General features: G+C 40.4%; 4 protein-coding genes across 6 annotated transcripts in view; 2 read left to right on the top strand and 2 right to left on the bottom strand.

The window, feature by feature from the left end:
• The window catches only part of dnajb12a (DnaJ heat shock protein family (Hsp40) member B12a), an 8,425-nt gene extending 918 nt beyond the window's left edge, over positions 1–7,507 (top strand). For both annotated transcript variants that reach the window (XM_003451947.5, XM_005456583.4), the window contains exons 3-9: positions 1,954–2,099; positions 2,186–2,356; positions 3,681–3,760; positions 3,883–3,992; positions 4,086–4,258; positions 5,005–5,147; positions 6,903–7,507. In XM_003451947.5, the coding sequence (XP_003451995.1) occupies positions 1,954–2,099; positions 2,186–2,356; positions 3,681–3,760; positions 3,883–3,992; positions 4,086–4,258; positions 5,005–5,126 (802 nt within the window). In that variant the 3' untranslated portion in view covers positions 5,127–5,147; positions 6,903–7,507. The remainder of the gene's footprint in view (positions 1–1,953; positions 2,100–2,185; positions 2,357–3,680; positions 3,761–3,882; positions 3,993–4,085; positions 4,259–5,004; positions 5,148–6,902) is intronic.
• Positions 7,508–10,060: 2,553 nt separating this feature from the next.
• LOC100699412 (DNA damage-inducible transcript 4 protein) lies at positions 10,061–12,272 on the bottom strand. Its single transcript, XM_003451948.5, has 2 exons — positions 11,155–12,272; positions 10,061–10,908 (listed from the first exon to the last, which is right to left on the bottom strand). Exons 1-2 carry the CDS (start codon positions 11,312–11,314, stop codon positions 10,400–10,402), a joined length of 669 nt encoding a protein of 222 aa, XP_003451996.1. The 5' UTR covers positions 11,315–12,272; the 3' UTR covers positions 10,061–10,399.
• A 9,718-nt stretch (positions 12,273–21,990) lies between these two features.
• Positions 21,991–64,279, top strand: spock2 (SPARC (osteonectin), cwcv and kazal like domains proteoglycan 2). 2 transcript variants are annotated; one of them, XM_003451949.5, is made up of 11 exons: positions 21,992–22,293; positions 39,044–39,052; positions 39,578–39,623; positions 58,452–58,566; positions 58,945–59,050; positions 60,025–60,133; positions 60,259–60,393; positions 61,137–61,355; positions 61,801–61,863; positions 62,567–62,698; positions 63,272–64,279. In XM_003451949.5, the coding sequence occupies exons 1-11, from the start codon at positions 22,105–22,107 to the stop codon at positions 63,409–63,411; spliced, it is 1,263 nt and encodes a 420-aa protein (XP_003451997.1). In that variant the 5' UTR covers positions 21,992–22,104; the 3' UTR covers positions 63,412–64,279. The 2 variants fall into 2 exon arrangements, with proteins under 2 accessions (XP_019222605.1, XP_003451997.1); XM_019367060.2 differs by lacking the exon at positions 39,044–39,052 and having other exon boundaries at positions 21,991–22,293.
• Positions 64,280–68,375: 4,096 nt separating this feature from the next.
• On the bottom strand, positions 68,376–71,275 carry tysnd1 (trypsin like peroxisomal matrix peptidase 1). The gene is made up of 5 exons (XM_005456586.4): positions 71,136–71,275; positions 69,956–71,029; positions 69,293–69,423; positions 68,985–69,170; positions 68,376–68,804 (listed from the first exon to the last, which is right to left on the bottom strand). The coding sequence occupies exons 2-5, from the start codon at positions 71,026–71,028 to the stop codon at positions 68,602–68,604; spliced, it is 1,593 nt and encodes a 530-aa protein (XP_005456643.1). The 5' UTR covers position 71,029; positions 71,136–71,275; the 3' UTR covers positions 68,376–68,601.
• Between the last annotated feature and the right edge of the window lie 205 nt (positions 71,276–71,480).

The following is a 71,480-nucleotide window of genomic DNA, read 5'->3' as shown; positions in this document are numbered from 1 at the left end:
CCCTTTGTTGCAGTGAAAATGTTGGGAGTGTAAAGGAGATGGTAGAGCTGGCTGATGTCGATGTCACTAGACGTTTATCAAAAAGTCAGCGTGATTATAGTGAATATACGCTACCCGACCAGCTGTTGAAATCCAGCAAAATGCAAGGATTTCAACAGCCACTGACATGGCAGCAACCCAATGCATTTAGTTATGTAGACATGTCCAAGACGACCCCTTTAAGTGCAACCTGAGCAGGAGAATAGGGAAGACGTGTGGTTTAAGGGACTTTTGAATGTGGAGTGGTTTTAGGTGCCAGGCAGGCTGGTCTCAGTATTTCAGAAACTGCTGATCTACTGAGCTTGAGTGTGATTGAGATTGGCTAGACTTCTTCCAGCAGTAACTCAAATAACCTCTCATTAAAATCAAGGTATGCTGAAGAGCATTTCTATAGGCTGAACGCATCGAACCGACACCATCGAGGTGTCACTCCTGTCAGCTAAGAACAGGAAACTGAGGCCAAGATTCACACAGTCTCCCCAAAATTGGCCAGAATAAAATTGGTAAAAATGCTGTTTGGTGTGATGAATCTCAGCATTTGGATGCTAGGGTCAAAATTTGGCATAAACTGCACGGATTTAACCTGCCTTGTATCAACAGTTCAGGCTCTTCATTGTGGTGAAATTTTGTGGGGCATATTTTCATGGCATGCTCTGGCCTCCTTAGAACCAATTGAGCATCCTTTAAATGCCACACCCTGCCTGAGTGTTGTTGCTAACCATGCCCATGCTTTTATGACCACAGACCACAAAGCTCACATCATCTCAAAGTAGTCTCACAGTGAGTTCACTGTACTCAAATGATCGCCAGCTCTCTATCCGATAGAGCACTTTTGGGATGTGGAGAAACGGGAGAGTCACATCATGGATGTACAGCCAGCAGATCTGCAGCAACTTTGATGCTGTCATGTAAATATGGAACAAAATCTATGAGGAATGTTTTCCAGAATTTTGTTGAACCCATGCTGTAAAAGAATTAAGGCACCTCTGAAGGCAAAAAGACATCCCATTCAGCAAGGTGGCCCTCATAAAGTGTGCAGTGACTGTATTTCAAACATCACTCAGTCCAGCAGATTTAGTTGACCAATAGGTCAACAGGTTTAGGTTTAGGTTTAGGATGACAAGATATCATTACTACTGGGATGTGATGACCACATTATCTAATCCATCTGAATCACATGGCTCCAGACTTAGTAGTTCCTTTTTATCAATGCTGACATGTTTTTTTTACAGTTGCAAAACAGTGACGTCAAACAGATGTCCTCTACACACCCAAGTGACGTGCAAATCTGTTTCCCCCCTCTACAGAAAATTGATCTAGAATCAATAAGAGAAGTGATAAAAGTATTGGACCCATAAGCAGTGTCAGTAATTGCACCGGTGTCAATATCGGTCCCTAAAGATGACAAAGCAGGTAGAAATGATGGTTCATGTAAAGTTAAAGTAGTTAGATCTGAAGAGAGAGAGAGCTCAAACTGGGGATGTGAATGTTGTAAATATTTTTTATTATTATTATTCAAGGAAATAAGCATCATAAAATCCACATAGTGTAAACATTCTTTCAGTAATGTGCAGACGATTTTAAAATGGTCAGTACTGTGCACAGTATTAAGCCTTGAAGTTGTACTAGTAGTTATACTAGATTACTTACCATATTTTTGGGCACTGTGTTCCTGTTATAGAGGGCAAAACACTCTCAGAAATCTAATAAAATTGCACTATTTGAATTCAGAATACAGAGACTAATCATGGTTGCCTCATACATTAAATGGGGCGTGTCATTACTTGCATTTTTTTTTTTTTTTTTTAAGACTCGGGGTCACATCTCTGTAGCTCTAACTACATATTGTGTTTGTAGTGTTTTATTTATCATGTGCAGTCTGCTAACAATCTCTGCTCTCTTTTTTTCCTGAAGGATTAAGAGCTGTAAAGATTACTATCAAATCCTAGGAGTGGAAAAGACTGCATCTGAGGAGGACCTTAAAAAGGCTTACAGAAAGCTCGCTCTGAAATTTCACCCAGATAAAAATCACGCACCAGGAGCCACGGAAGCATTTAAAGGTAAATTAAAAGTTATTTATGGGGAAGACGTGGACACAAAGATTTAGAAAGTGCATAACGGTGGCAATCTTCTGTGTGTCTTGCAGCTATTGGTAATGCATATGCTGTTCTGAGTAACGCTGAGAAACGAAGGCAGTACGACCAGTATGGTGAGGAGAGAACGCACCCGAGCAGACACAGACACCATCATGAGTTTGAAGCAGATATCTCACCCGAGGACCTCTTTAACATGTTCTTTGGTGGAGGCTTTCCAACAAGTAAGTAGAGCTCAAAGGAATAATAACATCCCAGTAAAGATGTTTGGCGTGTTTTGATACACTCTTATCAAAGCAAGCAAGGGATCTTAGAAATTCTGCACAACACGAGAGTCAGCTAGTGGTTATTACATAACCATAATATGTAATCTTACCTCACATCTGGCAGTTTTACAAAGCAGCTTCCCAGATTACCTTTCTGAATGCAGAAAGATAATCACTCCAGACTGAAAGCCAGCATATTCAGCTGGTTTTAGATGCTTACATGTGTTAGAAATGCGCTGAGTTGAAAGGTTTGAAAAACTCTTGGTAATCATTGAGGATCATGTCGCCTTCACCATTGTCTGTCCTTACCACCAAAGTGTCTGTATGGAGGCAGTGAAGGGAAGAACCTGCAAACCAGCTTATTGTGTGAATCTACGCATTTGTTGACCATGCATCATTTTCATCCTCCACAACAAGAAAATGCAGGCTGACGCCAGCACAAACAGACTTGGGTACATCTTTATAGCACTGCTGCTTTATCATTTAGCATATGAAGAGTTTGGAGTTTGGGGAGGTTTTTGCCTTCAGAGACCCTCCTGGGAGGGTTTTTTAAAACCAGCACAAACGTGTTCCTGTTTAGTTCTCCAAAATCCCAACTGCACTGTGCTTGATGTCGATGACACTGTGTTGAGTGGGCTGTAACAAGGAAGGGGGAGACAGCAGCATTCATGAGGAATGGGAATTGCAAAAAACCCATCAAAGGCCACAAAGCACAGCACGAAAAGCACAAACAGCAGCTGCAGTGGACACTCGGATTCACATCAGCTCTTTGTGTGTTATTACTTCAGCTTGCTTACAGACCAAGAAGAGCACAAGCAAGAGTAGCCCCCAGACCGGTTGTACCACATATTTTTGACACTGCCCCCATCCTTCAACAGACGCTTTCTGCAGGTAGCGGGCTTCCGTAACTGCCCGCAGACTGCCAACAAGCTACTGTTACTGATTCATCACTTCACCATAAATGTGGTCGGCTCCTCTGTAATGTTTAGTTATGTGGTAGTTGATTGCTCAAGAGTTGCTTTCTCTGACTTTCTCTGTAATTGTTGCTCAAGTTGTGTTGCAGTATAATTAGGAGAGATGGTGTCATGAACACCAGACTGGTTTCACCAAATAACATGGTTCCTTGGACCAATTTTTGTTAAAAATAACAGAACATCCTTCTCTGTGGTTGAGCATGAGAATGCCATAAATGATTAGGCAGAAAGTTTAACTGTGCTTTGGTCTGAATTTTACATATCTAAGAGGCGCAGTTTTATAATCATGATGTGTTCGAATTTTCCAGGTAACGTACATGTTTACAGAAATGGAAGAATGCACTTTGCACACCATAATAGGCAAGAAAGACGAGAACAACAGAGAGATGTGAGTACAAGCTTAAACCTTCTAAGACCTTCAATATACTTGATATTTATACCACCTGATTTAGTGTCTGATCTGTGGTTAAAAACTAATCAGTCTATTTTTGTTTTTTTCTCTCTTCACAGGGAGGTCTGGCTCTGTTTGTCCAGCTGATGCCCATCTTAATCCTCATCATTGTTTCAGCTCTCAGTCAGATGATGGTCACCCAGCCGCCATACAGCCTTAGCTACCGCCCGTAAGTGGTGCATTGGTTAATGAGCTTTAATGAGGTTGTGCAAAAGTGTCTGAACATCTGTCACACTCTCAGTTATACATTTTTCTATACCAGGTCAGCAGGACATATCCACAAAAGGCATACATCAAGCCTGAAGGTGCCTTTTTATGTGGGAGAACGTTTCAATGAGGAATATTCTGGAAATATGCTGAAGACTGTGGAGAGAAGTGTAGAAGAAGACTACATCTCCAATCTACGAAACAACTGTTGGAAGGAGAAGCAGCAGAGTGAGTTTACAGCATCAGCTATGATTATTATTCAGTTTTACATTGCCAGAGTTTAAATATTTGAAGTAATTATTTGTTTCAAAATCTGATGCAAAACAAGAAGAAAACTGGAACATTTTCATATTTTTAGGGTGGAATTATTCTTTTTTTCTTCAAATTTGGCTTTAAAGATTAACTATTATTGTTTACATTTCATTTTGTTTTCTTCATTGAATATTGTCACCTTGTAGTGCTTGAGCTTGTTTGGTTAACATCCCAAGTTCTTTAAAACGGCGTCCAACTGAGCAATTTAACACCAGTATAAAAAATAGATGTAGCCACCATGACGTCACCTGGAGGTCGGAGGATTCCTGTTTTGCAGCCTTGAGTTGAGCTGTTATTGCTGCCTTGGTGTTTTGAAACCGGGCGCATCCTGTGTGAAAGCAAGGACACTATACGACCCTGTATTATCCTCTTTAACTCCGAATGGGATCGTAGTTTACAAAATGAACTTCAGGCTTTATTCAGTAAGATTTTAGCCTAGCAATTGAGGTAATCAAGTCATCAGAAAAGTATTTACTGGGATGACAGAGCAGGAGAACCAGACCTGGAGGAAAGCTCCCCCTGCTGGCTGTTGGGAGTTGGCCTCGCACTTCAAACCAGGAGCCTAAATCCATATTTTATTCTATGTTTAACACTTAAGTTCTGCCTGATTTTGAACCAGTTGATGTGAATTGTACTGACAAATTCTCTTCTTGTACTTTCAGAGGAAGGCTTACTGTATCGTGCTCGTTACTTCGGGGATTCTGAGTTGTACCAGAGAGCACAGAGGATGGGGACTCCCAGCTGTTCCAGACTATCTGAGATTCAAGTCATATTGGATGGCTAGAAAACACTTCTGCACATATGGGTACGTTGCTGGCTGTGGCATACAGTATGAGTGCTACAGGATGCCGTATATGGACTGGAAAGAATTCAGTTTTTGCATGTTTTATCTGACACATCCTCCGTTACTCCAGCTACCCAGAATGCTGTTTTAAATTTATTTTTATTATCTTACAAGAATCAGTCAGTACACCTGTTTTTGCGTGCCTTGATAATCGATAGGGATGGGTACCGGTGTTCTGACATAAACGGTAGTAACCAGACCGAAAAGCAGCGCACATTTCAGTGCTTTATTTTGGTGCTTTTTTTTTTCCTGAGCCAATTCTAGCCAATCATTTTACGTTTCCGAGGATAGTAGGCGGGGCCAGGTACGTACGTTCTTTTAGAGCAGAGCTACAGATTAAAAATGCCCAAGGCGAAGCGGTCAAAAGTCTGGCTGTACTTCACAGCAAAAGATGCAAACTCAGCAGCCTGCAACAAGTGCTTTAAGCTGATACTGTGATACTGTCAAAGGAGGTAACACCTCGAATCTGATGAAACACCTGGCGACGCATAGCGTTTTTTTTTAAAGCCGAGAAATGCGCCGTGTTTGATAGCTTGCTGCAAGACCTCACACCGTGCACATCTACTGCGGGTGTGGTGCCTGTTATCGAACCCGGAGTTAGCAACATCCCCCAAAAACCCGAAGAGTAGAGTCCTGGCCCCTAGCCCTGTCAGCGTAGCAGAAATGATGACGGATGATGATGGCAGCAGCAGCCGTTCTCCTCTGCGTGAGTAGCTTAATGTTGTTCGTGTGTAATTAACGTTGAGTACGCTAACCACATTATTACATTAATGCATGTAAGGTGAACTAGCAAACACCGTCGTAGTTACATGCGGCTGTCTTCTTGTTTGATGGCAGATACTCCCTTCACCCTGGCCAAAAAGGCTAAAATGACCAAAGAAAAAGTGGAAAACAGTTAAACATGAGAGGTTTTTGGACAAAGTTTGTGTTTTTTCCATTGTTTAAGCACTGCTTCCAGCCAAGAGTGAGACCATATATGCCCTATAGCTGCAGAAAAGGCTAACATTGTTATCTTTTTACAAGAAAGACAGCTGAACATGAGAGGTTTTTGGACCAATTTTGTGTTCTCCATTCTTTAAGCACCGGTTTGAGCACCGTTTAAGCACCGGCACCATTTCAAAAGTACCGGTTTGGCACCGGTATCGGATAAAACCTAAACGATACCCATCCCTAATAATCGAGCTGTGTCAGGGACTGATACCAGATATTCAAGAGCAGGGATGTCAAATTCATTTTACATCACAGGCCACATACAGCCCAGGATGAGTGACACTCTTCTTCCTGTCAGTGTAAAGAAGTTTAACTACCCCTTTATTCCCTAAGATGTCTTAATATAAGGAAAACAAGTGCAATTTAAACAATGTGTCTCGGTTTTTCTACATGGTAAAAAAAAAAAAAAGCTCCTGCAGTAAATGAAAGAAATCTGTCTTTGACTGTGATTGTTTAGCCATATTGAGCTAAGGAAATAACTTTCCACCTTTAAAGTAGGAACTACAATTCAAAGAGAGTGACCAGGTGTAAAGTAACAGTAGCTGGTTTGGTGAAAACATGCAAAATTATCTGTATAATTTAACCTTTCCACTCATGGTGAATGTTACTGAGTAATAGTGATAATGAATGATATTTTTAAGAAACTTAAATATATATAACATTTAAGTGATTATCCTGTGATATGAATGGCTGTATAACTGTGATTTATTCTCTTGGTTTTCTCAGGTTCGTCAGTACTTGAATCTAATTAGAAGAAATCGGTCGGAGCCCACTCAAATTTGACCACATTTCTGCAGCAAACCAAGAGAATCAAAAAATGCCTTACGTGTAGTGGGCAGCAGACCTCATCAGGGAACCTCTCTGCGCCTCGGTGTAGATTGACTTCCTGTAGAACTGTGAGAAGCTTTGAGTTCACTGCTGACATTGTCTTACTAGAATCTTTACAGTGGTGAGAGTCGGCCGGGTAGTCGTGCTGAAAAGTAAGAGCATTGTTGTCGGTACGCAAAGCTACTAAGATTAGCTTCCTCTGTCCCAATCGTTTTCTTTTCCTTAAATATTTTGAAAAACCCGATGGCCTTCTCGTAGACGGATGTCTGAGCCACTCACAAGGAAAGCGTGTAATTTTTGTAGTTTTACCAATGTAAATATTCATTTTACTTTTAACAGTGCAGGGGTTATTGAAGTCATTTACAATGTTAAGTGGATTTGCTTGTAGCCTGTTGGATCATAATTACTGTAAACTGTTGCACAAATGAAAGTAAACCATATTTATTAAATTAACATGCTAAAATTGTATAAAAGTTTCTTTGAATTAAAATTGTCCAATGATTGACTGGTGTACGTCTTATGTTTTACATCATACGTACACATACACACACTCCAAATTCCAAATTCAAACTTTACACTATGTGTAAGTCAGGGTATAAAAGAGCGTTTCTGAGTGTGCCTAATAAATGCAGCGTTCACAGGAAACTGGAATCACAGTTCAAAAGCTTTAAAATTTTAATTTTTAATTTTCAGTTATTTCTCCAAGTTTACAGTTTTGACATCCTCGTTGGATTTTCTATAGTAGCTGCTTAAACTGTGTGCTGCAGTGTATGAGGTAGATATGGGAGTGAGAATGATGACCTATAGCATCACAATATCCCCGTTTTGGTATTTGCTGTTTCTCTGATGGCATAATGTTATTCCAGGATCATCACAGCAACTGATCAGTCATGCTGTTTGTGACTTTGGTGGGAAAGCTGGGACAAATGCCACAGAAACGCTTAAAAGCTGGACGTAAAAGGCCTTCGGGAATCAGTAACCGGCTTTCAGCTGGTTGTGGTGGGTGAACGGACGAGTTTTGCTCTGGGAAAGTAGAGATTTGTGTCCTGTGTGTTTTGGGGTTTTGTTTTGTTTTTTTAAAAAGGCAAAAAGTCAGTGCTGAATTTTTATTTTAGACGTCTTGCTTCACTATACTTTAAGGTTTCAGTTGCACTTCGGTTAGCATTTGGAAACAACTGTGGTTTGTTTTTTTCCATGTTTACTGTTCCTAGGAAAGCTTTTTTTGGGAGTTGGACGGCCTGAAGGCAAACTTCTCACATGTGTAGGAAAAGGTGACACATCTGCTTCGTGACGCATTCACTTCATGTGAATCATCACACTTTGTCCCGCCGGTTTACACCTTGTCTAATGTTGGCTTTAGGTTGAGACACAAGATAAGTTGGTTCCAATGAGAGTTTAATTATGATGTACAGTGCTGCGTAAAAGTATTGAGCCTCTCCTTGTTTCTTCATATTTTTCCAGAGAAATTGATGCAAACACACATGGAAATATGGTATATAAAAGCAAAAACAGAGTTTGTACATTTCTAACAAGCTTCAAAGTCAATTTTTGGTGTGGCCACTTTTAAACTTAAACACAGCCTGAGCTTTTACCAAACTTTCTTGTCATTTCTTTAAGTAGTTCAAAGCTCTTCTTTGGTTGTTGACTGCTTTTTTGTTATGTTCTCTGTCAAAATGATCCCAAACTGCTTCGGCAAAGTTGAAGTCCAGTATCTGGGGAGGCCAATCCATGAATGATTGATGGAGTGCTCCATTGTGTGGAATAATATGCTTTTTCTGTATTCGGAGTGTGTTTGGGATCATTGTCATGCTGAAAAATGAAGTCGCTGACTGATTAATAACTATTTGAAGGGCCAGATACATCTCTCAGGTCTTTCAGAATCTGTTCATCTGCTGGAGCTTTTTCAGGCCTGTTACTTTTCCAGATTTTTAATTTTCTAAGGCCACATTTCACACCACGCTGTGATACGCCAGGAATTTGGCTTTTTGGGAATCAGCTTGTTGTTACAAAAATACAGTTTTATGCTCGTCGAACTATGGTAACTTTGTTTGGGTTTTTTGGTAGGTTCAACTAAAGGTTTGTCCCTCGGTTAAGTGCCTTTCTTATGCTTGAACGATGTCAAAGAAAAACTTTCAAAGATTTTTAGTAAACCTGGCAAACTAATGTATAAAGTTGTTGGAAGCAAAATATTTTTAAAAATGACGCATTCCTCAAGACTTTTGAATATTACTGTTGAACATTCACACATTTCCTATGATAATCTCACTTTAATTTTACTGGTGTCTGCCAGTTTCCCCTGTTATCTTTAAGGTTTCTTCTTCAAGATAAGTTGGTTAACTTAATTAACTACACCTGTTGACTAATCCACTCCATGTAGAGCAGGGATGTCAAACAAATTTGACATTGTGGGCCACACACAGCCCACTTTGATCTTAAGTGGGCCGAACCAGTGAAACACCTTTCTGTCGGTGTAAAGTTTAACTACACATGTAAGCCATAAGATATTTTAATATAAGGAAACAAGTGAAGTTTCAACATTATAGCTCAGTTTTACTACATGATAAAAAAATTCAATTGCAAGAAATAAATGCGTAAAATTATAGAGAAAGTTCTGCTCATTGCGCAGACTGTCCTGTGATTACAAATTAAAAAACTGACAATGTTTCTTCTTTGTTTTTTGTCTTTTTTTTTTAACTGACCCCACACTTTCTGTGATTTATGTACTTACGGTAATTACTTTGGTGTAGAATGGCCAAGGGGGAGGTAGAGTCTAAAATTGATATCTTCCTTCACATTTCCCATGCCATCCAGAGGCCAGAGTGGAGTCTTTGGTGGGCAATTCTGGACTCCGGGCCTCATGTTTAACACCCCTGATGTCAAGTCATTAAGTACTGACTACTCTAAGAAAACTGCTGTTACAGCAGTAACATAATTGAATGGTTGGTGCAAGAGAAATAAAATACTGCTGCTTTACTGTTTTGTCTCAGCCTGCAGTACAAAGCATGCATGAATTTGTGTGGCTATGGGACACAGCCAGATAAAACTCACACAAAAAGTTAATAAAAAAATAATTTATTCTCTCATGTTAAAAAAAATACAAAACGAGTGTCCGTTGGTATATTTCAATGTCACATACATAAGGCATTCCGTTATAGATGTGGCTTCACATTCACAGGAATGAAACTGACCCATGTGCAAACACTAATCTTCACTGCACCCACATGAGTAGCTGCTATGAGACAAAGGTAGTTCAGTATTAACCCCGTCATACATCATCACAGACAGGTCATCGTTGTTATGTCTCGACAGTGCTTTTGTTAAGACTTTGCATTAATTAGCAGCTTCGTTACAGTTTCTTTAGAGTTCAGCTTATCAGAGACAGGAGTGCTCAGCGATCAGCACTCCTCAACCAGCAGTGCGGCTGAACTGTACAGTTTCCTCTTGATAGCCCTGAAACTCGTGCTCAGCTTCAGGGTGTCGTGGTGCTTCGGAGACGTTGAGGATGTCTGTGCTGGTTTGCTACTTTTGAAGAGCTTCTGAACTTTTGGCCACAGTCCACTGGACTCCACCCTCAGCACCAGTGTCACATGGAAAGTTGGGACCAGGGATGGATCTACTGCTATTTGATCCACAGTACATGGGGAGCCCTGTTCCCCCATGTCAACGCACAGGTCGATGAGTGCTCCCCTGAGACCACAAGGCTCTATCGCGGCCAAGTGGAGCAGCTCTTGGCTGATATTGTGTAGCAGGCAGTCAGGGAGGATGAGTTTGGAGCAATCCAAGCTGGTGTGCGATGCATCACTGAGACTATGTGAAATGGCAGTCACAACGTCTGCAGCCAAGGTCTCCTCCAGAGGATAGAAGAAGGAGCTGATGTCTAACTCTGACAGATCTGTCATAGATCCTGAAACAAAGCAGTAGCTACAAGTTAGTAAGGAATATATAGCAGTGTGGGATTCACCTTTCTTTTCTTTTTTTAGTTTTCTAATCATTAAACAAAGTGGAAGAAAGATTGAAAAGCATATTTTCTTTGTACTTTAAGACTTCATTCTCTCTTGTTCTCTGTTTCACTTTCCAAAATGCATTTAAACAATCAGAAAATATATATATATATTCTTGAACAGTGTTAGTTCAATCAAATGACACTTACCAGATTCACTCCTGCAGTATTGATCTTCTGTCACCCTCTGATTGTGTCCCTTCAGCTCTGTCAGCTTGTGAAGCAAACTGCTCCAGGACAGCCGCTGTGAGCCCCTGTCCTCTGATGGAGATGGAGGAAAACTACCGTCCAGAGACTGATTGCAAGACATCCTTAAAAACTAAAAAAATTAAAGTGTTTTTTAAAAAGTGCTATTGTATCCTCGGATGGTGGCCCCGTCCCTTGAACCAGACCAGCTGGAAGACCTCTGCAACAATGGAACAAAGCCTTAAATACCCACGAAAAGAACACCCCGCCCATCGCATTTTTCCACCAATGAGGATTCAGCTCACGTCCTCAGCATTCTGCCTTGCCTGGTAACACTGCTGATCCCTTTGATGATGAGGCAAAGCCCCCTCTGCCGGTATTGCAGCAACAGCCCGACCCTCATCCTGCATACGCGCAGAAATTCCTGCTCTTTCTACCTTTTTTACTCCTCTATTTGTTAGTCATGTTAAAGGTAAAGTAAATATTGCCACACAAATCCCACTAAACGAAAAAGAAAAACCCGCCCAACAGAAATTTCACACGAAAGCCCAGAGGAAAAGACGATGACTGTACAATTGTTGAAAGATCGATTCCTGTGAATGACATGGGGGACACGTCTCGCACGTAGACCTCGTTTGTTTCCGTCAAATGGCCAGAAAGAGTGCTGACCATTAACTTTACAGCTTTTGTTTTAAACAGAGCCCCTGGGAATAATTTATAAACGTTTAAAAGTCTCTTCAGCAGGGGCCAAACCTAAACTCAAACTAAACTTTTACAGGCAGTTTCTCAGGCATGAAGTAAGCCCAGTCGACATTACTGGCACAAAAAAAACAGCCTATGAATACCAGATTTTTTAAAGGGGGCGTTGTAGTGATCATAGCCTACATCTTATTATTTTTAATGAGTTTTATTTTCCCCTCTGCACAGCCTCATAGTTTCCTTTTCTTTTATGATAATTTTGTTTTAAAGTTTCTAGTCTTATAATATAAACCCGATTACCAAAAAAAGTTGGAGCACTGTGTAAAACAGAATGCATGGAGTCAAAACTCCTAAAACCATACTATTCGCAATAAAACATAGAAAACATTTATTAATTTATTATTTTATTAAAATGTTATCTCATCCTGAGTTTGATGGCAGCAAAAATTGTAAAAAAAAAAAAAAAAAAAAAGTTATGCAAAAAAGAAACAGGTGGTGGAACATTTTAACTAATTAAGTTAATTGGCAATAAGTCAACAATAGATTGGATATTTAAAAGAGTTTGTATAAAGTAAAGATGGGTAGAGGTTCACCAATCTGTACAAAAATAATCTGCATTTACAAATTGTGGAACAATTTCAGAACAATATTGGTGAAGGTAAAATTGTAAAGATTTTAAATATCATCTAAAAAACACAATATCATCAAAAGATTCTGAAAATCTGGAGGAATCTCTGTGCGCAGTCAGTATTGGATGCTAGTCTTTGGGCACTCAGGCAGTATTGCATTAAAAACAGACATGATTCTGTCATGGAAGTCATTGCATCAGCTCAGAGACACTTCCAGAAATCATTATCTGTGTACACATGTCACGCTATTCCCAAATCTAGGTTAAAGCTCTGTCATGCAAAGAGGAAGCCATGTGCCAACATGATCTGGAAATGCCACCGCCCTCTCTGAGCCAAAGCTAAGTTAAACTGGACTGAGGAAAAATGGGAAAGTGGAAAACTGTTCTGTGGTTTACACAAGTTTAAAGTTATACACAGGTTTTAGCAACATTTGCTCCATCCAGCTGATGTCTTTTCCAGGACCCACACATCCTAGATCTATTACAACAACATGGCTTTGAAGTAGAAGAGTCCGGGTGCTGAACTGCCTTCAGTTCAATACAACAAAAATACAAGAAGATCCACGACTGTTCAGCACATGGAATTTATATCAGGCAAGTGTGTGTGTGAGTGGAGGAACAGTCCTTTCCCAGAAGTCCAGCAGCTCCTCTCCCCAGTTCCTAGACATTTATGGAGTGTTGTTAAAAGGGGAGGGGATGCTACACAGCCTAAAACATGGCCCTGTCCCACCTTTTTTCACATTTGTTGCTGCCATTTTCTCAGCTTAACCAGTTGATACGTCCCTGTGCTCTTCTGTGAATAAAATATGGGTGTATGAGATCTGAAAATCATTCTGTTTTTATTTACATTTTACACAGCTTAGACATGCTAGTTTTCCCTTTTTAAATGTTAGTTTTTTTCAGTCAGTCAATAAGCTTTAGTGACAGATTGGTGTCACAGCTTTATGACCATGTTGTTCACTTAAATGCTTTAATAAATGACTAGAAAGTGTGCTATTCTCAGAGACCCAAAGTTTAAGAAAAATCTTGCACAACTCTGACTCATGATTTCTAACAGGGAGGCTTTACCATCCCCCACTGCTGCAAATGCCTCCAGACCTGTTTACAATAGTAGGTATTTGCTCTCCAACCTAAGGTCTTAAGCTTCTGTGTCCATTCATGCCACTTATTTTATGGGGATTGTAGGTTACTTACATCCCATTCTGGGTACTGACCGTCTCTTTGACTTGGTTTGTTGTAATAAAATCCCAAAGAAGCACAGAAAAGTACTAGTATAATTTTGAAAACTACCACTTTCTTTACACTGAAGTGAAGCCTAGTTGATAAAACTATGTAAAAACAAAAGTATATCACATGTAAAATATATATTCAAATTGACTATATAAATGAACATTTGAGGAAATTATAACAATACAATATTAAAAAAAAAGTTAATATCTGATTCAGTTTACCTGACAGGTTCTTGTTTAAAGGACTTAAAAAAATAAAATAGCTTTACAGCACTCGTATGATAAATTGCTATGATTTTATAATTGCAATATCAGAAAGCCCAGATAGCCTGAGTGTTGCAACAAGCAAGAAATAATCCTGTTTGACATTTGTTGATGATCTCATCATTACTACAGCTGCTAATGTGTGAGCCCTAAGAAACGGTTGCTAAGTGTGCAGCTGAGTTAGTTTGTATATTTTTATATATATATTTAAATTTGTTTCTTAACTTTTGTTGTTCATTGTTTAAACGTGTTCCATTGACTTATTTTTCACCCTTCAGTTTTTGGTTTGAGTCTTTTTATTATTATTATTATTATTATTATAGCCTAATAAGATTGATATTTGTGCTGAGCAAGATTTCAAAAGTCCAATATTGCAAGTCATATCAAAAACTGACTCACAGTCAGTCACTTCCCAGTCTCATAAAATGCACGCACCAGAACCGCCTGATACTAGTTGTGATGACACATTTGACCTCACTGACTAAGACTAAAACTCTCTTTTTGTTCTCTGCAGCTTTACTTTACTTAAGTATAGTTTTGTGAGTGCTAAACTTTTTTAAAAAAAAAAAAGTTAACATTTTTTAGCATATAAACACAGCGTTGTGATAAGACTAAGAACGCCGGAAAGATGGTGCAAAAAGCCTCATTTGGTTAGAAAGAAAACACACATTTGTACTAACTGAAATGGCACATGCAAGGATGGTTAGACCCTCGTGCAGTAAAGAGGATGTATGATCAGGGCTGGACTGGGACAAAAAATCGGCCCGGGCATTTTGACTAGAGACTGGCCCACCAGGTATTATAGGAAAAACCATAAAGCCTTTGAATGAAAACAAACGCTGTTGTCACAGTGATATACACTGTCCTGTTGGTATATATGTATCAATCTAATAAACTACACCATCCTCCCTATTCTGGTATTCTAAACAGTACTTAGCCAAAACCCAAAGACTGCTTGGTCGAGTTAACCTCCTGGACTATCTACAACACATGGTGGAAACCTGAAATTAAGACAGAGAAGACTAGAGGTGAGACATTATCATTACTGAATATTAAAAAATAATAAATGACAGATTTAGATATATTTTCATAAACTATTCATTTACCACATCAATAAACAGCATGGCAGGGCAAAATATTTTTTCCAACATGGCAACCTTTAAAAAGTGAAAGGAGACAGAAAGACAGGTGAGAAAGAATAAAACTTAATTGACTTTTAGATGGCATTCTACACAGTACTGGTACAGTATCTAGAAAATGTGGGAAAATACTTGCATCATATACAGTACTTACTTCTGAAGAAATTAAGATGGGACCCTGAAAAAAATTACTATGTACAATAATGATTTCTATACATTTTACATCAGATGAAAACGTTTGTTGTAAGATTCAGATAATTATTTGTTAAAAGCGAGACATTTTAAATGAGAATAAGAAAGAAAAGTAATTCTTTGTGCCCCCCTTTCCCTGTTAATGCCCTACCTGGCCCCCCTGGCAAAACTTTGCTAGACCCGCCCCTGCACAGTTACCAGCTGTCAGCTACTTAGAAAAGGATCCTGGTGTTATTTGTCTCTCAGAAACAGTTCATAACTTCCCTTCAACTCACAACAAGATCGCCGATCACGTTCTTTAACTAATCCATCTACACAAGGCAGCTGTAGCAGTTGTTTGACTTTAAACGACAACTTTATTCTCCACATTTCAACTTTATTCTGAAAATGAACAATAACGTATATATTTTTGGTGTTACCCTAATAGTCGTATTAAAGTAGTAAACAAGGAAAGGATAAAACAGAAAAATTTCAGTAGCTGACTACACAAAAATTTTTTTAAAAAAAAGCTGAACTACCTACCAATAAACTAATGCCAAACCTATTAAAGCTACGTTCATTTCATTGTGCAGTTTGTGTGTTTAATCGCACTTAACCTAGTGGTAAAATTCCACTGAGTCAGCCCCCGATTGATGTAATGCACCGCATAACCAGATGGTGGCGTCACTGTACAAGCTTTAAGTTTCACACGACGAGCTGCAGCCAGTGTGGTGAAAGTGCTTATGTTTGCAAGGGAAATGTTTATGCCCGGTTGCATCTATTGTTTATGCCCGTGAACACACAGCAGGCTGTCTGACGTGTCTTCTTCACGGGCACTTCAAGTGTAACAAGTGCGTTTTATTCTGCTACATTAATGTTTCTCCGCACACAGCGCCGATGCCGTTTTCCTGAGCTTAAGCCTGCAGACTACACTGTTTGGGGGAAAACATTATTTGTACATTGTCATGGAAGAAAAGTAAAAAGGGAAACAAAGCGTGACAGGCAGTGTGTTTTACAATTCAAACAGGCCTGAGAGGGCTGTTAAGCTGGCCAGCCTCGGGCTAATTCATGTATAATAAATCTATTACCAAGTGGCTTGTTGAGAGTGCTTTTTTTGTTGTTGTTTTCTGGAAGTACTTCCTTTAATCAGAGGATCATTAGAGCGAACCACAAAGAAAATCCTACCTGTATTTTTTTCATTCCAGCAAACTACTTGTTTCAGTAACTGGTGCGAAAATAACCCGAGCAATTACGATGCACTTAACCAGAATGTGCTCAGATACCACCTTCTTCTTCACGCTCTTTTGCATACGCTTATGTTAATGAATTCAGTAAGAGGTGAAAGGGTCCCTGGATTGTGTTTGGGAGGCTGTGACTATAGCAACGGCATGCCGTTGTGAGCAGAAGTACTTTATTGCTGTTTATCACTCCTCGTGGCATGAAAAATGAGGTGGTGGCTGTCACTCTGAGGAGACACTTCCAACTGAAGAAGAATAACCTTTCCATCTCAGCCCTCCTCGTGTTTATCTGAAAAGGCTTTTGCAGTGAATGCAGGATCCGCTGTTTGCCTCGGTGAGGCTGCATCACCTGACGCTGGACCTGGGACAGGTTTTGATTTATTGCTGGAAGAAGCAGAAACAGACCCACACTCTCAGGGGAGGGGAAAATGTGATGTTTAGCTTTTTTTTCCCTTTGTTTGTGAAGATACACTCTTCTTTATTAAAGCATTAACAGTTTACACAACACTCCAGAGGGTGGATCTGCTGGGCCTTTCTGTTCAAAGAAGATAGATTTGGAAAAAAAGAGGCTTAGATAAAATCTAGTAAGGAACATTTTACCACTATCTGCTTTAAATACATTTCCAGAGGTGTAATAAGCCCTGTGTCATTCATTTATTATTGTTGTTGGTCACAGAACATGAGCAACGAAACAAAAAAGGTGTTATCGTTTCCTTTCACTGACTGCCATCTTGACATAAAGCACCCGAAGGAGGTGGATTATTTGCATTTTCCAGCTCTGGTTGCTGAGTTTGTGAACGAGTTTCATTATTGATATTGATCGAGTGTAATTTGGCACAGAGGCTGCATTGCTAAGTGATAGGTAGCAGAGCAAAAAAGTCACTGCATGCATGATGACTTAAGACAGAGAAAAGGATCCCGATCATTATTTATAAGTACTCTTAGTGTGACTTGTCCCAGAGTGAAGCTTTCTCTCTCTCTGTCTCTCATTTTAGAAGCATGTGCATTATTTAGCAATCCTGCCAAACACAGCTTTCCTCGGCTGTTGTGACTGCTCTTTGAATCTTAAAGTATCCTGGATATCGTCCGTGTTTACTGGACTAATACCACCTATTAGTCTTGAATGGACGTTACAGTTTAAAGGAAAAGTTCTGCAGTTTGCTTTTTTCCAGCCCAAAGTTAAATAACATCATTAATATAATGATATCTGTAGGGAGACCTGAACCAATTGACTGACCCCTTAACCAGACTGCTAGAAAGTCATTAGTAATGGCACACATTCATTAAAAAAGTATTAATTAATAAGATGACAATTAACTTAAGCTCCAAAACTGGCTCGTGGATACAGACATCTGTTCTGGATGACAGAATCCAAACTGTTTCGTTAATGAACTTCACTTGATCTGTGCGGTCGTCACAATTACATCTCTTCCTCTGAGTCACAAAGCATCAGACCCGGGGAAAACACACTCACATGACAGAGGAGTGTATTCACAGTGCTTTTATAAGATTACATTACAGCCTATAGAACTGTGACTCAAGGATTTCTCAGCCATTTTTTTCCTTTTCTGTCTCCAAAGAACGAGATGAAAATTGTCGGTTCCCGTGTTCGCTTTCTGCTTCACTGCTCCGTGACTGTCATATCACATCTGTCTGGGTTCACGGCCAGGCCTTTGCTCGATTCCCGCTGCAGTAGCTTCAGGTTTTCCTCCTAATATGTGACTTACAAGAGAGAAGTTAATCACACTGTAATTTTGCTTCATGCTGTTCATTGCTTTCAGTTTGATTAATGTTGCTGAGATTAAAGCAGGGAGATTGCATGTTTTCGTGTCTGGCTACAGTTAGCTTTAGTTGAACGCAGGAAGTACAAACTAAGCAGAGTCCAACCAGCTAGAAAATTTGTTGTTTGCACACATGAATATTTTATTCAGCTTGAGTGTGTAGCCTTAAAAATAAGCATTTGCATGCTTGCTGTATGCTTCACTATATGTGGATTAAGCTCAGCTGCTTTCACGCACTTGATTGTATCACATCACATAATTTCCATGCACGAGTCCATGTTCAGTTTGAACAACTTCCTGTCTTTATCTAACTGATTAGACGCCTGCCTTTATTAAGGTCTCAAATACGCTTCTTTCAGGATGAAATATAGATGCCATCAGTTAATCCAGCATTTCATTTACAAGCTGTCATTCACTGCTCCTCTCTAGGGCTGAGACTGCAGCAGGCAATGCAGATATAGTCAAACGCTATAGCCTGGCAAAGTGCAAATGCTGTACTTCCCCAAAAATTGCATCAAAACATTTTATACAACGCAACTGAACAGACGTATCATAGAACTACAGTCCACATAACCACATCGCATAACTCTTTTTTTGCTGTCAGTAATCCAGATAACAATCAACACTGACTCTTTTCTGCATTTTTTTTCTATTTTAGCCAACTGCGTTTCATTGTTATAATGTAGATACGAGGGCAAAATGTAAGGTTGTCAGTTTGTCAATCAAGATATAACAATGTAATTAACTATTGCTTTAACTTTATTCCATAAGAAAATCACATGAAATCACACAGCGCTGCGGTAATTTGTTTCATTTTTGTTAAGACTGAGAGGTTTTGATTAAGCTCACTTACAATAAGGAGTTTTGACAGCATGAACAGTACAGTTTGAATAATTCATAACATTTGTTGTAGGTGTGTTGCACTTAGGTATCCCATTTCTAGGGCCTGGTGTCATGTATGGTGCCCCTTACTGGGATACTTAGCAGAGTCATGTGTGAGATTACACCTTAGCTAACACCTTTTTTGGATGCCGCAGGAGAAAAATTGTTGTCCACTGCATCTTTAAAAGTTACATGAGAACAAAATCTTTTCAAAATTTCAGTCCAGTTTTAAACAACATCACAGAACTGAGACTGTGCCTATTAGAGTCACAAATGATATTTTAAAAATTGCTGGCACTGGTGAATGTTCTGTCCTTGTTTTCCTTGACTTAAGTGCAACATTTGATGCAACAGTCCATAAAACCTTTTTGCCTGAGAGGCTGCAGCATCATGTTGGTACATCTTGAACAGCTCTACAGTTTTATTTTTGTTTCATTTTTTTACTGGTGACCACAGCTCTCCCTATTCTAAAATCTGGAGTCCCCCAGGGGTCTATACTAGGTCCTATGTTTTTGGGGGTTTTTTTTTCATTATATATATATGCTGTCTCTTGGCTACATTATACAGAGAAATACTATTTTGTTCCACTACTATGCTAACAGCTTAGTATTAAATGAATGGTAAAATCCACAGACTTATATTTTCTAAAACATTAAACTCAGAAAAAAACAGAAAGTCCTATCATTGGTCCAGAAACGCTCCATTTACTCATCAAGTCCTCCCTTGGTCCTTTATCAGTTCATGTACAATCAGTTGTCAGAAACCTGGGTGTGCTCGAGAAACACATAAGCAAGGTTACTGAGTCCTGCTGCTACAGCAGTGGCACATAAGCAACTGGTGCTGCTACACTGTTTACACTGGCTGCCCTTTACTTTAAGAACTGGTTTTAATATTCAACTTATTATTTTAAAAAACATTCATGGCCTGGCTGCAGTTGCACAGCCTGAGATCCTCCCAGAAACCTGTTAACTTTTCCCATCACGCTCACACTTAAAGAGAAAAGGCGATCGAGCATTTGCTGTTAGGGCTCTTCAGCTGTGAAATGACCTGCCCGAGGAAGTCCAACTCGCTTCCTCAGTGTCTTCATCAGTGCTAATTTATAGCACTCGGTAGCGCTTTTATTATAGATTTTATATCTTTGACATTCTTAGCTTATCTCCATTTCATTCTTTAAACTTTTACATTTTATGTTAAATTTATTATTTCCTCTGGAGTCACATTATATTTTATTGTCTCTTGCACTTGAGTCTTGTGTGGTCTTTTATAATTGATATGGAAAATTGTTTTTATAATTTATTCCTAGGGGGCTTTTAAAAAAATTAAGTTTATTGTTTGTTTATTGCGTGTTTTTGAGAAGCACTTTGTAAATGTTGGTTTTATTAAGTGCTATACAAATAAATTTTATTTTATTATCTTTATGGTTCATTGATTTTTTAAGGGTCTGTTTGGGCAGCAGCTGTAATCTATCGCTCCTAAATTGTTTTAAATTATCATACAAGCTGCTGGACCATGAAACCAAATGATAATTTCTAAATACTTATGTTATTCTTCTGAAAATACTTACATTTACTATTTTATATTAAATAGATGATTAGGTTTTGTCTATATGCAATTGGATCCAACTTTAATTATATGTCATATCGTACTGTATTTATTATAAAGTCTCAACTTTGTAAACAAATGTACTCTTGAACTGAGTAAGTGCAGGCACTTACTAAATAATTAAATGAATTATGCGGAGCAGATTCGTAGCCTTACTTTCAACAACTACAACAAATGCAACAGCCACAGTAACTGATTATGTATTATAAATAATAACGGCACGGTCTCTCTTGGAATAGATATCTTAATCTCAAGGACACTATTTTCTGGATGAATAAAGGATAACTAACAAGATAAGTATAAATAAAAAGAAAAATCCAGTCACTTTAGAAAAAAGGGGGTGGGGGGGGGTGGTATAAAGTGAATCGCCTAATAGCTGCTGTTGATACCTGACAAGTTTGATTAATATGAAATTAATAAACTGTAAATAAAACAAAAACATCCCTGCCAAGTGATTAATCTCCATGACGACCAAGAGAGAGCTGCATTCATTGATGAAAGTCGTGTGATATGATTGAAGCCTCTGGAAAAAGCTCTAAGTGGACCCAGTTGGTATTCTTTTTCCAAACTAACATCGCTAAGTACATTTGCATAGCTCTTTTGCAGATAAAGGGTCGCAAAGGGTTTCCCTGTTGCGGTGAAATTTTAATGAAAAAGGCATCTTACCGTGCTGCAGCAGAACTGCTGGCTGAGTGTGTGTCAGAGTGGGCTTTTTACTGACTGAAGGCTTTTTTTTTTTACATAGACATGAGCTGGAATTATCAGGAAATCCAATCTACGACTATCCCGATGCCAAAATTTCTCAAATAAAAACTAAAACCTGCCTAATCCCAGCCTTTCAGGTGGAAGGTTTTACTTATCTCATCAGTAATAAAGGTGATCTAAATATGTTTCCCCTCACAATCCTAAAAGAATTAACTGGCGAGTCAATAATACATTATTATAGCCTTTATTTAGCCTGCCCCACAAACCAAACAAAAGTGTCCCACCTGAAAAAGCCCAGAGCGGAGAGGGGTCAATGAATGGCGTCACGTGACATTTGAATTCGTGGCTTGTAAACACCAACAGCACCCAGGAACATGCAAATAAATGTGTGGCGTGTTCACGGAAACACACCCTGAAAATCTCCCTCTCCCTCCCTCTCCCCCTCTCCCTCTCTCTCTCCTCGAGCAGAAGGCGCATCCTATAGGCTAATCAGGTGGTACTTTCAGTCCAGCCTCGGTATCCTCCTCCTGCTGCCGACAGTCGGTGTGCGCGAGGTGTTTTTGTTTGTCCGCTACCATGGTGGGAAATACGGATATCGTGTGCCTTCTCGTCCCGCTGGTGATGCTAGCGGGGTCAACCCTTCAAACCGAAGTGAAGAGCGTCAAAGAGGCGGAAAAGACGGGGAATTTCATGGAAGACGAGCAGTGGCTGTCCACCATTTCACAGTACAGCCGCAAGATCAAGCACTGGAATCGCTTCAGAGATGTAAGTGTTGATTGGGAGATGCGCTGTAATGCGGTATGAGATGCGCTGATGGGGAAACACGCACTCCACATTTCGGAAGTGTACCCTAATAGTTATTATCACACACTTTCGAAGCGGTTAAAGCACAGAAACTTGGTGCTGGGTGTTTTAACACATACAAATGTTTCAAAATGTGAAAAATACATAAAAAATTAAGCACTATAAGGTCTATTTTACACAGTAGGGCTTTTATACTAGAAAGAAATGGGAAATATATATAAGTGACAAAACATGGTATTGTTTATTATATTGAATTTGGGTGATTTTATAACTATTGATTCAGTAAACTTCCACAATAGAACCCAAGAAAAAAAAGCCACATTTGCAAGCACAGTCCATAGTGTATCGACTGCTGTTCTTCCTACTTTTCGCTTATGAGCCCTTTGCTCATTCTAAGCAATTAAGTTTCAGCCCCACTTGCACAGAGGCATAAACCTATTCCATCACACTGACCTGACTACTGGTTGCCCCAGATGTGCTACCAGACGTGTTCCGAGAGATTTCACAAACATGGGAATTTAGCAATTAGAGCAGAGCCAGCAGTGATTGATTGATGAGCATTTTCACCTACTAAACACACTAAACTGGGCTGCAGGGATTGATTAAAGCTCTCAGAGCACTGTGATATATTGCCATGTCTGGGGCTGCATAGCCATAGTTTTGCCTTCCTTTGCTTCTCTTTGAAATGATTAGTAATGATCCCAACAGGATTTGAGCAATAGTGCAGTTGGATTAGGTTCCATATGACTCCTGTTAATTGGGTTTTAATTGATCCTATGTGGTAACTGCACTGAATGATAGGTATCACTATTGGATCTGAAATGTGAGCGGTTTGCTTCAGCTTGAGCATCTGTTGTGAGAACAATGGCTTATCTGTTCTGGAAGAAAAGATGAGCCTTTCGAAGTAATAACCTTTCCCAGAGAGATTGCGGTGTCATTTCTGATCCTCCTCCTTAAAACACGGGTCTTGGGTCTCCGGAGAGGACGTGAACGTGTGTGAAAACTGTCAGCATCTCCTCTCGGGGACGGATTAGTTTGACTGTGATTACTTAAAGAGTGCTTCCTCTGGAACTGTACTTAGGGAAGTAATGAAATTGTGGGCATGGAAAGATTAAGTCAGAATTATGGTGGGATTATAACTCACTGGTCGTGGCTCCATATTTGATGCAGAATTTTTGTTACAGCAGCGATGTCATTATGAATTCGGCACTTCGTGATTATCTATGCAGAAACATCACTTTTCACAAACATGACAGGAATTTGAGGAGTATCCCAAGATATAAACAGTTTGCTCAACGATAGAGCTTCTAATATAAAGATGTCACTTTCTCTGCTCCCCCTTTTCCCTTAATTTAACATCAAAGCTGCTGTGCAACACAAACGGCCCCTACTTTTACACACTGAATCGCTTTCATGATCATTATTCTCGAGGGTGATTGTCTCAGTGTGTTAGTGCATATGCGTGAATGCATACAGGCATACAGATGTGCTCTTGATTTTGGGAAGTCTTTCCGCCCATGTGCGTGGCAGTGTCTTTGTTAATGATGATGATGACAGGAGAAAACATCAGAGAAAGTAACCAGTGAACATCCAGAGGGAATCGCCAGTAGAAACCGCTTTGATTTCAGCTTGCTGCTGTAGCAACTGCAGTCTCTGGATGGAGCACGTATCACTGGGAATTTGATGACTCTATCCACTCACCAGTCTTGCTTCAGGGTGCGGGAATAAATGGAAAATTCTTTTATTAGGGTTTCTCAGTAATTAAAACTGTAAACGTCCACAGCTGAAATACAAATTTCGCAACCAAATAGTGCTGGGGTTTTTTCTTAATAGTTGCCCCATGATGGTCTTTGAGTTAAAAAAAGACAAAAACTGGAGCAGTTCAGTCCCTGGGAATATTTTGGTTAATGTATAAATGACTGCCAATGACACAGTTATAGGTATTGAGATTACGCAAACTGACTTGCACAGTCCTCCGAGAGCCGAATGCTGAATATTAATCCAACACTGGAAAGCAATAATCAAAGCAGCACAACATGAAAGAGGAGCTCCTTCACTCTTGCTTTGGCATGTACGGAAATGCACACAGATGCACACCAAACCTCCCCCAACGAAAACACACTGAATACATACGCTGCAGAAAATGCACCGTAAATATTTTATATTTATTCTTTTGCAGGTTTTTAAAAGCAGGATCAGGATAAGAGGCTCTTTCACTTCCAATAAAAACGGCTCCCACCCTTCAATCTATTTGGCATCCGAGGCAGAAAGATTTAACAGATACAGTCAACAAATAATAGAATGGGATACCTTCAATCCTTTAATCTGACAGGTGCACTCAACATTTCATTCCACTAATGCACCAAATCCTGGAAAAAACTATAAGACAAACATGGGAACAGGGAAGACAATCATGGTAACTGGGTGCAGATTTGTTACATTACCTCAAACATGAACAACTTTTGTCATTTTCTCAATTTTATGAAGAATTTGTCACTTTTTAGCTTAAATGACAATCGATTAAGGGTTACACTTACATTTCTCACATTTTTATATCAGACAAAGACAACTCGAGTACATACGAAAGGCAATTTTTAAGGGAAAAAAGCTATCCAAACATAATCCTACTGAAGTAATTGCCCCATCTTGTTACACTATTAATTAACTGTGATTAACCACATATTGAAAGCTGAGTTCAAGTTTTCTCACCACACCCAGGCTTGATTACTGCCAGACCTGTTGAATTAAGAAATACCCTAAATAGGACTTGTCTGACAAAGTGAAGCAGTCTAAAATCAACATGCCATGCTACAATCTAAAGAAACTCCAGAACAGGTGAGAAACAAGTCATTGACATCAGTCACTGTGGAAATGGTTGCATAGCCATTTCTAAGGCTTTGGGACTCCACCGAACACGGTCACAGCCATTATACACAAATGGAGAAAACTTGGAACGGCGGTGAACCTTCCCAGGAGTCGCCGTCCAACCTAAATCACTCCCAAGAGTACATCAGCCACTTATCCAGAAGGTCACAAAAGAACTCAGAACATCTATAGAAATGCAGGAGTCACTTGTCTCAGTTAAGGTCAGAGTTCATGATTCAACAATAAGAAAGAGACTGGGCAAACATCCATGGGAGATTTTCAAGGAGAAGACCACTGCTGATGAAAAAGCTCACTGCTGATGAAAAAGCTTGCAAAGACTCATCTCACATTTTACAAAAACCATCTTGATGATATCCAAGACTTTGGGGGAAATATTCTATGAACTGACAAGACGAAAGCTGGAACTTTTTTGGAAGGTTTGAGTCCCGTTACATCTGGCATAAAACTAGCACAGCATCTTATAAAAAGAGCATCATACCAACAGTCAAACATGGTAGTGGTAGTGTGATGGTCTGGGGCTGCTTTGCTGTTTCAGAATGACTTGCCATAATTGATGGAACCAAGAAATTTGCTTTCTTCCACAAAAATCCTGAAGAAGAATGTCGGACCATCAATCTGTCCCCTGAATCTCAAACACATTCGGGTTATGTAGCAGGAAAATGATCTAGAACACACCAGTAAGTCCACCTCTGAATGGCTTTAAAAAACAAAACAAATGAAGGTTATGGAGTGACCGAGTCAAAGTCTGATCTGATCTTTGGCGTGACCTTGAACAAGTCATTTATATTTGAAAATCCTTCAGTGTGGCTGAATTAAAACAACACTGCAAAGAAGAGTGGGCCAACATTCCTCCACAGTGATGTGAAAGACTCATTGGCAGCTATCACAAACACATGATTGCAGTTCTTGTTGCCAAGGATGGCACAATCAGTTATTAGGTTTAGCGCGCAATTACTTTTTTCACACAGGGCCAAGCAGGTTTGAATAGCTTTTATCTCTTAATGAATGAAATAATCATCTAAAAACTTCATTTTGTATTTACTCAGGTTATCTTTTTCTAAGACTAAAATTTGTTTGATGATCTAAAACATTTAAATCTGATAAATATCCCCCAAGGAAAGATCAGGAAAGAGCCAAATACTTTTTCACAGCATTATGTATAGACAGTGTACTAAATGATGGGAGTCTGCTGTAATTTTGTGCATTGCAGATCCACTTTTATGCTATGAAAGCAGATCAACAGTGGATTCCATTTTATTCTCAACTTACCTTGTAAAAAATAATAGCGTCCATGAAATCACACGGCCATGAAAGTGTTCTGGTCCTTTATTTCTGTTGAAGTAATATGAACATATATATGTGTCTAGAAATTGATGACAATAAAGAGTCAGCAATTCAACTTTATACCGAAGGATGCTCTTCATTGTTAGCCTCAGTCAAATATGGCAGCATGTACTTGTCAGAAATAGCTCAGTGTTTAAAACTGGATTTTTCTGTGTACTGTATATATTTTTTGTGCTTTCTCCCTTCCTATCCTGCACTGTCTGCGCCCTAAATCCTTATCTTAAAAACATGCACGTCTCCAGTCAGGCATTTCAGGACCACCCAGTAGCAATCTTGCCTGCACCTGTTATCCATTCACTTCATTTTTAATGAACAGAAACTCGTTGGCCTGCACAAAAACATCAGATCCCTCGTTGATGTCAGTGAATTAAATATGCAGAATGGTGGAAGCACTTGGAGTAGACTCTGACAGTTCTTATTGAGATGTGATGTTGTATTCTTTTGCTCCAAAACACTGGCAGGTTTACCTTTGCTACCTGTTCTCACCTGTCTGTTTTTAGTCTGTCATGCCATTTGTCTGGCTACAGTGCAGCAGAACTGTGGGCACACTCTCAGTTGCTTCTTTTATTATTTCACCATGGCATACAGAAATGATTGTGGATAAATCGTCTGTAACGCTGGAGCCAAACTCTCCATTAAAGGCTATCCAGACGAACAGTAAATTATCATCACTAGCCCAACTCTCAGTCTGTTATTCCCACTGCACATGCTGTCTGATGTTAAAATAGACTGCTACTGATGCATTAATGCTATGAATGATGATAGCGGCTTATCAGAAAACCATTAATCTATCTAGTCATGCTTTGTTCTGGCATGAGTCGGTGCTTATCGCTCACCAGATTCTCCGCGAGGCTGTAAGCATCCAAAGCTCTGAGGCAATGCACACGGAGTGCATCTTGATCGCCTCCAACTGTTTTGGGAGAGAGGGTCTGCTTGTTCAGAGTTTAGATAGAGTACTGGTGCACTGTGGGGTGTCTTGGCTGGTTACCAGAGGCCTAGGTGGGCTGTAATTGAGTAGAAGAAGAAAAAAAAAGAAATAGCCTTTCATCGTGCCAGGCTACAGCTGCTTCCTACAGTGGTACAATAGCCACAGCTGAAGGGAACAGGTGTCACAAAGACAAATTTGCTAAAGAGTTAAGAGGGTGATTAATTTCAATTTTCTTGGAAGATTCAGTTGTTTACAAAATGGAATAAGTGCATCACAATTCAGAAGTCTTCATACAGGTGTGACTAATGCCTGCTTAACAACACTTGGGGCTTTAAAACAGCCATTTTCCTTCCAGTTGCCAGCAATCCCTGCCTGCCTCGATTTCTAAGTGACCTTCTTCTGCATTTCCCACACCTAGTTTGGGAGTCTGTTTGCCAAACTTGCTGCAGGAAACACCTAATATCCCAAAAACGACCAATAAAGAGCTCTTTATGGGATACTGCCAGTGTCCTGAAGGTAGACGACAAAGTTAGTAAAGATCCCATTTACTGTTTTTTGGAGTTGTTTGGTTTTTCTCTGAGGTGATTTAAGTCGTGATTTGGTTAGAATTAAAATATCAACCACGCATGATTATGCATGATCAGAGGAGATATGTTGTTAGGGGCAGTTTACCCCTGGTAGGGTCTTCCAAGGCAAATTGTTCCTGGGGGTGAGAAGACAGACTAAGAGTGATGATATCATAGAAAATAGAGGTACATGGCTACCCTGCCAGGAAATAGTTACTTGGGGCCCACCCTGCAGCCATGCCTGGCCACAAGGAGGTCTGGGCATCTCTGCTTATACTGTTGCCCCCTTGACCCACACCTGGATAGAGCAAGATGGATGGATGGATTATCAATTGAAAAACACTCTAAATTAATTCTTATAGCATATCATTATGACATGTTTATATGAATTCTGGTGCAAAACAGCGTTCTATATATAAATTTGTTTCATGAATCTCATTCGACAAAGAACCGTGCAGCATTCTAAGACCCAGTGAGGCTTTTGAGGTTCTTTACAGCAGGTTCAGTAAATCTAACTTTGCCCCTTTTAAAGCTAACAATAACTTTAAGTGCCAGTAGCTGTCTCCACAGTAAATGCAGTTGGTCTTGAGCCAGGCTGATTCACAGCCAGTGTGAGATCAGGCCCTGTGGGTACAGGAGCGGATACAAAGGATTTTGATTAGCGCTGTGGAGAAATTGTTAGAAGTGGTTAGAAATAACTGTACGTATCCAGATGTTTTAGCACCTGGGAAACCCTGAGAGGAAAAACTGTTTGTTGTAATCAAACTGAGAAAAACATCAACTCTACACACACACACACACACACACACACACACACACACGCAAATATGTCATGTGCACATATAAATCCAGTGTATGGAGCTGCGATTCTTGTTTTGAAAGGAGGTTAGCAAGTCTGGTCCTTCAGATTTAAGTTTTAATTGATAAAGCAGCGTTCATTACACTCCTCTCTTTAAAACTAAAAACACATGAGCAAAAGAGCTTTGATGTAAAGTCAAATATAAACTCATAAGATTAGTTAATTTCCCACTTTATGACAACTGTATGGGCTGGGTATCTTTTTTTTAATATAAGCTGTTTAACTGTATTTAAGCACTAATTGTTTGAATACTGAGAAAGTGCTGTGGTTATTTAAGTCACTGAACAGAACCTTTTGTTTTTGATATGGATACAAATAATGTGGCTTGCTGTGAGGTTAATTGTACTAAGAGACTGATCAAAAAGTGTGAGGTCAGGTTTGTTTTTTGTTTTTTTTACTGAGGGAAAGACTATATAGTTTAGGCTAGGAATAATGAGCAGGTATTTGTATCAATATGACAAACCAAGCTGACTAGCTTTAACTAAAAATTAGCTCTCCACCCTCTTGAGCCCAGTATAGTAGTGGAGTTGTGTCAGGACAAGCAAGGCAAGCTGTGCTTGTCCAGTGGAATGTAAAGATTGACATTAATTCAAACATAACAAAGTGAAAGCAATCCCTCTCCTTTTAAACTGTGTTTTATCATAAAGCATCTTACCTCTTTGCATTCATCCTTTACATTACTGTCATCATGTTGCCACAACTGTCTATTGTCACAGAAAGCAGGTTTGACATTGATTCCAATCCGTAGGGTGTCTTTCATGGGCATTTCAGTTTCTCATTAACAGAGGCATGAGCTTGCCAAGCTGAGAGGCCAGTAGCTTCTTTCTTGTTGTTTGTGCATGGTCTGTGAAGTCACAATAAAGCTGCCACTGTCTATGCTTTCACTGCACTGAGATCAGTTACTATATGTACGTTTGTGGAAACAGAGCTAGCATTAGTAAGTAAACTAGCTTCTGTGGTTATCTTGCCAACTATCTTGGCCAACATATGTGATGTAGAGGAGATGGAGTGTAATAATTCTTTTAGCGCATTAGCAAAGAAAGCTTCGATGATGGAGAAAAGAAATCAAATCTAATTTAATAAAACATGCAAGTTAATGTCAACCAGCACTATTAAATTAGCATCTCTTAGAAGTGACTTTTGTAAAATGAGCGTACAAACTAACCAGCTGTTTTGCCAACACACTGTCTTCATTTTTCTGAATATTTTTAATCCCCCTGAAGATATAAACAGTTACCCATGTCCCACAGCCCGAAGCCTTTTATTTCAGCTGTCCTTTTATTTATTATGAATATATTTACTACACTTTTCAAAGTCATGGCCTGTTTTTCTGACCTGTTTTTCAGAGATATGTAATCCTTGCAGGGTAGCTAATAAAGAAATGTGATTTTATAGAATAGGGTGCATTACTAGAAATTAAACAGAAAAGTATTTAAAAGTAGCTCAATAAAAAACCTTGATCATCTTCAGCATTAATATTGGCAGATATAACCTAATTTGGGAAGGTACTTTTATTTTTTATCACTATTTTGATCATTTATGTGCAGTTTGACAATAATGTGTGATTTTTATAGTGTTTTATTGTTATTATTATAATTATTATTATTATTGGCAAAAGGAATGGTTTAAAAAAATATCCACCACTTTTCAACTAATAGTGAATATTTAGTAATATATTAAATATTTATTTAACTATAAAAGTAATAACATTTTACAGTTTTTGTACAGAAAGGTGAATATATCCAGGAAGAGTGCAGCAAATTGCAGGAGACTGTCAGCATAGATTAAACAATAAAAGTCAAGCAGGGCAAACTGGTATGTTTTAATTTGGCCCAGTTTTTTCTTGATAAACAATGAACAAAGCAGTATGGTCATTTCTGGCTCCAAAAACAATATGGCAGTGGTTGTGTTGCCAGACATGATGCCTCAAAACTGTAGTCGACAAACTACTGGCTGATGATGTGGGGGCTACGTCCAGCTTTAATATAGAGACCATGAGTACTTGACATTTCATAATTTATTATTTTTGTGCAGATTAAGTTTGGAAGCAGTATTGTGCTTACGTAAGATGACATCAGCTTAACTGAGTAGTGAGTCACCAAGTAGACATTATTTATGTGCGAAATTAAGGACCTATCGCTTCACAACCGAATAAAAATGAACTTGATTTTGACTGATTGGGTCTGTGTTAATTCTATGCTTTAGGTAGGTCATAACCCTACGTCGTAACATGATGTGTACCTCCCGAGAAAGACAACAACTCATCGCTGTTGAAACAGTCCACATGTGCATAGCTGGTGACAGCGGTTAGATCATAGAGTCCACATAGATTGACCACAAAATTCAGGTTAGTCTCAGGTGGAAATTAAGAATTTTGGGGGGCTTCTGAATATCTTGATCTGTCTGCCTGTCAGTATTTGAAACACCAAAAAGAAGAGCTTGTTGGTCACAAGACCCATTTGTTTCAAGATAACATTTCAGCAAACTGAACTTCAAGCAGACTTCAAGCTGAACCAAGGAAGCTTTGGTGCTAAAATTCGTAGGTCTTACCTACTGATAATGAATATTTATATGCTGAAATTTCTTAACAGTATCCAAAACAAGGAAAAAGGAATATATGTATGAATTTAAAAAAAATATGTATTTTAGTCAAAATAGGAATTTGTGAATTTTAGTAGGGTCTATGACTGAAATTGATAGACCCCCATATCTGCTTTTCCCACGAGATGAGCCAGGTTTCGGTTCTGTTGTGTTAACGTGGATGTGACTCTTGTCCGATTACACTGTTTTAGACTCCCCTGTCTCAGAACATCGGCCAATTCTTATCCCTTTTGAAACCCTTACCTAGGCAGCTTCATTGATTTTCCATTGTCGTATGAGCCTGTTTTTCAGTTGAGCTCTGTGTTTTCAGCAAAGTGTGAAGCTTCTTGCTGTGTGCACCAGATTCTCCTGTGAATTGCACACTGTTTTCTTATTCCCCACAGGGCCCTGAAAGGCACAAGGGCTGATTTTATTTATAGATAGTGAGTACAGGGCTGGCATGAGTGCACAGAGGTTTTGTGGACTAGGTGTGATTTTCATTTTGTTTGTTTTTTCATAACCGGATCTGTGCATGTCTGCATGCCTGTTGTGTCTATGCTTCATGTATTGCCAGACAACATGGATGATTAGTACTGCATGAAAATGTCTTTTCTAATTCAGCGTAGCCTGTCCTTTTAGTTTTGGGGGGGGGTTTGTACATTTTAATGTGTATTCACTCAAATGGAAAAACCAATTTACCGTTTGTCTAATTAGATGCAGTTTTCAGTCAGGCTTTGTATTTGACCTTTTATCCATTCTTTGCTCTCACAGTATTTCTGACATCATTTGTCCCTACTTGAGCGTGAAGAATGACATTAGAGCCTTTCTTGAATGAGAATTATGTATGATGCACAATGACCATATTAGTGAAGTACCTCACTGTTTAGTGCAGATGTAACTGAATGCTTTTTATCCACCACTTGCAGAGTGAAGGTGATTACTCATTCAGGAAACAGTAAGGAAGGGGGTTCATGTCTGTTTATTCGAGGTAGAATCTGTCCACATCTGCCTATATTTTTTGTGCTTTTCTTCGATATTAGTTGTATATAGACACAAGTCTGTGCACCTTTACACTGCTCAAACGCTCGCACAGTAAACCGTAATGAAACGCACAAGAAAACCCTCAATGTTCTCAAGACTGAAACGACTCGACTCAAACCTGTCCAATCATTCTTTGTCTAGTGTTTTCTATTTGTGTCTTTTGGTTTGATGCCTCCCTCTTGTAAAATACATTTTTAAAATAGCACTAGTTCTGTTGGTACTTCTCTAAACACCCAGAGACTTGCTCTACAAATGCAGGTTTCAATTTTGCATCTTCAAAACCTTAAAAGCTTAAAAAAAACCCCACAGAGAATAATTAGAAAATAAATAAATAACAATAATAAACCATTTTGATTCACCACTCTATAAGATCTGTTGCCTCTGATTTTCTGTCCAGTCCATGTTAATTTGGCGTACCTCAGCCTTTTCTCCCTGTTCCCGGTCTTTGAGAACAGCTTCTTCCATCTTCTCGCTGCACACCATGCTGAGATATGCCAGGTTTTCAGCTAACAGGTCAGTGTTAAGTAGCTTAACAAACAAAAAACAACATTCATCTGAAAACGATCAAGTGCAAGGTCTGAACTGAAAATGAATAAAAAAGCAGCCAACGTCCAAAGATAAATTATGAAAGGCCTTCAAAAAGGCTGGAGAACTATTGCTCCAGACCACTTTTAAAAAATACAAGAAAGTTTGGCTCATCAGAAGCAAAATGAGAGGTGGATCAATACATTTGCACAGTACTGTAGATTATTACTTTGCCCTCTTGCACTCACCCACATTTTGACCATTGATTGAATTCTCAAAAAGTACTAAACTCTGTTTCTTCTTTTACTTACCCAGTCTTTGGAGCGCTCTTACATAAGCCTCTCTCTGTCCTGTAAGCGCACAAGCCTCTCAGCATTTGATGCCGTGCCTCTGCTCTGCCTCTGCTTTGCAGTCCTGTCTTGGTGCATGCAGAGATAGGAATCTGCAGGCTTGCTTCTCATGCCCTGTAACCAAACACGCATAAGATCAGAAGAAAGGGTATAGAATATGAATATTGTTGAGGGGGTTTTGTTTCATCTCTGGTATGTGATCCGTAAACTAAAGCCGAGAAGCATGTGAACAACAAGCAAGTTTTTATGAGGTAGGAGGAAGTGGTACAGTTCTGTATGTAGCATCATATATTAAATTTATATTGCCTTGAGGTTTTCTTCAGCAACCTCAAGGCAATATAATTGCATTTAGCAGATCTGGAGGGGGTTGTACAGCTGTTACCCAACCAAGTTAATATCAGTGTGCTTCCACAAAAATTTCATTGATAATAAATAAAACATCAGTGCATAAATATGGCTTATAAAGATTGCACTAGACGCCGCAAGCGTTATTTTCCAGCATTTTAAGGTGAAACTGGGTTGATTTTTTTGCTTGTCACTTAGCTAATTACTATTTCCACCAGACAGAAATTCTTATTGTACATTATGAGCTTCTTTGTGCCCTCATCCCTCAGTCCCTCTGACTTTGGGCATGAAGCCCATCTGTCTGTGAACTCTGAAGGAAGATTATGTTACATTAGTATGACCTTGGTGTAAAGTAAGCTTAAGAGTGAAGGTCCTGAAGGTCCAGGTAGCAGTCTGTTCACATCCTCACCAGCCTTGAGACTTTTACGATTACCCTTGAAGAAAAAGCATCAGCATCGATTCTTTTTCAGCAAGTGCAAAAAATGATTACACTAGTTAGTACTTAGGCATCACAGATGTATTTATATTCATGCACTGGTGGGTCTCCATTGGTCTGCCGTTGCAAGTGAAGCTGATTTGTTCATCCTGCACTTGAAGCTACCTGCAAAACAACAGTTACTCTTACTGAAACAAAGTAAGGACGGACTTTGAGTCTTGAGTTTAATAGATGTGTTGTCAAAGCTAGGGCAATGATAAATGGCGTGTCTTCATGGGCAGAATACAGTCTGTTTTATTAACACAATAAGCAACAATTACAGCCTATTACATTTGGTTTCACTGAGGTATTATCCTCATGATAATCAATATACTGCACTCCAACCACGTATTAGTACCAAACCGAGCTACCACGGCGATGTAGTTACATTTCTGGGATGGACCACATCAGGCTACAGCACGCCGTAGATTTAACACGATGCTGTAAATTAAGCATCAGCAAGGCCAAATATTAAATCAGTTTTATTTTAAAAATGCATGGACAAAGATTATATTTTGTATTTTAAAGTTGACAATTTGTGTTTTTTTTATGATCTACATTCAGAATTTTTTTTTGCTTAAAGAATTAGACATGTACTTACTTGCCACGATTAAACCAGAAACAGTCATCTGCTGTTTTTCAGGAAACAGGGACACAGAAATGAATATTTTGTATCAGCATAAATTATATGTTTGTAAGTGGCTCACATTTACACGTTTGTGTTTAGTATGCAACAGCTCTGAGGCACTTCACCTCCCTCACAAAAGGGTTTTGGCCGCTGTCATGCTTAAATAATTTTGTTATTGTGTGAATTGTGTGGCCCCTGGTCTCTTTTGATGTGGTGGATATGCCGGAGCTCTGTGAGGTTTAGCACGAATGTGATGAATCCACTGAAGGCCGATATTAACAGAAATTGCAGCAAAAGGTCAATAAAGCTCCATCCAGGCTTGTACGCATCTCCTCCAGAGAGTGTTATTACTGTATCCTTTGTTACTGATGAGCCCGTGATGCACTCTGCAGTTACCATGAACATACCCCTCAGGATAACCGTGGTGAGCAGAGTGCATCTGACAGCTGACATTTACCCGAAAACACTTGTCAGTCACAGGTGTGGGGGACATACACCCCCACATTCATTTCAAACGCTTTCTTGTTTGTTCTTTTCAATCCAGCAAACAAGCATGAGCTCAGTCTGTCAAGAGATCTTTGTGACTCTGTGCAGTTCCTCCCGAGTCGAACCCAATCTTTCGGCGGACAGGCTCACAGGGTTGTGATCCTCCCCCGACAGATATGAGGGATTGTGATCTGTCAATCAGTATTGTAGCCCGGCAGCAGGACGAACACTCTGCCGTGTTTGATGTGGAGGGTAAGCTTCCCCGCTCTGTTTAACAAGAGGAGATCTTTCTGATGTTATCAGTTAGATCACAGAGCTCCTGGATGCACCTGAGTGTTTTCATCTCTCTCTGCCTGCTACCTCTAATCACTTCTGTGTAAAAGCCAGCAGTGTTTTCATCAGAGTACTGGTCTGTGAATCATATTTGAGGTGATGTAATTTCTCCGCTGCGTGCCAAACTTGTCGTCTTGTTCCGCGTTTCATGCTCACTTTCAGTTTGCACTCAGGAGAATTTATTTTCCCCGAATACATTTTCTGCTGTCTCTCTTCTATGAAATCATTGATTTCCAGTCCTGTCAGCGCAGCAGGACAGTTTCCTCATCAGTCCTGGCAGAATCACAAATACAGAAAGGCTGCTAAATAATGCAGGAGCTGAAGCATCAATAAGAGAGGCATGGGAGGCATCGGATTAATGCCCAGGTTGTAAACTCTTTGATGTCTACCCTCTTAATGTGTGACTCCATCAGACCAGACAAGGTTAAACTGCATAACCAGCAATCGTCCATAAAGCTCATCTGTAGTGTTGAATTAAGACTCAGACACGAGCCAGGTTACTAAAGGAGGGGAAATAAGCTTGGCAGTGCAGCGAGGAGAGGACGAGCAGAGCATCTGAGCTGCACTCGGGTAGATTTTAAATCACAAGTGGAGGCTTTGCTAGTGATGAAAATACGTACCTCTCTGTATCGCAGCGGTGAGGGTCAAAAAAGACGATCCGGGCTTTCACGACGGCTGCTTTTCTTGCATGTTGTGTTGGGATATATCACCTTCAGGGGAGCGGTTTGGCACGTTCTCCCAGTACAGTAAATGTTTACAGTTATGAGTCAGTCATCGCTAAGGAGGGGTGGTGGCTGATTGTAAATATCCTAAAATGACTCATATTTATTATTTCAGACATGGCAATATGCTCCAAACACTTGTTTTGCTAACATTAAACTATTTAACCGTGTGCCTGAAGTAATCTACAATAACAACAACTTATCATACTGTGTGTCTAACAAAAGTAGAAGCTTTGCAGAATTTTACCGTTATTTTGGCAGTCCTATTGTAATCTGTGTAAACGCCTTTTTGTTGTAAAGTATTATTCCGTTGTCACACAGGACTAAAGACCCACTGGCAAATGAGTGGCATCCCCTGATCACTAGGGAAAAATATGTATTCCCTGGCTGGTTGGCAAGTGGTGGCTGGAGGTTGCTGGCTGTCTCCAGATGAACACAAACAGTGTCCTCCATACACAAACTTCCTCGTGATAACCTGCCAAGTTAAATCCTCTAGGTATCTTGGTATTCATCTCAATTACCCTTTGAGTTGGAATGACCACACTGAAAATTTGAGTTCTCCTTTGCAGCAAAGGCTGTATTTTTTTTTTTAACGCAGGCTGAAAGTCTCGGAGAACACACGACAACTCATGAAGTATGAGATGTTGTGGTTATGGCAGCTTCTGTGTACAGGCAAAATCAAAGCTGTTGCATCTGGTTCAGTCCATTTCTGAGCAGTCTGTACTCAGACAGACACAGAGGGTTCTGTCAGACATGTTGCATATCCTCCATCCTTAGTAGGAGCTCCTGCAGGCAGATGATGAAGAGCCCCAAAATACAAGCTGAAGTGTTTTAAAAATTCATTTTTCCCCATGTCAATCAAGATGTTAAATAACAATTTTTAAAGGTACAGTTAGTAATTTCTTCAGGTTATTTAGAAAATTGATGCATTCTCATGAACTTAGTATTAATCCATTAAAAATGCATAGGAGCAGGTAGATGCTGCCATGGTGTCCCGCCTAATGGTTCCCCCTAATCACATCTTATATATGTGGCTAGAGACTGGCCTCATATGTAGCCCACCTTATAAGTTACTTTTAATTTAAGCATCACAAATAGTTCTTTCAAACTATATATGACCATTTAACACCTGTACATCTATATTTTCATCATCTCTTTGTCATTATGTCTCTCTCCTCTCTTATTTCCACCTCTTCCTCTTCCTCATTACCTGAAGCCTCATCTCCTGAACTGAAGTCAGGGCTCTAACACATACAGACATGCAAAAACATGACTATTCACCTCCAATATTGTCACACTTACTTATTGTTAACAGGTTAAACATGCAATCTTCCCGTCTCCAGACAACTGGCTAAACGACAGCAACAGTAGCTGGATATAAGCTAACGTTAGTCTAGCTAGTGTTAGGCTTAAGCAAACCTTCCCTCTGATAAACATTTTTTTGTTTTCTTTTGTTTGACATTACATTGTATTAGAGTTCATTCACTAAGCACCAGAGTCTGACAATATTAGATCCACTTAGAAGAAGGTTTCACTAACAGAGGCTAACAGAGGCTAACAGCGGTAAAAACAGCAGCGCTTTCCAGCAGAAAAATTCAGGATATCCTCAACAACTCATTTCACAGTTTCACTGCTGCTTGGTGAGGAGTTGGCAAGTGTTTGCAGACTAGTCAGCATCTTCTGTGCAAACTATGAGGGGCTAAAGCAATCAAAGGGGGTTTCCAGTGCAACTGTCACCCAGAGACACCCAGGGACCACTTTATATTCTTGCATCTTTATTTCTCATTCAATTTCTTTGAGCTATTAGCTTTGCACTACACCACAAAGGGAATGCTGCTGTATTTATGATACTTGAACTCTGTCTCGATGTGATCAGTCCCTGCAGGAATCCTGGTAAAGTTTGTCTGTTGATAGCTAAACCGTGACACGGTTGTCAGTCATGCAAACATTGTAAATCACAAATCACAAATAAACATTTATATTCTGATGAGTCATGCCAGAAAAGAAATCCAGTATTATACTATAAAAATGTAAAGAGGCCTTCTTTTTCAGCGTACAAAATTTACTGTATTTACTGTATGTATTTTTACTGCAGTTTGTCACTGTGTATTTATATCAGGATGTTATTATATTGCATCAGGAAAGTGCTGACATGTGTCCCAAACCTGAAGGTGAAACAGGTAGAAAACTGAAATGTCATATGTGCCACCAACTACAGGTTGAGACATCTGTCACCTTATGTTCTTATGATACTCATTACCCTTTTTTTCCCCACCTTTTTCGCCTTGTTTAGGTTCGTGGTGAAGCAGTGTTGGGAAAATGTAATATTGCACCAGCCATCATTCAGTTACATTTAGTGATAAGGTGAAACCACTTTTCTAATGTTGCTGGGCCTCTCTCAGTCAAATCTAATCTGATCTGATCTTCTAAATTTGTGGTAAATAAACAAAACTAAGCAACAAAAGACTTTGTTACATATATTATTATAAAATCAGGCTCTAAGAGATTTTAAAATGAACTTAGAAAGTCTTTTTTGTGTCCTCACGATGTCTTGAATACAGCTTAATACGCTCTGTCCAAAATTGCACTTTTCTTCTTCACTAATATCGACTCTTTTCTCTCCTTTTGCTGTCATTTCACCAGGAAGTAGAGGTCAGTTCTCTTCACTTTTTGTACAGCTCTCTTGTAGCCGCCTTTGTCCAGTGTCTTTTGCATTCATGAGTAATTTCCTTGTCTCTTTGTGTGTCTTTATCTTTGCCTCTCCATCCATCTTTTCTCCCTTTTTTGCAAAATCTCTTTCAATTTGCCCATTTTAATTAGAACGATTAATGTTCTAATTAAACGGGGGTAAAAAGGCAGAGCACTTAAAAGGCAGCTCACCCCTGATACCATATGTCTCGAATATAGGCAGAGTGTGCAGATTTGTGGAGCTCATTTCCATAAAGAATGTACAGCCACAGTCTCTGGTGTGACTCACTTAGCTAATTATCATGCCAGTGTACACATTATAATCAGTGTCCAGTGATAATGTAAACTACATCGCTTCTCCACTGTGATGATAGCAGTGTTCATGCTGTATTTTATAATATCAGCAGCACTGTGCATCCACTGTGAATTACCTGACTCTTTTGTCTTGGCAGCAGATAGTAAAGTAGTGTTTTCTTCCTCTTTCTGCAGGATGACTACGTGCGTACCTGGGATGAAAATCAAGGTTCTAATGACAGTAAGTTTCACAACATCTTGTTCCTTTCTGTGTGTGCTGCTGAGAGCTGCTGAACATAAAAGCGTTTTGTTGAATTTTGATAGCTTGCAAATGGCTCATAGAAGGTCCTAGAGGTTTTAGGATCAAGTTTCGCTTTCATAGATGCCTTAATTCTTGGCAGCATAGATTCACCAAGGTGCTGGAAACATTCCTCAGAGACCAGGATTGCCCCATGCTTTAATGTTGTTTATGCTAAATTCAGGTCCTATCATCAAAATGTTGCAGCACAAGTCAAGACTCATCAGACCAGGCAATGTTTTTGTCCGATTTTGATTAGCCTGCGTGAATCTTAGCCTCAGTTTCCTGTTCTTAGCTGACAGGAGGTGCATCCGGTGTGGCCGCCACCTTCAAGATTTGATGTGTGTCTTCCAAGATGCTCTTCTACAAATGTTTATAATGAGTGATTAGTTAAGTTAGTGTTGCCTTTCTGTCAGCTTTTAGCAGTCTGGCCATTCTCCTCTGACCTCTGGGATCAACAAGGCATTTTCACCCAGAGAACCCAGCGAGGGAAAATCCCAGATGAGCAATTTCTGAAATACTCAGACCAGCTTATCTTGTGCCATGCTGCGTTCAAAGTCACCAAAATTGTCTATTGGCTATTCCAATGCTAAGTCTGAACTTTACGTGCCTAAATGTCTCTGGTTTATTAGCTATATTAAAGAGCAGTTGAAGAGGTTTACCTAACAAGGTGGCCTGTGAGTGTGCTTGCTTGATTAGGAAAAAAAGCAATAAATACTCAATAAATTGTAGTTTTTTTTAAATAACTTATATTCAGTTATCACTTTCTGTGTGATAATAATATATAAGATGGACCAACATGTATGACTATGCTGTTTTTAAGATTATGCGGACCATAAGTATTATAAAAATGATTATTTGGGGGGGAAAGCCCTTTTGATGGTCTTATTGAGAGTTTCCTATAGATGTATTTAGGCTCAAATAAGGTTCTCAATGCTTTTACAGTTCAAGTAAAAGATGAACTACCTCAATTAAAGCTAAAAATAAAACCACAGCTTTGTAACTTGCTGCACAATATTACTAAATATATACCGAGTGCTTCGTTGTTGCGTTTGTATCAGTCGTACGGTCTCGTGTTTAACTTTAGTAATTAGTCATTTCTTGGCTTTCCATTGTGGAACTCCATTATGTCTGTGTTTCTCTGAAACATGATTCCATGCCCAGGCTTTTTCTCCAGTAAAGCCGCTTTCAGCTCAGTTTATAAAAGCCCCAGCAAGTATTGTGAAACTCTGAAGTACCCAGTTAGACGTAATATTTCTATAGAAAGAGAAGCTAAAAGTTTCAATTTGATTGCTGGCTTATCCGATCATAATTTAACCATGACTGCAAGAAATGCTGCAGTTACTCATACAAATGTTTTTACAAATGCATCAGCATATATCTTAAGGCAAACTGAATACATCAGTGAAGTGACTTGTTTAATGTGGGTTGATGGTTGAACAAATGTCTTTACAGCGCTAACGGATAAGGTGAAAAGGTAGCGTGAAAGGTAGTGTTTGGGAAAATAATAATTTAGCCAGAAATGCCAAAAACTTATAAAAGCAGATATTAGGCATTAGAATAGCTGTTAAGTCTATAAGAGACAGATGTGGTGATTTACTGTATGGAGGCTTAACAGAAGGAAAAGATAATAGTAAATTTATTTGGAAAGATTTTTATAAAACTAGCCACATTTGTCTGTGATGTTCAACTCAAAACTCCGGGGAAATTACCTGAATACAGCAATCTTTTCTTGCTCTTTAGATTTTTTTCTTCAGTATTGAGTATATTGGATATTAATCTTTTAAATACACATATACATAGAAGTGTGATCTGCTTACAAGATTCAGGTGAATCACATCATGAGTTCAAACATATGTTAACTTCCATTACTGTTAATTAAATTACATTGTTACTTGAATACAGTACTTCACCTGCTGATTGTAAAAAAAAATTGTCCCTCCTATTTTTAAATCTTAAAGTATACTTCCAGTTCTTCCAAAAGTTGAAAGGTTAAATGATTTGCAGGATAAGGACTCAAGAGATAAGCAGACTTTGTTCTTTTTTGTTTGTTTTATAGTTTTTATTTAGGACAGTAGATAGAAAACACAGAAAGCGCCACAGTAAATGGCCTTGGGGTGGATTTGAACTGCCTTACTGCATGTGGTTTGTGTGCTCAATCCAGTGAGCTATAAGCAGTGTCTGGTTTAACAAAGGCTAGGCCACTTAATGAGGCTGGCTAAAAAATAAAAGCCAAAAGCCAAAGCAACACAAAATTCACAAGTCTACCGATAGAAACACACAGGTCTGGATAACAACAATGAGACCAAAAAAAAAAAGAAGTATTGGCAGAACAATATATACACTGATGCACACACTGAGGGCTAATCAGGGGAATGAGACATAGCTGGGGAAACAAGGGACAGGTGAAATAAATTAGGATAATACAGGGGATGTGGAGCTAGGTGCAAAACACAGGAGACAAATGACTGCCAAAATAAAAGAACAAATAAAAAACAAAAACTGAAACAAGGAGACGCAGAGACAAGAACTTTAGAGAATGGATAAAAGTGAAGAACCGTGGAAAGGGAACAGTGAGAAAACAAACTCTGCTAACAGAGGATATACCCAGAACATAAGAGCAACCGAACACTAATGAAGAAGTGTGAAACCAGAATGGCTCGAAAACAACACGAAGAACCAGAAGCTCTGAAGAAAGAATGGAAATCAAAACCAAGATAATAACTCGCATCTCCTAAATTTCAAATACTAATAAAACCCCAGGTAGAAAGCCCAGGTTCATGGCATCTTTGAACAACTTCATATCAGCATTTTGGGTTTGCATCACATACGCTTTGGCTCTATAACAGGGGTATTCAATTAAAATTGTCTTCAAATGAAGTGCTTACTTTAAAAACAAACTACGGAAAGGTGTAGTTTGAGTTTCCCATTATCTTAATTTTAATTTTAATTTTACATGTAACCCATCTCCGCTTCAAACCGTCTTTTCACACTGTCTATTTCGCTGACTTACTTCTTTAGACTTATGTATCTTGAGCATAGTAGGTGTTCCTCAAGGATCAGTGCTAGGCCCCCTTACTATTATGTTTGTATATCTGTGATTAGGGCTGTTCGATATAACGATATATATCGGATGACGATATAAAAACGTCTATCGTTTCATTTTACGCTATCGTTTGTTTCGTGGTGTCGCAAAATAAACTGTTTACGGCAATATTTTTTCATTGTTTTGATGGTCACAGTAGTGGCTATATTAATTTCTTAAAGTTCTCTCTTTCTCTTATATTTAATATAACCACACTACGGACGGACAAGCGCCTGTTTTTATGCGTTGCGGTTAGCAACAACGACGGTAACACCATCGCGTGTCCGCTTGTTTATGTTCCACATAAACCTTTCACAATAAAGCTCAAGATCCTGTTGAGACTTTTCAAAATAAACTGAATCACGTGAAAGAGCAGATTATTTACGGATGAGAAGCAAAACAAGAGCCGCTAGGTGCTAAAAAATAAACCTTAGACTGAAACGTTAGAACAGGCTTTTCCCCGCAGCACGCCATGTAATACATATTCACAAAGAAAACGGCGGCCGTTACAACTTATGTCTATAAATGTATAGTTTCATGCATCTGTTAAAATACTCGACTCCAGCTACATGACGCGCAGCTGGAAATACTTCCCGCAAGTCGAGCTGCCCGAGATTCACAGAATTTACAGAAAATGTTACATTTTTCTGATTTATATCGTTATCGGACGATAGAATTCTTATATCGGGATATGAGATTTTAGTCATATCGCACAGCCCTATCTGTGATCTTTAGGGTTTAGTTGAGAAAAGTTTTTGCTGTCAAAGCCTAAATTTGCATACTGACATTCTAACAAAGTGTGGAGGGGCAGGGCAGATACTGAAAGATCAAAAAGTGTAATTGTCACGATCTGCTGAGTGGCAGGCAGGATGTGGACCCAAATGCAGGACTCATCACACACCGGATAACTCAAAGAGGCAGCTTTAATTGTGCTGTAGCAAAAAATACACTAGAAACAAGAATCAAAAACCAGAGAACTAGAAACTAAGGACAAGATAAGATAAGATAAGATAAGATAAGATGGCCTTTATTAGTCCCACAGGTGGGAAATTTGTTTTGTTACAGCAAAAGTGCAAAGTTATGTAGCAGAAATTAGAAAACACTGGAATGCAATAAAATACAATAAAATAAAATAAAATACTATATACAATAGAATAAAATAGAATAGAATAATATATACAATAGAATAAAATAGAAATACAAATACTATATACAACTGAGTAGGAAAATACAAAAACACAACTTCGTCAGAAGAAGAATTGCACGTATAGCAGTCTTATTGCACATGTGTGGGTTTGTGTGTTTGATCAGCTGCAAAAGTCTTTGTTGTGGAGTCTGACAGCAGTGGGGAGGAAAGACCTGCGAAATCTCTCCGTCCCACACCGTGGGTGCCGCAGTCTCCCACTGAAGGAGCTGCTCAGTGCTGTCACAGTCTCATGCATGGGGTGGGAGATGTTGTCCAACAGTGATGACAGCTTAGCCACCATTCTCCTGTCACTCACCACCTCCACTGGGTCCAGAGGGCATCCTAGAACAGAGCTGGCCCTTCGGATCAGCCTGTTCAGTCTCTTCCTGTCCCCAGCAGAGATGTTGCCGCCCCAGCAGACCACACCATAAAAGATGGCTGAGGCCACCACAGAGTCATAGAAGGTCTTCAGGAGTGGGCCCTCCACTCCAAACGACCTGAGTCTCCGAAGCAGGTACAGCCTGCTCTGCCCTTTCCTGTAGAGGGCGTCTGAGTTATGAGTCCAGTCCAGTTTGTTGTTCAGATGAACACCAAGGTACCTGTAGCTGTCCACAGCCTCGATGTCCATATCTTGGATGTTCAGTGGTTGCAGTGGAGGATGCTTGTGCCTGCGGAAGTCTACCACCAGCTCCTTGGTTTTACTGGCATTGATCTGGAGGTAGTTCAGCTGGCACCAGTCCACAAAGTCCTGAGTCAGTCCTCTGTACTCCTTGTCGTCCCCATCAGTGATGAGGCCGACTATTGCAGAGTCATCAGACAAGGAACTAAGACACTGGGAAACTAGAAACTTTAAACTAGGAGCGAGGATGACAAGGAACACGAGAGAGCACATGGTCTAAGGAGCTTGGAAAGAAAAGCGTCTGGACTTCTTTAAGTTGTTTGAAGACGTTTCACCTCTCATCCGAGAAGCTTCTTCACAGAGCACATGGGAGTGGTACAACGCGACAGAGGGACTGGGAGAGCAAGGGAACGAGACACAGGAGGAGAGAACAGCAGGGTCTAATCGCCAAGGACCAAGGAAGTAAAGCAGAATACACCACACACAGGACTATCAAAATAAAACAGGAAACATGAGACAGGCATGGAGACGTGGATTTGACAAGGAGACACGACTGACTGGGGAGACACAGGAGATGAACAAACACAGAGATTAAACACAGGCTGGGATAAACACTGAGAGTGGAAGAACTAAGATAACTGAGAACTAAAGGGTAAACGTAAATACAGTAAGATCATAATTCACATCGGCAGTAATGACACCCGGTTACGCCAATCGGAGGTCACTAAAATCAATATTGAATCGGTGTGTAACTTTGCCAAAACAATGTCGGACTCTGTAGTTTTCTCTGGTCCCCTCCCCAATCAGACCAGGAGTGACATGTTTAGCCGCATGTTCTCCTTAAATTGCTGGCTGTCTGAGTGGTGTCCCAGAAACGATGTGGGCTTCATAGATAATTGGCAAACCTTCTGGAGGAAACCTGGTCTTGTTAGGAGAGACGGCATCCATCCCACTTTGGATGGAGCAGCTCTCATTTCTAGAAATATGGACAAATTTATTAAACCCCCCAAAATATGACTATCCAGAGTTGGGACCAGGAAGCAGAGTTGCAGTCTTACACGCCTCTCTGCAGCTTCTCTCCTCCTGCTACCCCCCCAAAAACCCATCTCCATTGAGACTGTGTCAGCTCCCCAAAAGACAAAAAACAAACCAAAAACCAGCAATAAACAACTTAAACATAAAAAATCACAAAGAAAGAACAATACAGTATCCACATCTGAACCAAAGAGTAAAACAGTGAAATGTGGATTATTAAATATTAGGTCTCTCTCCTCCAAGTCTCTGCTAGTACATGACTTAATAATTGATCAACAAATCGATTTACTCTGCCTTACAGAAACCTGGTTGCAGCAGGATGAGTATGTTAGTTTAAATGAATCAACACCCCCGAGTCATTCTAACTACCAGAAATCTCGAAGCACAGGCCGAGGGGGCGGTGTGGCAGCAATTTTTCACACCAGCCTATTAATTAACGAAAGACCAAGACAGACTTTTAATTCATTTGAAAGCCTGATGCTTAGCCTCGTCCACCCCAGCTGTAAAACTCAGAAACCAGTCTTACTTGTTATCATCTATCGTCCACCTGGGCCTTACACAGAGTTTCTCTCTGATTTCTCAGACTTTTTATCTGATTTAGTGCTCAGCTCAGATAAAATAATTATTGTGGGTGATTTTAACATCCATGTAGATGCTAAAAATGACAGCCTCAACATCGCATTTAATCTGTTATTAGACTCAATTGGCTTCTCTCAAAATGTAAAAGAACCCACCCACCACTTTAATCACACTCTAGATCTTGTTTTAACATATGGCATAGAAACTGAACATTTAACAGTGTTTCCTGAAAACCCTCTGCTGTCTGATCATTTCCTGATAACATTTACATTTACAATAATTGATTACACAGCAGTGGAGAGTAGACTTTATCAAAGTAGATGTCTTTCTGAAAGTGCTGTAACTAAGTTTAAGAATATAATCCACCCACTGTTATCATCTTCAATGCCCTGTACCAACATAGAGCAGAGCAGCTATCTGAACGCTACTCCAACAGAGGTCGATTATCTTGTTAATAATTTTACCTCCTCACTACGTACGACTCTGGATACTGTAGCTCCTGTGAAAACTAAGGCCTCAAATCCAAAGTCCCTGACTCCGTGGTATAATTCTCAAACACGTAGCCTAAAGCAGATAACTCGTAAGCTGGAGAGGAAATGGCGTGTCACAAATTTAGAGGATCATCATTTAGCCTGGAGAAATAGTTTGCTGCTTTATAAGAAAGCCCTCCGCAAAGCCAGAACATCTTACTATTCGTCACTGATTGAAGAAAATAAGAACAACCCCAGGTTTCTCTTCAGCACTGTAGCCAGGCTGACAAAAAGTCAGAGCTCTACTGAGCCAACCATCCCTTTAACGTTAACTAGTAATGACTTCATGAACTTCTTCACAAATAAAATTTTTATCATTAGAGAAAAAATTACCAATAATCATCCCACAGATGTAATATTATCTACAGCTACTCTTAGTACCATCGATGTTAAGTTAGACTCTTTTTCTCCAATTGATTTTTCTGAGTTAACTTCAATAATTAATTCCTCCAAACCATCAACGTGTCTTTTAGACCCCATTCCTACAAAACTGCTCAAAGAAGTCCTGCCATTAATTAATGCTTCAATCTTAAATATGATCAACCTATCTCTAATAATCGGCTATGTACCACAGGCCTTCAAGGTGGCTGTAGTTAAACCTTTACTCAAAAAGCCATCTCTAGACCCAGCTGTCTTAGCTAATTATAGGCCAATCTCCAACCTTCCTTTCATATCAAAAATCCTTGAAAGAGTAGTTGTCAAACAGCTAACTGATCATCTGCAGAGGAATGGCTTATTTGAAGCGTTTCAGTCAGGTTTCAGAGCTCAGCACAGCACAGAAACAGCTTTAGTGAAGGTTACAAATGATCTTCTTATGGCCTCTGACAGTGGACTCATCTCTGTGCTTGTCCTGCTAGACCTCAGTGCTGCATTCGATACTGTTGACCATAATATCCTATTAGAGCGATTAGAACATGCTGTAGGTATTACAGGTACTGCACTGCAGTGGTTTGTATCATATCTATCTAATAGACTCCAATTTGTACATGTAAATGGAGAGTCCTCTTCAGACACTAAGGTCAATTATGGTGTTCCACAGGGTTCAGTGCTAGGACCAATTCTATTTACATTATACATGCTTCCCCTAGGCAACATCATTAGAAGACATAGCATAAATTTTCACTGCTATGCAGATGACACGCAGCTCTATCTATCCATGAAGCCAGGTAACACACACCAATTAGTTAAACTGCAGGAATGTCTTAAAGACATAAAGACCTGGATGGCCGCTAACTTTCTGCTTCTTAATTCAGATAAAACTGAGGTTATTGTACTCGGCCCTGAAAATCTTAGAAATATGGTATCTAAGCAGATTCTTACTCTGGATGGCATTACCTTGGCCTCCAGTAACACTGTGAGAAACCTTGGAGTCATTTTTGACCAGGACATGTCCTTCAACGCACATATTAAACAAATATGTAAGACTGCTTTCTTCCATTTGCGCAACATCTCTAAAATTAGAAATATCCTGTCTCAGAGTGATGCTGAAAAACTAGTTCATGCATTTATTACTTCCAGGCTGGACTACTGTAATTCACTATTATCAGGATGTCCTAAAAACGCGCTGAAAAGCCTTCAGCTAATCCAAAATGCTGCAGCAAGAGTACTGACAGGGACTAGAAAGAGAGAGCATATTTCTCCTGTTTTGGCTTCCCTTCATTGGCTTCCTGTTAAATCCAGAATTGAATTCAAAATCCTGCTCCTCACATACAAGGTCTTAAATAATCAGGCCCCATCTTATCTTAATGACCTTGTAGTACCATATCACCCTATTAGAGCACTTCGCTCTCGCACTGCAGGCCTACTTGTTGTTCCTAGAGTATTTAAAAGTAGAATGGGAGGCAGAGCCTTCAGTTTTCAGGCCTCTCTTCTGTGGAACCAACTTCCAGTTTGGATTCGGGAGACAGACACTATCTCTACTTTCAAGATTAGGCTTAAAACTTTCCTTTTTGCTAAAGCATATAGTTAGGGCTGGACCAGGTGACCCTGAATCCTCCCTTAGTTATGCTGCAATAGACGTAGGCTGCCGGGGATTCCCATGATGCATTGAGTTTTTCCCTTCCAGTCACCTTTCTCACTCACTATGTGCTAATAGACCTCTCTGCATCGAATCATATCTGTTATTAATCTCTGTCTCTCTTCCACAGCATGTCTTTCATCCTGTTTTCCTTCTTTCACCCCAACCGGTCGCAGCAGATGGCCGCCCCTCCCTGAGCCTGGTTCTGCCGGAGGTTTCTTCCTGTTAAAAGGGAGTTTTTCCTTCCCACTGTCGCCAAAGTGCTTGCTCATAGGGGGTCATATGATTGTTGGGTTTTTCTCTGTATTTATTATTGTGCTATCTACTGTACAATATAAAGCGCCTTGAGGCGACTTTTGTTGTGATTTGGCGCTATATAAATAAAATTGAATTGAATTGAATTAAAGAAAACCAACAACAATAATCAAAGATTATAATACCAGAACTGAAACACAAATCCTGGATCGCAGACCCAGTACCGTGACAGTAATAAGCACAGAGCTAATCTGCGCTTGTAAATCAAAACTTTTTCTTTAGGCTCAACATTTTTTGTAATAAAATAGCCTGCTGGACAAGTAGTCAGCCAACTGGCCTTCTTATGAAAACTCTGCCTTCCGTTATAGTGTCATGGAGTACATTTAATAATGTGTGCTGAGCTAAAGAAGTTAACTAATGCTATCATAAGGACTGTAAAGTTGCTTTTAATTAAGGGTGAAAAGATTGATGTGGTCTCTAAATTGACATGTCCCTGGCCCAAATGCTAATTTTAAGAAACATGTCAAATTAAAATAGCCGCTAAATGTAACTTGGCTCTTTCTCAACAAAATAAAAGCCAAAGCAAACCACTAGAATCTTTGCTCAAAAAAAAAAATGGAAAGAAGCCAGTTTAACATCATCGCTATAAAATCTGCCCACTCCTGGCTCTATATTGACCCGTGTTATATTTGTTTGGACTGGTATTCAAATATTCTTGCTTATAATTTGTCTGATACATTTAGGATGCCAACAAAGTATGTGTGAGTGTGTGTAATTTGTCTGTGTTTTGTCTGGTTAGTTTCGTCTCACTTCCTGTTTTTTTTTATTTTAATTGTTGGCCTGCCTGGTCACAGTGGAAGAAAACAAGCCTTAGGCTAACTATTCTGCAATGAATCAAATAGTAACATTGGTAAATAATGTTGTACACAGTCCCTAACAAATAAAATGAAGATAAAGAAACCTAGACAGGATTGTTTTTTTTCTGTAGATGTTAAGGGAACAACAGGAAACTCTGGACTAGTATCATTAAGGTTACAAATGAGGCAGTCCAAAGCAAAACACCCCTTTAATGTTTCTTCTGTAACCCTGACACAACCTCATACTTTATTTGCTCAAAGAGAACATCTTCCGTTAATACGTAAATGTCCAGGCCCCAGTGAAACAGGCTATTACCCTGTAAGATTTATTTATGGGATCTTAATGATAACACAAAATGCACACATATTACCCACCAGAATCCAAAGTATATCCAATTATCTCAAAATAAAACTATATTCATGAAACCTCCCAGGCTTTGTATAATACAGTAATGTATGTGCATGTAAAAAACCTTTTTCTGTACTCAAGATGTGTCATAATGCATTCATTATTCAGGCATGAATATAAATCCATGCAAAACGAAGAAATCCCTGCGATGGATGCTTTTGCAGTGAAAGCAAAGCTGCAAGATTGATTGAAACTGAATGTCATTATCTGGCTGTGCTGCTGCACGATCCGTGGCCTGTATTTGAACTGTAGCGCTTTCCAGACGGTCGCCGGTTCACCATATTAGATAGTGTTGCCTGTGTTTTTGTGTTTTTATTTTTATTCCGGGGTCAGACGTGCACTGTCCACAGCTGCACTGATTCCTTGGCGAAGATGCTGAAAGATGTTTGCACTCCGCTTGAGCGGATCTGATGTGACTCCCACAGGAAATGCTAAACATTGGCTCGACTTCCACCCATCATCACTTCGTTCTGCTTCCTCCTTTTTTCTCCGTCTCCACTCTAGCAGGAACTGCAAGTGGAGGCAGAACATCTGAGGTCACCTCCTCAACTCCTGCTGTAACTCCAGCCTTAATTGAGCCGCTGCCAGATGAAGTCATGACATGGAGTTTTGTCCTTAACCACTGTCACTAGATTTGCAGCTTAAATGAAGTCAGCTGAATAGCTGAGTCCATTAGCGGAATTTCCAAGGACTTAATGAAGGACTAATTATTGTTTCCAATGGGTGAGAGGTATAAAAGCATGAGAAGACAGTGAGGCAGAGGTGTGAAGCTAATATGCCTTGATTTAGTGTAAAATGACTGACATCAGCTTTATTCCTGCCAGCTCTAAGGCACTCTGATGATCAGGAAATTGTGGACTGTGGGTGAAGGCAAGTTGGCAGGTGTATGAGAGTGTGATAGGATGCTAATAGAAATATCTTATGCTCTGTTCATCTGTAAAGACGAAATATTTTATTCAGAAGGAAGAATGCAAGGACGAGAACATTTACTGAAAAATGCACAAAACATTACACACTCACTTTGTTAGGTACAACTTGCCCATACTAGGTTGGACCCCCCTTTTGTCTTTAGAACTGTCTTAATGCTTTATGGCATCGATTCAACAAGGTGCTGGAATCATTCCCAAGATATTGTTCCCCATTGACATGACAGTCTCACAGAGTTGCTGCAGATTTGTTGGCTGCACGTCCGTGATGTGAAAGTGCTCTGTTGGAGTAAGGCAGGGGTGTCTAACTCCAGTCCTCGTGAGCTACTGTCCTGCAGCTTTTAGATGCATCCCTACTCCAACAGAGAAGCTTCAGAGTAACTTCAACATGTTGTGTGTTCAGAGATGGTCTTCTGCATACCTAAATGCAGTGGTTCCCAAAAATTAAACAACTGTGGGATACTGTTTGTCCGTGATTTGAACCAGGGGAACAAATTGTGGCAGGATCAGCCTGATATTATTTGTATCCCACTGTAACTTTAGTGTATAAAGAGCTAACATTGCCAAAATTTCAGTATAAGAAGTGTTTGTGAACTAAAAATCAAGAATTGTGGGATACTGTTTGTCCATTATTTGGACAGCCCAGCGCGTGCTCCCGACGCAGGGGAAACAAATTCTGTCGGGGATCCCTACCTTGGCACCGCTGTTGTTCAGATGAAGCCAAAGGCAAGATATGCTTCATCATATTTTATAGTCTTTGGTTTGGAAGAAAGTTGGTTTGGAAGCATATGATCCTTGATCCTGTGCTTTGCGTTTGTGTGGGAGCCCCATCAGAAACCTGCCCATTATGCTAGCAGTGCAGCAGCCCCCCCCCCCCCCCCCCCCCAACGGCTCTGCGCGCCCCCCACTTCGGGAACCACTGCCTTAATGTAGCAAATGGTTATTCAGCAGTCTGTACTCAGACCAGCCCTTATGGCACCAACAACCATGGCACGTTCAAAGTCGTTAAAATCATCTTTTTTTTTATCCCCATTCTTATGCTTGGTTTGAACTTCAGTGAGCTGGCTTTACCATGTCTCCATGCCTAAATGAACTCAGTTACTGCCATGTGATTGGTTGATTAGATAGTTGCATGAGCAGTTGAGTAGGTATGCCGATCACAGTGGCTGATGAGTGTACATCCAAACTCTAAGGGATGATGTTGAGACAGTGCAAGGCCAGATTAAGATCCATCTAATTTCTTAACCTCTTATCTGATTGAGGGTCACAGGTGACTGGAGCCTATCTCAGCTGAGAGGGTATACAGATTACTGTCCCATTCACACTCACATCCATAGCTACGGTCAATTTGGAACCACCAGTTCTTCAGTCATTATCTTGCAAGACAATCGAAGATTTCCAGTAGTACACAAGTGGCCACACAAAGCCACGCTAATAGTCGGGTTTTAATTCTCATTTAACTTGTTGCCATGGCAAACATTAAAAAATGAAATGTCATCTTTGAACCTAATCCTGAGTTTTTGAGGCTCTCATCTTATCTATTTTGCAGTCAAACATACCAGCATACTGTGGATCAACTTCACAAGTGGCATTTGCGTCTTCAGCTTTTATGAAACTTTAAAATGCTTGCCTTAGGTTGTCAGATGAGTAGTATTTCACATCTTTCATTTCACACAGCATAAAACCCTTCATCTATCTATTTCCCCTTCTCTCATTCTGACGCAAGTGTGTTATCTCCCTCCATTGATCTGCCTTCCTTTATGACTGGCCTAATGAAGCGAAAGAGTGAAAAGAGGAGATTTGTCCCTCTGAGACATCACTAAATCAGTGTGATGTCTTTACTCCGAAGCTCTGAGCCTACAGGCCTCATTTCTCAGCCGGGCTGCCCAGACTGCTACACTGCTTTGCAGAGGAAGACAGAGCTTTAGAAATGTCAACAGACACGAGAGCCAAAGCCGTCAACAGACTGAGGTGGAAATTTGCATTCAGGAATCGTAGTAGCTGACTCCACTTTAGTCGATGCTGTCCCGAATGAGGGTGGCCAAGAGAGCTCACCGCAGCTTATTAAAGGACAGATAGATAAGACACAAGCCAATTAAGGAATTGCCTTCATTTATTTGACATTACATGCACAGCACAACTAAATACGCTGTGAATATCTCTGATGGGACAAAACACTTTGTGTCCCTTGGAAACATTTGCATTGTCTTTGTTTGACTTGTGGTGTGTTGGTACTTTAGCAGATAATTGTGTGAAATTTAGTGAAAATGACCCCAAATGTAGACTCATGAGCAGGTGTCAAGTGAAAAGAACATTTTATTTAAGGCAAACCAAAATCCATCAGTAAACACAGGAACATGGGGACACTCTACAGGAACAGTACAGACTGGGATGAATAGTAGCATGAACATGAAACAGGGTGAGACAACAAAGAACTATGGGGAGATAAGGGCTATATAAACACACAAGATAATTAATGAGATGTGGAATAGCAGGGAACACAACAGAAATTAATCTGAGAAACAAGACTGAGGGAAAGTACAACAAAATACAGCGTACACAAGGCAGGAGATCCCATAAAGTTGATTCTGTTCATCTGGACGTAGCATTTTCAGTTTTCTATCAGTGAAGGATTGGCAGGAGACTTCCAAAATACAATAGGAAGAACTGACCAAAGGGAATATCACTGATGGAGACTATACATGGGGAACACAAGAGAGGCAGGGAAAACTGGAAGAACTCAACAGTAACTGGAACAAAAACACAAATAACACAATAACAAACTAAGAAACAAACTGACTATAACCAGGAATCAACAGAACTCTGAAGTCCAAAACACAAAAGGCTGGGTGAAAGACCCAGAACCAAAACAAATAGTTAATCCCAATCTTAATATCATCAGATGGCTCAGTTGATACCTTTTCTCCACTTTGCTGTTGGCCCTACAAGCCACTTTGCAACCTGACGCAACCGATGCATCTGCTCTGCCTCCTCTGTCATGTGCTGCTCCAGCAGAACTAATCCATACAATTGTTTGACTAATGTTGGCCTTGGTGAAGTGTATATATTTGTGAATAGGATCTGCAGTACATGTGTTGCAAAATGAATGAGTATTTGTCACTAATTTCCTTATGTTTTGCTGTTTCCATTGTCTAAAGCTGCACTGCAGTGATCTCTCTTTGTTGCTGTAAAAACAGGTCCAGGAAATCTACAGTTGATTTGTGCAGCCCCATAAAGGACTAAATTGGCATACTTAAAGACATTAAATTGTGGTAGACAAACTGTTGTAATGTAATGTTGTAAGAGTAATCAAGCACACACACCCTAACAATTAAGTGCATGTGTAGAGCACTGATGTTTTTATGTATACCTTTAAGTGTACAGTGGATTTGCATATGCTGATCTACGATAGAGAGGACAATAAATGGTAAATGGACATTTTCTGGATATATTAAAGGCAAACAGCATGGTGAAATTTGCTGAACCCACACTTTACAAGGACTGTACCTCTAGAGAAGGGATTCAAATATAAGGCACGGGGGCCTGAATCGGCCCAGTAAAGACTCCACTGGATGGCTTTGAAAAATAAAGACCACAATATACCCGCTGTAATGGTCGCTTCACTCACTACCACAACAATGTTTCACAGAAACTTGAATTCATACCCACTGTTAAGGCACAGGAAGCCATTGCAGTATTGTCCTGAAGGATCAGTGTCGCCACTCAGATAACATCGCCACTAAAGTACTACTATTGGAGGAGAAGAAGTCAAAACTAGAAGCCAAGACTTTGTCTACGTTGTCGAAATCGGCGCACAACACAAGCAATTCATCAAGCATAAAAACAGCATAAGAAGGAGGGCACACATTTAGGGTTTTCAATTATAATACGTTTTGTAGCTTTTCCTGCTGATAAAACCTCGTCCATGGCCGTTCATGCTACACCAAAGTAAATAAGTCTTTCCGACTCCACTTATGATCAAAGTGAGCTGTATGTGGCCCACCATGTATCTGACATCGCTGATCTAGAGGGTATTAATAAATGTAAGGGATAATCTGTTTAAAACAAGATAAAAACAATGGATAGACCGTTTTGTTTTTGTTGGGAAAATCTTGCCCTTTGCAAAATATCTCCACTGCTATTACCTTGTTTTTATTTTACAACAACCAGCGCTTCTGGCGCTCCCCCTACCAGGGACTTTGCCCAGCTCTTTGTACACAGTGCACACATCATGTACTGTATGCGCACTACTCCAACTCTAAACCTCCAAAAACAGAAAAACACCCAATTAAGTTCCCTGGGGAATTTCCCTTTGTCCTTCTCACCATCACCTCTTCCTGAGCATCCTATTTAGGCCCGCCTGGGGTTCCTTCTATCCAGTAATTTCAAACTATACAAGGCTGTGAAGGAAACAGCCTGTTATTCCAACTCTAGAGGGGGGTCAACCTTGCCTTGTACTTGTAACAAATTATGTTTTTGCTCCTGAGTCTCTTCTATTTAACATTTTCTAAGGACATTCAGTAAATCTCCACTGTAATCTGAATTGTAGTCCTTTCACTGCTCTTTCTTCCTTACACAGTTTGTGAGTATGTAATGGTTTTTACACATTACACGCTGGATTTGCATATATCATTCCCAGGTAGACAGGACAATAAATTGTAAATGGACACTTCCTGGTGTTATGTCAAAGGCAGACCGCATGAAAATGGGTGAATGTGCTGAGTCCACTCTCTATGAGGACTATTGATAGATGTTGTGAGATCCAACCTGTTTAAAACAAGGTAGAGCCAAAAGAGAGACTCTTTAGTCCACTTTGCCTTGCACGTGAAACAAATTATGTTTTTGCTCCTGAGGCTCTTCTATTTAGCATTTTCTAAGGAAATGTAATAATTTAATTTTATAAATTGTGTTAAATCTCAGTCATTTTACTGCTATTTCTTCCATATAGGTCTGGTGAATGTGTAAAGTGTTTTAGATGGTATAAAGCTGCCACTAATCAGCATTTTTACAGAATATGATCATCTACTAAATGTAAAATTAAAGCCAGCAGCTTATCTTAGCACAAAAGCTGGAAATAACACAGTATATCTTAATTGTTTATTTTATACAAAATAAAAATATATGTAATGTAATGTTGCCAAGTTGCCTGCAGTTATAGCATCATATTTAGCAGCAGTAATTTACTCGTCTTGATCCAGGCAGGACTATTTTTGCTCGAAGTGCAGGCACACCTGAGTACACTCCTACCTAGAAAACAACATAGCACCAATGACATTAGAGACTGGGTGTGTAAATACTAGATAAAAGAGCTGATGATGAGGATGTGGCCTGAGTGCTGCTTCCGTTATCCCCAATCTGCAGGGATAAACCTCATGCAAATCTCGATTGGATTAGACTGAAGCACGGGGAGCCTAATTAGGAGAGGTTTACTGCTGGAGGCATTAGTTTAAAACCAGAGGAGAGACTTTCTGAAAGTAAAAAGAATTAAAGTAGGTGGGTGCACCGGGGAATAGATGGAAAAATAGTGGAATGCGAGGTGGAAAATAATAAGCAAAACAGGCAGGCCAAGAGTGAGGGCGCACAGCGAGGATGTCTGATGTGAGGAGAAGACAAAGGAATGTGAAAAGATGGAAGAAAGGTGGCTTGATAAACATGATTGCACAACAGGGGGTTTGAGACACGGAGAGGGAGAGAGTTCTTAGAAACACCAGATTGAGCTGCAAATCACAGTCAACCCAGAAATGATTCCCAGACCACGGAGAGCCTGTTGCTATGGAAACGTCATCATCGCAAGCACTGCTTTAATCCGTGGAAGCCTGTTAAGTTAACATGAGGCTCAGGCAGCCACCTTATGCTTCTGTACTCACAACACAACGCCGTGCCAGCATTGTAGCCACTCACTACAGACGAGATTTATTTACGAATGTTTTTGCTATTAGAAAAATCAGGATCATCTTATTTGTATTTATGTTTTTCCTTCTCTCTTTCCTTTGAATTCTTTGGTTGAATGAATTGCAAAACATATAGCCTTTTGCGTACGTGGCCTTTTACCTACTACACTTAATCGCCTTCTCCTTCATGTCAGAGAGAGGGTCCCCAAAGGGTGGAATTGGCTGATGCACCGTGATTCTGCTGATGCGCTGGTGTGAATTGGACAGGGCAGGTGGTGAAACATCAAACCTGCGAGGAAAAGAAAGGCGGGCGGCAGCAAAAGAGGACAGAGTCGAGTAAGAAAAGCTGGGAGACGTCTGTGATATTGTGTACTGAGATAGTGTACACAATCAATGCCAGCTGGGATAAGGAGCAACCAGAGAATAAGGCTCCACTGCTGACAGTTTAAATGGATGAGGAGTCTGCATCTGAGCATTAATGCCTCCAAGCCTTCTCCCCAGCAGCAGAGCAGTCAGTCAGTCAGTTATACAACCAGCTCAGCCATAGCAGGATTGGGGGGGGGTTGTATTGTTTTGGATTTGCTACTCAAATCAGATCTCTGTCGGTTCGCTTCAATAATCCTGTGATGTAGGCAGAATTAATGTATTCTGCAACCAGAAAGGACAAGAGAGGAGATCCTAAGCCTGCCTGCTAACTGCCATAAAACAGGATACAGTAAGGATTCAAGGCGAACCTCAGTCCTACATATGAAGTCTGTGATAGCAGTGTGAAAATAAACTGTATCCTGTGTAGCTGTGCTGATGGATAGTGCAGGTGAATATAGGCTGAAGTAGTTAAAGAGAATAGAGGGTGACATCCAGGTCAGGCTCCAGGAGGCCTGGGAGGAAGAGACAGATATGACATATGAGCATGTGTGAGGTGCTGCTTGCAGAGAGTGTGATGGATGTGGCACACCGAGGTAGAAATTCTGGCTTTAGCCCAGATTGCAGGAATTATTTAAGTGTAGTAGAAAATTTAAATATGTAAGTAGAAGAAGTCTGCAAGTTATTAAATGCTTTTTTTTTAAAATAAATATCAGCTGATTGAGGAGCTAAATAGGATCAACACAAGCACAAGTGCATAAAAGCAAACTAAAGAAGCTCTTGTTATTTTATGTTCAAGAATAAGATTTTTCCTCCCAATAAATAAAAGTGCCTCAGAGTGCATATTTAAAATAGTGCAACACCAACAGTTCTGCACAGCTCGAGTCATTTAGACTGACTCTCGGGTTATGCTGAGCAAGTAGGGGGCAGAAAAAGACAGAAAAGGGGGAAAGGGAGCGAGGAAAAGTGAAGCAGTGTGGAAGGTAAAGCACATGTCTCATTTTCTTTTTTCTCCCCAGATGTAGACACCACCAAGGACCCTTGTCAAAAGGTTAAGTGCAGCCGACACAAGGTGTGTATCGCCCAGGGCTACCAGAGAGCTGTGTGCGTCAACCGCAAGAAACTTGAACACAGGTGAGTGTGTGTAGCCCCTGGGCAAAAATTGACTAATTCCCAAAACACAAAAATAGTCCAAAAACAAAAAAATCTTCTTTACGCGCACTAACATGAGGTCAACTCAACCAAGCATGCACTCCGTAGTTTGCTGTAAACTCGAGTGTTTATCCCTGTCGGCCACACTCGTAGTATTAAAGCTTGTTTGTGCACCAGTGTAAGTACGACTGCCTGCTGTTTAATGATAAGCTAATGCATTCGGACAACACAGAGGAGGCCTGTTAGCTTCGCGCTTGTGTTTTGGTGCTGCTGTGTGTGTACTCTGAATTAACGCAGCAGTTGCTGTCTAAGCTGGACTTAGCCAGGCTGACATGTTTGTGTTGTCCCCTTGTCCTGCAGGCTGAAGCAGCCCGCTCTCAGGTCTCCTGATGGAAACTGTCACCCCTGTCCTATCTCCTCCACTGGGCCTGTGTGTGGATCTGATGGACACAACTATGCCTCAAAGGTACACCTCCACTGCCCACTTTAATTAACCTGTTAATGTCTAAACAATTACACAATTGCCAGAAATTTACTAAACTGCCTGACAAATTAAAAACATCAAATAATAATTTAAAAATAGTTTTAATTTGCATCATATTTGCTGTGTCTGGCTTTTATTCTGGGTTTTTTGGGAAAAAAATCACACTGATGATGTGGAATACTCCAAAACTGACAAAACCTAACCATATTGTGCATATCGAATATGATTAATGAGTGGTTAAATGGTTAAAAAGTGAGATTTATGGTTGAATTTTATACATATAGCAAAACAACAGTACAAAGTTGACTGCACTGAGCACCACTTTAATTTTTCCATGTGGTTTTACGTATATTAGCAGTGCTGTGACTGTGATGTGCACTTGAGCTCCTCTAATGTGGCTCGTTCCCCTCGGTGAACATTATTACATGCTGATTCAACACATAAATTCCGCTACTATATGCTACGTTGCTAAATAGCCTTGACAACTCTTGCAAATTTAGGTCATACGGATGTACACATACTTTTACACACATCTTGAAATGCGTGGTACATGCTGTACGTGCTCTGCCTCGTGGGGTAAGAACCGACACACACCTTTGCACATTCAGAGCTAAGCAGTGTGAGGAGAATCTCAAGGGACACAAAGCTGAGACAAAGAGCCGTGATGTATGGCCTCAGAGGAACCAATTGGTGGCTTGCGGTGACAGAATCCCATGTGTTTATTGATTAATGCTTTGTCTTTTGAATCACTATTTCTGACCTTGTGTGCAAGTAAAGGTTGGGAAGCGCATTCAAGAGCAGGACTCTGATTTTGAATTAAGGTTTACAGTCGGTCACCTCATGAATATTTGATCTGCGTTGCGGCAATAACTCATTTCACTTCACCTTTGTGTCCCCTTGTCGATGTCATCGGTGTGTGTGTGCGCGTGTGTTTAATGACTGTATGTGTGTTGCAGTGCAAGCTGGAGCAGCAGGCGTGTCTTACGGGGAAGGATCTTACCCTGAAGTGTTCTGGGCTGTGTCCTTGTCCAACTACTGCTCCTACAACCAAGGAGAGTAAACATGGTGAGAGCAACATACATGACATACAACTCGTGTGTTTTTATTCTCACACATCTACTCAAGCATAACAGCCATCATAACTGCATAAATAGGTGCAACAAATATTTTTCTCTCCTGTACTTACACAGAGGGCTGCACCGGGCAGGATCTGGCTGATCTCGGGGAGCGTCTGAGGGACTGGTTCCAGCTACTGCAGAGTAATGCCAAGCAGAACAACAACAGCAAGCCCGGGGCCAAAGCCACTGCAGTCAGCACCACATCAGGTTAGAGCTACTACTTAATAAACTCATTGCATGAAGAGGGCATTTCAATGCTTTAGATACAGGGTTGCGTACTATAAAATGTCCAAGAAAGCCATTAAATCTATTTTTCAAAGCAGAAGACAAAGCTTGTTTCTGCTGCTGACAGTCGACACTGTAGCTCTTGGCTGTTTAACACTGTACGTCTCTGGATCTCTAAATTCACAAAAAATAATTGATGCCTCATAAAGAAATAAACTGGATGCCTTCCACAAGCTATTTTCTGGTTCAAGGATTTGTAATCAGTAATCGTATCAGCCAATCACTATAATTAAAATAGCAAAAAGAAGTACAGCAGGAAAATCAAATTCTAATAAATGTGGTTTTACAATCCTGTTGGCGCCACTTGCAACCATTTGCCTGAAACTATCTTGGATGGATAGTGTAACATAACGCTGCATCACATACGGGAGGATGTTTATGCTTCAGGGTACAATCGGGAAGTTGCAAGCATCAACCGGCGTTGTAAAGCCGGGAGAACAATACGACATAATGTCATTTTCATATGCAAAACTTTTTCTTTCTTTTTTTTTAACGTTGAAACTGGCAGCACTGGAAGAGCGCAGCATTAGGAGGATGATAAATGCAGTTGATTTGCATTGGAAACAGGAGATGTTTCTGAGCATGCTGGCATGATTTTTTCCGTTTGTGCAGCTGTCCCCCTGAAAAAAGTCTCTGTTTGTTTGTCTGCCTCTGTGTGTTGGCAGTGCTGGACAGGAGCCTGGTGGCCAGCTGTAAGGACTCCATAGGCTGGATGTTCTCCAAGCTGGACACCAATAGCGACCTGTACCTGGATCAGGCCGAGCTGGCTGCCATCAACCTAGACAAGTATGAGGTCTGCATTCGGCCCTTCTTCAACTCCTGCGATTCCTACAGGGACGGCAAGGTCTCCACTGCCGAATGGTGCCTCTGCTTCTGGAGAGAGAGTGAGTGTTCAGGGGATTATGTGAGGTTTGCAGGCTTGTGGATTCGCACTCGCTTGTCTGTATGCTGACATTTTCCCTTCTAGCACATGCAATCAAACTTCAAGGCGCTCGGCTGCCCTCGAGGTGTAGCTGCGTCTGTGTTGTGCGCTGGCCCATCAGTGTTTGTCTTCCTCCTCATCCTTCAGTCCCCCTATGGGCCGAAACGGTCACCGCAAGGCACTAAAAACATTTCTGCTGCTTGTTGACAGCCTGGTTCTCCCACAGCTCTCGGAGATTGAGCGTGTCAGCCGAGCAGCCGAGCAGAAACTAGGTCCCAGGATTGTACAGCTATTTATTTGGGAAGAAAGGGTCCTAAAATACATGGATTATAGTTGCAGCTCTCTAAGATTTTTGTTATTTTCTCTCTTCTGTGACTAATTGTGCCTTTATTTCCACTTCTTTTAAGAACCCCCATGCCTCGCTGAACTCGAGAGGATCCAAGTATTAGACGGCGGCAAGAGGAAGTTTGGTAGGTGCAGGGGGTTAGTCCCTGATCCTTTCTGTGGATTATAACATGATACGGGGCGTCTTTGTGTTTGTCTTACGCGTACATGTTAAGAAGTAAAGAGGAGCAGTGTGTGATTATGTGTGAGTGTGCATGTGCGCACTGCAGATTTTGATTTTGGCTTGCTGACTGGGCTCTGAGTCAAGACTCTCCAAGGACACAGAGCGGTGAGCAGGGGGCAGTCTGCCAGCCTGACGCGCTGACGTTCCCCCGAAAGACTGGATGGACAGTTCAGCCGTCCCTAATTATTATTTTTCATTACATTTACAAATGTATCAAAACACAATTAAGCGACACAACAGATCCGCCCATCTCTGAAGTTTACAACCAGGCTAATTTTTTTGCCTCACCGATAAACACAGCTACACTTAAGTGTGATCACAGGCAGCTTTTTATACGTCCTCCCTTATAACATAATGATAGCCAGCCACCCCCACATCACCTCAGTAAGCTGCAGCATGCTGACTTCCTCTGGGTATTCCTCCATGAACATATTGTTTTCATGGAATATAGAATTAGCCTCCACATATGCTGCATGCATTATATTGTCACTCGGGCTCAGCGCCATGTGTGATGAGCCGCACTGAGAAATTGTGCGAGATTGAAGGCGAGGCCGCTTTACCTTACTCGGCTCTTATTTATTTATGTGTGTGCGTGTAAATGGCAGGTCGATTCATTCCTAGCTGTGACGAAGACGGCTTCTACAGGAAGCAGCAGTGTGACAGGGGGGAGTGTTGGTGTGTCGACCAAAACGGAGGAGAAGTGGCCGGATCGAGGATTCGTGGCAAGCCAGATTGCGGTGAGTGTCGAAAGGTTTCAGATGCCGATAAAAAACTGATTTTTTGAACTTGAAAGCTGAATGCAGTGAAAGATCAGTGCAGATCAGCGCAATTCTGCACGTGTCCCCGGTGCATGCATTCTGCACAAGGCTTTCTTTATGTTAAAGGGCTGAGGCCCACTGCAGCATAACTCACAGTAGGGACCAAGTGCCACATTCATGTGTCCGGAGTCATTTGCATTCTAAAGCGCCGCTTGTCGCTGTGAGAAAAGTCTTTCAAGATAAATGAGGACTGGTTGGACTGAACCTGTGCCTGATAAGAATAGGTCCCTTGGCAAGGTTTAGAAATAGCTATTAAAATCCAGACAAAGTCAAACACATGCCCCCCCCCTTTTTTTTTGCCATTGCAGTCAGTGTTTTTAAATTGATTTTAGCATTTCTCACTGGCACAGAAAGGACTCCATCAAAGCTGAGAGGAAGGCATGCTGAACAGAATATATTGCAATGTGCAAGATGGCCACAGCGGATAATTCGATTTCTCTGCATTCACCCCCCCTCCCATGCCCCGTGTGTTTTCTCTCCGTCTTCCCGCAGATTACGAAATGGCATATTCAGGTGATTTTGGAAGTGGGGTTGGATGGGAAGACGAGGAGGAGAAAGAAGCCGAGGAGACTGCAGAGGAGGCTGAAGAAGAGGAGGTGGGAGAGGTGGATGACGGGGGATATATCTGGTAAACGGGCCAACCAATCTCTAAAGGAGCATCTCAGTGGGCCCAAACTTACACACACACACACCTATACACACAAATCCTGCAAAGAGATGGACGGGATCAAGCGCTCACACTCAGAACAACACGGGATTATAAAGATAAGGAAAGGGGGGGAATTGGCACAGGTTGGGAGGGTGAAGATACAGATGCTATGGAAGTAATTCTTGTTACAGGATGATAAAGAGCAAGGGAGGGGTGGGGGAGATCACAGTTAAGAAATTATGGGTCTGGTGTCATGAATTTTGTCCTTCATACTTGTGAATCTTTGTTCTTTTCTGTTGTCTGTCCTTTAAACTATCTTTGAGCAGTTTTTAGCTGATGCATAATGGAGACTTTAAGAAGCTGCAGGTGCTTTGCATTAAAAAGAATAAAACAAAGCGAGATCGGGTGCACTTCAGTAGTCCAAATTGGCCTCTTTCATCGATCATGTTTGCAGATTAACAACATTTAGATAACCAGTTTTGCTTTAAGGCAGAAATCTGGCAAAAAAAAGAAAAGAAAAGAGAGAAAGCCACATTAGAATATTGAAAAGCACCTTTTGACTTTGCCATTTTCATCTCTTATGCTTCAGCTCTTATGTGACAGTAGTGCTCTGTCTCATTCATGACTTAAGAAATGTTTCTCATGCGTCACTCTTTAGCTTGTATATATTGTGTGTATCAGAAGGCAGAATGTCACCTATTAGTCCCGTAATCAATGCCTTGAAAGACTAGCAGAACATGCTGCTTAGTTGACAAGTGTACATCGTATCATAGTGTGGATTGGTTATTGTGTTTAATAAAAAAATGGAATAAAATAAACGTATCTATGTGGCTCCAGTGGCCACCGTACAACTGAGTGTGTTCTCTTTTCTTTTCATGTCTAAACTGGAGCCAAAGCACCTTGTTCCCCGGCTGCACAAGGGGAGCCCAGCTCTCCATTTGCTGAAAATGACATAACATGCATTAGGGTTGACCTGAACACAATAGGAGTGTTAATGTGGGTTACCAGGAGATTGAACTTTGGAGCTTAGCACCACTGGAACCCTTGAAACAAGCCACATAGCTCTTTTTATTTAGCGTTTTAATATCAACTCATTAACAGTGAACTGAGGGTCTTAAAAATTCAGCGTACTCACCGGTAAGCAAATACTGGGCTATCCTATAGACATACACATATACTAAATATCTATAGCACTGTGAAAAAGTCTTGAACCGCTCTTCATTCCTTTAATTTCCTAGGAAACTGGGAACAGGGAAATAGAGTGTATATTTTATGTTTACAGAGATACAAAATGCTATGACAGAGTTTATCTGTATTTGCTTTTGCTAATAGTAAATCGTCTTTATTCTTAATGATATAATCAAAATATACATCTAATTAAGATAATGAATGTCTGTTCTAATGTCTGGATTTTGTGTGTGTAGACAGCTGTAACCTTGATAGATTAGTGTCTGTGTGTGTCTACGGGAATGTGAAAAGAAATGTGTCTCCAGCCCATCATTATACATGATTCTGAATAAGAAAAATGGTATGACAGTACAATTTTCTGTATGTTTGTCACACTTAAATGTTGCAAATCAAATCAATTTAAATATTAGACAAAGACAAGGCAAGTAAATGCAGTTTCTAAATGAAAAATCAAACCTACTGGTTTAAAGTGTATATTTAAAATGTGACAAACAATATAAAAAAAGAGGAAATTGGGACACGGAATCATAATTCATGTAGAGTTTGCTGATAGTTAATCAGGTATAAGTTTAATTGATGTAACAAGTGAGAAAATATAGTAATGATTCTAGTGGCTGGCCACTCACTGAGAGCTTGTGTGGAGATGCCCTTGGAAGCTCTGTGTGTGTGAGAGAGAGAGAGGAGGAGGGGAGGTGGGGAGTGAGTGCAACACTGAGGAGCCACTAATCTAAAAGAATGTCTGACTTTAACATGTCTGATTCAATAAAAGACATTATATTGAGTGTGTTAACAAGGTGCCAGTTTTTGCTTATGCTTAAATGATTCATAGGTCAGCATTAAAGGGGGGGGGCAAAAACAGCCAGTGTCCAAAGATAGACCTTCAGAAAGCCTGGAGAACTATTGACTGAGACCACTAAATACAATGAAATAAAACTACAAATATATTTCAAAATGACATGTGAGCTGGGAAAGCCGACTTTCTGATGCATAGCTTTGACATTTGTTCCTTTTTTCCTGGAACATTGAAAAGCAGCACTAAAGTCTGTCATTTTCTGCTGTTTCTCTCTAAATCTGCACTTTGAACAATACAATAAAATAACAAAAATAACATGCTGGTTTAGAAAGTTGACTGTATTTCTGTGCAGCTTGTTAGTGTGGAAAAAATGGCAAATAAGCACAACATAAGTACAGCAGATGGGCTGATCGGTATGATTAATTAGGCAAACGGTTAGTCATAAACCAGAGTTTTGGACGAAGGGAAATTCTGAGACACTAACTGAAGAACAAGTCAGATTTAATAAATGTAAGGGATCCTTTACAAGAAAAGGTCCTATAGCACTTACAATAAGTGTTTGTGTTTCTAAAAGAACATCTCATTTTTGGCCAGGATATCAGCGAGTCAATCTGGCAGACAGAAAGGTGCTTACATGCATGACTGACGTCCAGGGGATGAAGCTTACTCAGCAAAGTCACCTTGCATGGGTTCATGATTTTACCAGAATTCTCTGATAAACAAATTCACCTAATGCTGTGTTGGATGAACTGTTTTTTTGTTTCACTTTTTTTGTTGTTGTTGTTTCATAATACTGACCTACATGTGTGCACCAATACCCATATAACATCGATAAGCTGAAACTGTTAGATACTACATTACTCAAAAAAATTGCTGGAACACATTGAAAACACATCAGATCCCAGTGGGAAAACAATGCTGGATACCTATACTGATGTGGACTGGGTAATGTGTTAGGGGGGAAAAGGATGTCACATCTTTTGATGGAAATTAAAGTTATCAACCTATACAGGGCTGAATTCAAAGAAATCCTTAAAATCAAATGGAAAAAATGATCTAATTTGATTGGAGCAACTCAAAATGGTAATCAGTAGTTTCTATGGCCCCCATGTGCTTGTATGAATACCTGACATTGTTGGGGCATGCTCCTAATGAGAAGACGGATAGTGTCCTGAGGAATCTCTTCCCAGATGTGGGCCAGGCCATCACTGAGGTCCTGGACAGTCTTGAGTCTCCACAACTTCTCCAGATCCTTTCACATAGTCGCGTGTGCTCAGGGTGAACCTGCTTTTAACTGTGAAAAGCACAGGGTGCCAGTGGTGGACCTGCCAATTGTGGTATTCTATGTCAAATGTCAATCGGGCTCAATGGTGCTAGGAAGTGAGCGCAGGGTCCGCTAGTGGATGTCAGGCCCTCAGGCCACTCTCAGTCTGTTTCTGATTGTTTGGTCAGAGACATTCACACCAGTGACCTGCTGGAACTCATTTTGTAGCTCCAGTAGTCTTCATCCTGTTCCTTCTTCTACAAAGCAGCAAATACCAGTCCTGCTGATGGGTTCAAGGCCTTCAACAGGGCCTTGTCAGGCTCTCTGCCCGTCTCCTGGAAGCTCCTCCATGCTCGAGAGACTGTGCTGGGAGACGCAGCAAACCTGGTATCCTGGAAGACTTGAACTACCTGTGCAACCTCTGTAGGATCCAGGTATCACCTCATGCTATTAGAGGCTCTGACCCTGGCTAAATGCAAAACTAGTGAGAAAGGTTGTCTCAATGTTGCTTCTTTACTGCATCTGTTGTTAATTTCATTACCACCAAAGCAGCTGAAACTGATTAACAACCCTCTGCTACTTAACTGACCAGATCGAGACCCCAGAAGTTTAACTGACTTGATGCTATACTCTTAATTAAAAGTGGTCCTTTGAGTTTTTCCAGTAGCGTGTAGACCGGTCAGAATATAACTACTACTTCTTCTAAAATAAAAACTTCCCTCTAGCAAAGTTGGTTACAGATGCACAGACAGGCTAGCCATATTTGTGATTACAGATATCAAATTGAAATCTATATATTTGTGGTTTCCTTATTTTAATGAGCAGTGCAGCATGGACGAACACTGGACCTATAATAAGATGCTATTTAAAAAAAAAAACAAAAAAAAACACTATTTGAAACATATGCGTCTCTGTGCGAAATGCTCCTTAAGGATTCAGTGTTCTTGTCAGCTCATTTCTACCCCTACCGCACCTCATTCTGCAGTGAAGTGTGGCTTGTAGCTATGGGAGACCAGCAGAAATGAGATACAGACACAAGTCTGCATATCAGCACTTCTAACAGTACAATGCCTTTAGAAAACTCTCTCCTCAGCCTCCTCGGGACACTGCTGAAAACTCTCCACTGTGAACTATTCAGCCTGGGAACAGTGAAATAGAAACCTTTCAGCATGTTAGAGCGTATGCACATCCTCAGGAGTTCAGGCCCAGAAAGCTCGTCTTAGCATTGTAAAAACTGACAGCAACCAATCCTCTGAAATGTCATTTCTCAGTTTCACGTTTCTGTGATAATGGAAATCAGAACCAGTAGCTTCCCGGTGGGTGAAACCTCAAATGTGTTCGCTGTGAGTGGGTACGTCTGCCAACAGATGTCTGAATACCTGAAACCGACAGCAGTCCTCTGGCTACCCAAAGGGACCAATCATTTTCAGCAGCCTGTCAGCTTATTATGCTGAATATTCCTCCCCGCCTGGTAAAAAAAACAAAAACTGTATGCACCAGACGCAGGTGTAAATCCTAACACATGCTCTGAGAAATGTGTCTTTGATGCTGTAACTGTAACATAAATAAGGATCAAAAGTTGGAGGATTCGCTTTTTTTATCCCAGCAGTTTACGTAATCTTTTTTTTTTGTTATTTTATAAATGAATAAATGTATTTCATAACCTTGGGAATCCAGCAGCACACCAAGAAAACACTAAACATTAGCTGAAAAAAAATTAATTTAATGTAATTATTGTGCAATTAAACAGGTATAAATGTACTTAAAGTGCCTGTAAACATTAGTACCCTTATAAAGATTTTCTGGTTAATCACATGACTCTGAGATGACAATTAAGCAGTAATTATTCCTTCAGTTGCAAACGTCTCATCTAATTCATTCTGATTTGTTATCTCTATCACGTGTCAGTGTAGTGCAGGGGTCCTCGGTTACAGTTTGCTCTGAGCACCTTGTAGTCTCCACACCCTCCTGATTTCTTTTTCTGTGCTGTCCAGCTCCCTGAATACATTAACATCCTTTGTCTGCTCAAAGTGCTGCAACAATCTCTGGAAAACAGTCACTGGGACGCTGAAGTTCAGGTGTGGGTAAGTCACTTTAGTGGCCATGTCTCGCGTGTTGCTGGAAACGATCCCTGCAACACAACAAAGAAACATTTTTTGTGAATTTAAAACCGCAAATACAGCAGTGCTGACTGAACCACTGTTATAAGCACAGCTGACTTTTCCCTGCACAGAGACGTTTTCTGTGGTTATCATGTGCCCCCCTCTGTTCAAAAGGTGTACATGGCTTTCTTCCTGCAGGACATCCTTACCCAGCAGCTCTCCTGAGCATCTCTGCACCACAGCACCCCCGCTGGTCCCCGCTTGTACTGCACATGTGGTCTGGAGCATGACAGGCTGGCAATTCCAGCTAATGGCTTTGGAGAGGACGCCGCAGGTCAGGGACGGACCGCAGCTTCGACCCAGCCCACCGTATCCGACGACAACTACAGATTCACCTGAAGTTAAAAACCGTAATGGCCTTTTCTAAGTGTAAAGAAGCAGGAAATCTCTTCTGGCACTGCTTATAAAAAAATAACAATAATTCTACTGTTTCTGCTGCACAAGACTGAAATCAAACCTGGAATGAAACTCTGACACATCCGTGAGACCACAGCTTCTGGGACAGCATCTCTGAGCTGCACCAAAGCGAGGTCATAGGGTGAAGATGCTTTAGTGGAAAAAAGGACATCACCCACTGAATCATGGACTCTGAGAAAAGAAAATCACCAAAAAAGTGAGGATTATTAGTCTTACACATTCGGTGATCACAAAACATACTTCCAAAATGTGGTGAAGATGCTAACAAAACATGAAAGACCATAATCCCATATGGTGTAGATCCATACAGAAAGCAAGGGTGAATTTCACTTTGTCTTTGATGCAGCAAGTCCGTGTCAGCTTATAGGACTGTACATACATTCAGAAGTTTATTACTTCCTATAAATTACACTCGTTTTTTCCAGGCTGGAATAATAGTACAGAATACATCTTTAGTGGCGTTAAAAATCAAGAATTTGATGCACAAGTTTGAATATATTTCTGATTTTCTCTCATCCAAACCCGGTCAATCTGCAGGCAAGTTCCTAGTACTTGTTTTTGCTTGTTTTTTTCTACCCAAAATTGTGTTAGGTTTGAAAAGAAGACTAAGATTAGTGAATTAACACATTTTAGTGTTTAATAAGGTTTAAATTAATTTATGCTTCAATTAGGAGGGGGTCTAAGATAGTGAATGTGCCATCACCTGTCCCTGTGGTGGAACTTCAAGCGGACTTTAGACTTCCTGTTGACAACATGCCTGCACGTCACAACCAATCGAGAGCCAACAACAACCCCTGAACCCCAGAACTGCCCGCTGTCCACAAAGCAAACAGTGGGGTATTTAACAGCTTTTGACTCGTGAGCAGCGGTGGACATCTGGATGCCCGACTCTCCTGGATGAAGCCAAACATTTCTGAGGGGATCCTGGACACTCATGCAGCTGATGAGATTCCTGAAGACCAACTGGGCAGAGCAGACCAGAGTGAGGCCAATCCACTCATTGGCCTTCCAGCCAAATGGAGACACGATCAGCCCGATGAGGTGCACGCTGCCTGCACCTTTCACCACAAACAACCCTCCACCTTCTGTGCCTGGCAGGCAGCGGGCATCTGTGAGGATGACAGCGTTATCTTCTCCAGCGAGGTTACTGATGATACCTCTGCTGAGGGTGCTGATGAAGAGATCCAAGCAGAGGGAGCCAAAAGGTGAGCCGCAGGCAACAACAGAGCAGCCCTTCTGGAGAGGCACACTGCTCTTCCAGGGGATGGTGCCTGAATCCTGGCTGCTGTCTAGCACCACACCTGCCCTGAGTACAGCAAACCAGCTGAGGAATTGGAAATCTCTGAGCAGCTCCTGATCCTCCTCATCACAATGGAAACGCCACTGGTCAGCCTCCTGAAAAACTGCCTGGAAAGCGTGTTTAAACTCCATGCAGTTCACCAGCATCAGCAGCTCGGCTGTAGCCTCCTCCTGCCCTGCTGCCGTTTTGCTTCTGGAGGGTGTGATTGTTGCTCTCTGTGCGCTCTGCTTGGTGTCAGTTGGAAAGCTGACGCGGATTTGAAGTTTGGCACTGAAGCTGCGAGGTGGCAAGAAGTCGTGGTCCCAGTAGAGGGGGTCTCCGTTGGTGATGAAACGTGAAAACGGGAGTCCGGTGCATATGATGATTCCTGTTCGAGGGTGGACAACAACTCCGCTGCAGCTCACCGGTTTCTTTGCCGAAGACGCCTCTGACACCTTCACAACACAGCAGCGCCTCTCCACGTCCTTTAACTCCATGCTCCAGCAAAGCAAATCAACAAATATTTTAACGGCGTTTAAAACACTCGGAAACGCAGAAAAAGCAGCTCATTAAAAATGTGTACATGCCAGGAGTGAGAACAAACCTTCAGATAAGTCACTGTGACCTCAAGTTTAAACTATTTATCAAAAATATTTCCCACAGTGTCGTCTAACTTCTTCGCCCTGTTTCTAACTTCCTGGTTCTGCTTCGTTCCTGCACCTGATTGGTCTGAAAGCAAACACCTTCTAGCCAATGGGAAACAAGGAAACTAGAAGGCGTTCCTATATCCCGATTAGAAGTTTATTTACGTTTCACGATGTTTTATGTGTGTTTTTATGTCTAATATCTTTGCTGATGTCAGCATATAGGCTGAAGTCAACTGCATTTACGATGGAGTTGTATATAAAATAAATAAATAACCTGTTTTGCCAGTATCTTTATGAATCTG

Source organism: Oreochromis niloticus, linkage group LG13, assembly GCF_001858045.2.
Source record: "Oreochromis niloticus isolate F11D_XX linkage group LG13, O_niloticus_UMD_NMBU, whole genome shotgun sequence".
In the NCBI taxonomy this organism is placed as follows: Eukaryota; Metazoa; Chordata; class Actinopteri; order Cichliformes; family Cichlidae; genus Oreochromis; species Oreochromis niloticus.
The sequence above is the reverse complement of the archived record's forward strand: the minus strand, read 5'-3'. Positions and strand labels throughout refer to the sequence as shown.

Coding starts and splice junctions, on each gene's coding strand:
- LOC100699412 (XM_003451948.5), bottom strand. CDS start 11,314: ATGTCTTGCAATCAGTCTCTGGACGGTAGTTTTCCTCCATCTCCATCA. Junction 10,909..11,154: donor ATACTGCAGGAGTGAATCTG/GTAAGTGTCATT, acceptor GCTTTGTTTCAG/GATCTATGACAGATCTGTCA.
- spock2 (XM_003451949.5), top strand. CDS start 22,105: ATGGTGGGAAATACGGATATCGTGTGCCTTCTCGTCCCGCTGGTGATG. Junction 39,624..58,451: donor AAATCAAGGTTCTAATGACA/GTAAGTTTCACA, acceptor TTTTCTCCCCAG/ATGTAGACACCACCAAGGAC. Junction 60,394..61,136: donor TGCAGTCAGCACCACATCAG/GTTAGAGCTACT, acceptor GTGTGTTGGCAG/TGCTGGACAGGAGCCTGGTG.
- tysnd1 (XM_005456586.4), bottom strand. CDS start 71,028: ATGGAGTTAAAGGACGTGGAGAGGCGCTGCTGTGTTGTGAAGGTGTCA. Junction 69,424..69,955: donor AAGTTCCACCACAGGGACAG/GTGATGGCACAT, acceptor TTCTTTTCTCAG/AGTCCATGATTCAGTGGGTG. Junction 68,805..68,984: donor ATGCTCAGGAGAGCTGCTGG/GTAAGGATGTCC, acceptor GTTGTGTTGCAG/GGATCGTTTCCAGCAACACG.